The 71877-nt window shown below is 44.1% G+C and overlaps 2 protein-coding genes and 1 pseudogene across 2 annotated transcripts; 2 read left to right on the top strand and 1 right to left on the bottom strand.

Annotated features, from left to right (window-relative positions):
• Positions 1–16240: 16240 nt before the first annotated feature.
• On the top strand, positions 16241–17903 carry LOC127043841 (C-C chemokine receptor type 8-like). The gene has a single exon (XM_050938055.1). The coding sequence runs from the start codon at positions 16241–16243 to the stop codon at positions 17312–17314; it is 1074 nt and encodes a 357-aa protein (XP_050794012.1). The 3' UTR covers positions 17315–17903.
• Positions 17904–28754: 10851 nt separating this feature from the next.
• On the top strand, positions 28755–29735 carry LOC127044630 (C-C chemokine receptor type 8-like; annotated as a pseudogene).
• A 2398-nt stretch (positions 29736–32133) lies between these two features.
• Positions 32134–54948, bottom strand: LOC127043839 (caspase-14-like). Its single transcript, XM_050938050.1, has 7 exons — positions 54567–54948; positions 51495–51589; positions 47309–47464; positions 41538–41766; positions 39602–39730; positions 35408–35517; positions 32134–33345 (listed from the first exon to the last, which is right to left on the bottom strand). Exons 1-7 carry the CDS (start codon positions 54811–54813, stop codon positions 33238–33240), a joined length of 1074 nt encoding a protein of 357 aa, XP_050794007.1. The 5' UTR covers positions 54814–54948; the 3' UTR covers positions 32134–33237.
• Positions 54949–71877: the final 16929 nt, after the last annotated feature.

Here is a 71877-nt window from a genome sequence, read left to right as displayed (position 1 = left end):
GGCTAAAATTAGCCTTGCCCGGATCTCTCCTGGAGGTAAACGGATAGCAGCGACGACCGACACCCAGTGCACACCAGTGACTTCACCGGGGGCCTCGGCGGAGACGCAGTTCGACCGACCTCGGAGGGCACAAGGGTGCAAAGCGCTCGAGTAGTGGAGAAGCCGTTGAGGGTGACGGTGAGGAACCGGTCCCTTGGATAAGGTAGGAACAGTCCAGTTGTCTGGACTTTGTCTGTTAGGACCTGGGGACGCCCAGTGTCTTCCTGCGGCATGGGACAGAGTAAATTGGGGAGAGTATGGTGCACACCCCTCAAATGCAATCTAGTGAATTGGAAGGTGTTTGGTTCGGATCCAATGACTAAGCATAAACTGAAAAAGTTCTGTATAGTAGACTGGCCTCAATATCAACTAGAGGACCAGAAAAGGTGGCCACCAGAAGGATCACTTAATTATAACACAATCCTCCAATTACTCCTGTTTTGTCAGCGAACGGGTAGCTTCTGAAGCTGTTTGTATGGAGAGCTCTTGTAAAAAAAAATCCCCCACCATAGCTCCTGTTCTTCCCCCCGTCTAGCGGAGTGCAATGATTCAAAAGCAGGTTAGGGATAGTTAAGGGACAAAGGAGTGACCTATCTAGAAAGGGGAGACCCTATGTCCTAGTGCACTCTCTCCCTGTTGTAGCTAAAAAGCAAGATCAGATGCAAAAGGGTACTGGGGGCCAGTGTGAGTGACTGTTACCGGAAGACGCCCAGAGTACCCTGTGAAGCAAAAGCTTATGACCAGGACTACTCTAACGCAAGCCCGGTAACTAGTGGATCTTTAGGAGGTCCGACCCATGGTGGGCTGACTCGGCCTGGCATCGTCCGGTGAGGAAGCTACCTGGGTCTAGGAGTGTGTGTACCCATCTTCCCTCCCCCTTTCCTTTCCGTGTGGGCTACTGACAATCTGATCATCTCACTGGATGCAATCAGAGTAAGCGGCGCCATCTCCCAGAGACTAGCCGACACTCTTTGCTGAAGGGAGGTGTAGGAGGGTCGTGGCCATCCTCGTTAGCCACTCCTGTGTGAGTACCCTGTAGGGAAAAATCCTTTGTTTATGAGCCGCTAGCGCGGACAGGGCACCCTCCCTGTGTGTGTAAGTGGAAAATGGGTGGGGGGACAGTCTAAACATTCCACCTCACCCCCTAATGGTACCCCGGCATATTACATATATGTACATTATGGTTCATCAACCTGCAGGTATTTAGAGAATTGGAATATTTACACACTTGAAAATCCATCTAAACAAAGCCCACTAGAAGGTACTTCAATCTAGATAAGATCATACATCTAAGAGGAGCGTTTAATCACCAAAAAGCCCTGACGCAGCGTGAACAAATATTTCTATTGAGGAAAGGAACGGGTTAATTTGAAATTCAGCTTGGCCCAGGGATAAAAAGAAAGTTGCTCTGCGTTCAAGGTCAAGAATCAAAGCAGACTATGCTAAGTACAAAGAAAAACTGCTTTCGGCCCCAGCTGGCTGTGGAAAAAGGAAAATTGACAGCGGCGAACCAAAGGCAATATAAGTTACAGAACTGAGATTACATTTGCAAAGCTTAACTGTCCAGTAAGATCCAACAGTGTGCCTTTGTGACCCTGGAGCCGGTGTGGCTTGGTGACACCAAAGAAGTCACAGGCAGCTGACCTGGACTGGAATCTCTGAAAGAGACGCTTCAGGAGATTCCAGGGTGCAAAAGAACAGCCCTCCCAAGCGCGGAAGCATGTTGGAAATTCTGGACAAGCTGTATACAGGATAATCTCCCGTCCACCTCTCCCCCTTCTCTGAACATTATACACAGAGGTGGCCAGTCTGGACGTACGTGTGTGAGTATGAAAGGGGCTTCAGGCTTGGGGCATTAATGTTTTCCTGAGTGATGTGGGAGCGTTCCCAACACTCTCCGTTGTTGTTTTATTATTTTATTAATGGAGCTTTAAAAATTCAGTTATATGGTGTGTTTTCTTTATCTTCCCCCAATGATCCTGTAGTGTCAGCCTGATCACCTGACACGAGGGATAGATTGGTAACAGAAATTTGTCACAGTTTGCTGAGCAATTAAGAAGGGGGGAGCCCTGCAGAATTTACACCATCTATTTGTTTTACCCTTGTTATTTTATGTTTGCTTTGCTTGGTACTGTTGGTGTTATATGTTGAGAACTGCATAATTAAAAGTGAGTCCTAATAGGATAAGGAAACGGTAACTGGTTCTGGTTCTGTTCTGTTTAACCGGTTACTGTTATTTTTCTGCTCTGTTCATTTGGGTGTTAGGAGTGTGGGCGGAACTGAACCTCTCGTTCATAATTCCTTGGAGTGGAAGCCATGCGTGCGAAGAAGCTCTGAGGTTGAATTGAGATCCTTCTGTCCTGTCCCCTGTAGCGGTCAGTGTATAGAAGTGGGAAAGTCTGGCTTAGACTGTAAGTTCCTCTGCTCTGTGTAATTCTCTTTTCTGTTTAAGTGTCAGCAGACAGATGAGATGGATGGGTCTCTGGGTAAACCCTCTACAGAGGGTTGGATTATATGTTAAGTAAATGGCCTTTGCCCAATGGGCCATGTGTTTTTGTCCAGGTGACAAGCCTCATGAGGGAGGACTCGCGTAGTCTTGTGAGTAAGAATGTTTAAGGGAAGAGACCAGGAGGAGTGGGGACTAGTTGAGAAGCCCACCCTCCTAGCTAAACTGGTAGTGGAACAAGTTGGTGCCCATGGGAGGGACAGTTCAGCAAGAAAAGCAGGATCGGGCCCAGGTGGGCAGGCAACAGACAGAGAGATTGGAAAACGGGTTGAAAAACCTTTGAGGGTGTAGTGGAAGGAAGGAGTCAGTAAGTGTAAGCATGGGGATTTCAAATACCCAGGACTTACTTGGAATGGTGAGTTAAGTTGATAAAAGTGGCTGTTGGGAGACAAGCAAGTGATTTAAGGGAGAGTGAGAAGCTAACTCTGTAGTTGCTGGAGGAAACAGCAGTTGAACTTTGTAAAAATGCTAAAGAAGAAAGTTCTTGGTGTCTGTGAAATGTTTGTAAATAAATTCAGGCAAAGAAATTATTGGATTGCAATCATTTGATTTGGCTATGAACAATTTAGTTGAATTAGCTGAAGAATGTATACAGTGTTATGTAATTGAAAACCTGGGTTGCCTATGAAACAAATACAAGAAAATATGGGGTAATTCCTCTGTTTTGCCTGAAGTCAACAAGGGTATTTGTATATTTTAAGCGATGATTGTCTGCCCAGAAGGGGTAGACCTCTGTTTTTTTGTCTTTCAGATAACCAGAGAAAACTGATGCCACCTGAACAGCATTCAACGTACCATGCATTTACTGGCACAATAGGAATTATGTTTTGTGTTCTATGTTCTGTCTTGTGGCCGGAATTGTTGTGTTTAATATTTTTATAGAATAGTCTAGTTTAAAATCAAACAAAAAGGTTAAATAAAAATGCAGATACTTGTCTTGTTCAACTTGGAATACAAAGTGTTTGGATAAATCAGGAGAATGTGATATACTAAAGTCTAATGCATTTCCTTAAGTAAGAAAAAGAAACTTCATGGGCCAAATTGTTAATTGCAAAAATTGTTGTTAAAATTTGCATACTGACAGTCTTTGAAAGCAAAGACATGAAAAGTTAACCCACTCCCCACATTGTACATGGGATCTTTCTGGCTACCTCAGATTTCTAGCCAGGGGGCTGGGGATGGTGGAAAGCTATTGGACTAGAGGTTGAATTGAAGGAACTCCTCAAAGTGGGTGTGCTTGTTCTAGCTTGTTGCTCCAAAGTTCTGTAATAAGGTTATTTTAGTAAAAGGGTATGTGTGGCATATACTGAATAATAAGACTAATGTACTGTATAATGACAATGTTTATGTGTTCATTGTTGGGAAAAAGGTGTATAAGTGAAAAGTGGAAGTTTCCTTTGCAGGTTAAAAGAAGCCAAGAAGGGAAAAAGGACAAAGAACAAAATGAGTTAACTGGAAAAAAAATAATTAGCTAGCAAGCTCAGGCTATAGATAAGACACTGACTCCACTCAAGGACACTGCTCACAGTCAAGACTTGGCTGACAACCAGGAAAAGGAGGGCTTGAATTTGCCCATGCAGCTATGAGATCTGCAAAACACTGCCAGGCACTAATGAAATGTGTTAGGTTTCTTTTCTCACAGGTAAAGAAGTGCTACCCGAAGACCCTAGCAGCCCTGCCACTCCTTGGAACCAGCAAACTGGATTGATGTAAAGGTCCACCAATGAAAGACTGCTTTGGCTCCATGCTGGAAAGGCCCTTATTAAGTCCTGCTGACTACCAACACCGCTGTGAAGTGCCAGAGACTGACTGCCTTTAGCCATGATTCTCACTGCAAAAAGACCCCTCTACCGCAGGAGAATTCTCCTACTGATGATTATCCATTTCTCCTTCTAGCTCCACTGTGCCTTCTGGACAGCAGGGGAAAAGTACAAGGTGAAGTGCTAGTAACCTCTCCCTTGCCCACTGACAGATCTACTGTGCCTTTGAATTTTTCTAGAAGAATCAAAACCATTACAGGGTGATGTGCTGGTAACCTCTCCCCTGTAGGATGCTGAACCACGACTGTTTCGGGAAAGAAGAAGGAACACTCACTCCACTGAAATTGCCAAAGTCCAGGAATTCCTGACTAGAAAGGACATTAAGAACTGACCCTGGTGAAGAAACAAAGAATTATACACTGGCGGGAGGACATTTGTGGGACTCATGCTTGGGAATGTGGTATTGATTGGAGTTTGGGGTTTATTCTACAGGCTGCGCCCTGTGTCCTGGAGAGTGACTAATAATGTAACCCACCCCCCTCCTATGCTATTAATGTCGATGCCTCTTGAAAGTACCTGAGAATAGTTAAATAACAGGTGTATTATAGTACTACACCAAGGAAAGATGGTATTGAATATCACTGAGGCTGGGAAGGCATTGCAGTGGGATCTAGTATGTTTAGGAATTTGGGATTTCCTGAATGACCAGCTGATGGCCATTCGGAGTGATCTTGAGTACCAGACTTGGCCCACTGCCCTTACAGACGCATCAGAAATACCATCTGATCTATGATCATGGAGACATACGTGGACACTTCCTAGGTGGAAGTGTGGCTTCCCAGAGCGGGGTGTGTGCCCTTGTCATAAACAGATAGCTAAGGGTTAATGTCTCTTTGACCTGAAGCACCTGACCAGAGGACCAATCAGGAAACCGGATTTTTTCAACTTTGGGTGAAGGGAATTTTGTGTCTGAGGTCTTTGTCTGTCTGCCTGCTTTCTCTGAGCTTTGGAGAAGTAGTTTCTGCTTTCTAATCTTCTGTTTCTAAGTGTAAGGACAAAGAGATCAGATAGTAAGTTATATGGTTTCTTTTCTTTGGTATTTGCATGAATATAAGTGCTGGAGTGCTTTGATTTGTATTCTTTTTGAATAAGGCTGTTTATTCATATTTCTTTTAAGCAATTAACCCTGTATTTGTCACCTTAATACAGAGAGACCATTTGTATGTATTTTTCTTTCTTTTTTATATAAAGCTTTCTTTTTAAAACCTGTTAAAGTTTTCTTTACTGGGAAATTTCAGGGAAATTGAGTCTGTACTCACCAGGGAATTGGTGGGAGGAAGAAATCAGGGGGAGATCTGTGTGTGTTGGATTTGCTAGCCTGATTTTGCATTCCCTCTGGGTGAAGAGGAAAGTGCTTTTGTTTCCAGGACTGGGAACGGAGAGGGGGAGTCACTCTGTTTGGATTCACAGAGCTTGTGTCTGTGTATCTTTCCAGGAGCACCTGGAGGGGGGAAGGGAAAAAGGATTATTTCCCTTTGTTGTGAGATTCAAGGGATTTGGGTCTTGGGGTCCCCAGGGAAGGTTTTTCAGGGGGACCAGAGTGCCCCAAAACACTCTAATTTTTTGGCTGGTGGCAGCAAGTACCAGGTCCAAGCTGGTAACTAAGCTTGGAGGTTTTCATGCTAACCCCCATATTTTGGACGCTAAGGTCCAAATCTGGGACTAAAGGTATAATAGCCCTTATAGGAGATGAAGCTGTACTTATGTCCCAGAAAACGCACAGGATATTAACAAGCGCATCCTGTCAGCTGAACAGGCTTTTGAACATCGGAAGGCCCAGGAAAGGGAACCCACTATTTCTGGTTCCCTCTGAGGCTGGTTACCCAACCTGGGGGGACTAGGGGAAGGCATTGTTCGCCTCCTGCTCACTGGTGTGGTGTTGTGTATCGTTACTCTCCTCTTGCTTGCTTGTTGTAAAGCACTCCAGCTCCCTAGAGCTTAGTCACTTTTTGTCCTCAAAGTATGAGAAAACTCAGCCAAAAGTTTGTTGAGTCTTCTCAAAGGAGGGAATTGTTGGTGTCACTAAGCATAACCCTAAGTAACTCGGGAGGGTGGAAGGCCACAAGGGTATGGAGCGTTCCTGGTTTTAGGCCTCAGCAGATAAGAGTCCCTCCATGTTTGAACTTTAATCAACCTAAAAGGCCAGGTGTAACAGCCGTTATCAGTTGCAACAGTTCTAACTGGTCTAAAGCAGAAATAATGAGGCCTGTGCACCTTTAGCATAAGGACAAGATAACTTGCAGAAGGAAAACTTATTAACAAGCTGCTGCGGCCAAGATTACTTAATGCACCTGCGCTTACGTAACTGCTACAGGTGGAGGATGGAGGAGGAGGAGGAGGAGGGGAGAAAGAAGAAAGAGAAAAAAAAACTTATAAAAAGGGAAAAGCCGCTTGTGTAGGGGTGCTGGATCTGAGGCATGCTAAGTCTCCCAGCACCGCTTTGAGATCTCAAATAAACTTTGCTTGCTTCTCCACCCTGGTGTGTGTTCATTGGCACCAAGCACTCCGGGCACGAACCACTGTTGCTTGCCTCGTGCACCCTCTGTGCCTGCAACACCTACACCCCTACTCTTTTCCTGAACCCCTCTCACACTCCAAACCCCTCATCTGCAGCCACAGCACTCACCTCTGCACCCCTCCCATCCCCAAACTCCCTCCCAAAGCCTTCACCCCAATCCCCTGCCTCAGCCTAGAGCCTGCACCCCAGACCTCCTCCCTCACCCAAACTCCCTCCCAGAGCCTTTGGCAGGTGGGGGGCAGAGTTTGGGCGGCGGCGGGTTCTGGGCACCACCAAAATTTCTACAACATGCCACCCCTGGGCATGCCCCTCCAGCCATAGGGGCAGGGGCACCCACCCACCAGTCAACTGTTTATGGGGGCCATGGGTGCCTCGAGCCATCAGCTGTTCAGCCAGGGCGGGGGCAGTAGGGTAGCTAGGGGAGTGCTGTTTAGCTGGTTTTTGGCCACCAGCCAATCAGTGAGGGGAACTCTGCTCCTGGAGCAGGGGCTGGCTGGGCTGAGCTGAGTGATCCCACTTTCTTCTACCTGCTTCTTGTGGCAGGCATGCTTTCTCTGGCTCTGCAGCTCCTAACCTCTCACCCAACTAAAGGCAGCCAGTAGCAGCAGCTGGTAAGTATATTTCAAAGGGGGTCTTGTGGTAAGGGTGGCTGGATGGGGGGACTGAAACCCCATCCCAGGGGGCTGTGCTGAGAGACAGCACCTGGCTGCTGGCAGGGTGGCCGTCTGCATTGTAGGCGGGGGGCACCAGCTGCCACCCAGCTCTCTGCATCTGGCAGGAGGCTCTTGTGTTTTTATTTTAAGTACAACATAAATATGTATAACGAATTTAAAAGTATGTAATTAGTAATTTGATATGTCAGGTGGCACCTTTTTTTATGTGTTCGCTCCCCCTGATGTTAGAACCTGGCTATGCCCCTGTACCCAGGATCTCCTTTAATGTCAACAACATCAGGCACACAGGTGAGTGTTGCCTGCTCCTGAGTAACCCGGGGAGGAAAGGGAGAGTTACACATGCTTCCACTGGGAGAACAGACTTCCAGTCCCTTGCACTATCGGGACTATTTAGAGTATCATCAGCTTCAGTTACCTCTTTATTAGCTCCTCACACTGGGCAATGCAGATAATCTAGTTGGGGGGAAGGGAGGGGCTCAGTCTTGGAGCCCAGCACCAAATACTGGGCTCTGCCTCCCTTTGATGGAATGGGCTGGGACAGCAGAGCTCTTGTGGAGACTGTTGGGTGGGAAAAAGTGTGGAGTAAAGGGAGCCACAAAGGTTATGAGCCAGCACCTTGTGGGTGTCATTTACACCAGCGGAAAATGAGTTAAAACACTACTGTCCCATGACCTTTCTGAGGTTTCCCAGCGAGCAAAATTAACTGCCAGATCTTAAACAGACTGAGGTGTGATTCTGAGGTGAACACTCACATTCTTTAGTCAAATCGGCACAGTATTTATATTCTCACTGCTGAAGAGTAAAAGGTAACTTCTTTGGATAGCTGTTATCCCAGTTCTAGAGCTGTGGTACTCAATTAATAGATAAAGGAAGAAGAAGACTTTGCCATTTTTAACTGTGAAGATAAAGAGCTCATTGATGAAGCGGCACTGAAAGAAAAACCTCAATTGCGAAGGTAAGAATGGATGGTACGGGGGCACAAAAAATTACAGCCAGCTGTCTAATAATTAATGTATTCTCCTCAGTGTCAGTGGCACAATGTACCCAAAGCATCAGAAAAGGAGCAGGAGTTAGAATATTTTGCAAACTTAAAATTACAAACATAAAATGATGCCCCATTATGGCTAAGAGAAAACTCACAGATACTGTTTGATTGCACAGGTAGCTGGATGCCTCATGTGGCGTTTTCTACCCAGTTTTAGCAATGTGGGAGGCAATGTGGAATTGATGGACATGCGGCTGGAAATGCTGTGGCAAATGCTATGATAGTACTTAGATCAGCGTTGTGCTTAATTTATTCAGTGCAATGGCTACTTCATGTGATTTCGTGCATGCTGGTGAAGAGAGCGAGTAAGCGTGTGTCTACGCATATTAAACAAAAAGGTTCTTAACTTGGGTTAGCTAATTCACATTAGCTAATTTGGGTTCAAACAGCAGTGAATACTGGCAGCTGCAGCTCACATTAAAATGTATGAGGGAGCCTATGCTTGAACTTGAGCTGCTAACACAAATTGTTGTGTCTTCTCTGCTGTTTTAATCCAGGTGAGCTAACCCAAGCAAAGAACATAACACACCTTTTATTTGCCATACCCTAAAACTGAATGTATGAGTGGCTTGGCTAATCTTTAATAAGAATTGTCTTTAACTGAAGATAGTGCTGCTGGTATGCAAGAAAGGACATCCAATCTCTCACAATATTCTTTTGAAGTTTCCCACTGGTGCTGATGGGTGTTAGCATTTTAGCACTTTCTCCATTGGATGCCTGAGGACTCCTTGTGTAAACCCCTCTGCACTTAGATGTGACTTCTGTGCAGCCAATCTACAGTAAAGTGTTGGTGTAATATGGGACTTTTTGATCAAAATTTTCAAAAGCATCTGCTAATTTTATGTGCTTCCCTTTTGAGATGTCCTGTGACAGGGATGCAACCCCTCTGCTCCAGCCCTCTCCTACTGGCTCTAACACCTCTGGTTTGTAAACACCACCCTTTACAGTCCCATGTAGCAACTGTCTTTACAGTGACATAGCAGCATCAGAACCTCTTGCCATAGAGGAGAGAGATCTCTCCACTAAGGGATTTCCTTTTACCTTGGTCTTGCTAACATTTCCCCCCCGCACACACTTCCTTCTTGTGTGCCTTTCTACTCTTCTAGTTAACGGGTTAACTAGCTCCTTAACTCTCCCCAGTGCAGACTGATCTTGTGATTTAGCCTGAGCTTCCCTCAATCAGGCCCTTCTCCAAGGAAATTAGGTGGACTTACAGTAACCAGAGTGCTGATTCAGCTGCTGGTTCTCACACTGTCCCACACCTCCCCACTTGTCTGGCAGAAAAGTTCCTCCTTCCCTGGGTTCTTATTACTTTACTGGATGTGATGCTCTTCTGGTGTCGTTCTTTGCCCCCAGGGTGCTCTTCCAAGGTCCCCTGATGGAGTTTGCTCATTCTCCACCCACAAAAATCACAGTTGGTGTTCTGTCTCAGCCCATAGTTCTTCATGCCAGGGGCAACCCAGTGGGATACTCTCCCCACTCTTGCTCCCTTTGTTTTGTGGCAGGGTTGTTGGCACCCCTCACCTTCCTGGTAACCCAGGGTCTCCAATTCCCCCAGACCTCCAAACTGCTCCTACTGTCCCTCCTCCCATCATTCAGATGGCGTGGTTCTAGTGATCGCCCAACCCCCACCTGTGAACTCTGGTTATCCTTATCATGCAAGGCTAATTCTATTCTCTCTTCCTTCTCCCCTGCTTTCTCTAGGGGTCCTCCCACCCCTTTCTACCTGGCTTTTGTTTCTCTAATGTTTTTCCACACCCCATTCCCCCATGTCTAGCTTTGCATTCCCCTTCCCCAATGGTTTTATTTTTTTTCCAAAAGGGTCCCCGAATCCCCATCTAATTCCCTAATGGGAAGGGGCACCAGTCAGTGCCTAGTGAAACAGGGTGGGATATGGTCACCACCACCCCAACCTCTTTTCATCGAAACTTCCCCTCAACTTCCAGAAGTACCTCGGCCATGAGGCAGAGTTTCTTATCTCCATGGAAGCATTTGAGCCACAGCCTTTCCCCCAGGAGCATCCAGTGGGGCTTCACCGGTTCCCTCTTAACTAATGAGCAGGCTGAGGCAAGTCAACTAGACCCCCTTGACAGCTCCTCCCCAGTGTTACAGAAACCGTGGGTAGTTTCTTTCCCCTTCAATGTCCAAAACTCCTGGCCCAATTGCAGAACTCTGCAATCCCACATTCTATAGATTGGCAGCCCCTCTTTATGTGTCCTTGTCACTCGTACTGATAACACATGATACCCTGACAGCCAGCTGGAGTCACCCTAGGTTCTGCCCTCTTCTTCTCTGTCACCTTTCCAGCCCACCTGATCTAGGATGGCCACCTTAACCAAATCATAATCCTATGCCTGCTCGTCATTTAGAGCCAGGTCAGTCACCTGAGCATCCCCTGTCAAATAGGGTGTAGCTCTAGGGCCCAGGTTCCCTACTCCCAATCTGCGCTCATAGCTACTCTTTCAAAAGTGACCAAACATGCATTGGAGTCATCTGCAGGCCCACCTTACAGAGGCCTAGTGCCTTTGCTCACCTGCTGTTCCCTGCCACAGGATTCATCACACCTGGGAGTAGCTGCTGCTGTATATCACCTTGCAGTGACAATGCTGGTTCTTAGCATTCTGTCCCACACCCAAGTTCAAGGTCACTCAAGCCTGATCCTCAACGGTGATCCTCACTGGTGGGCCTGACAGCTGCTCAGCTAATCTGAGTCAGGCCCTAATAGTCTTCCTGACTTCAGCTCCCTGAAATTGTAACCCTAATGAGGGAAAAAGGCAGGAATTCTAGAGCACTCCCACATAAATGGAAAATTGACCCCTCCATAGGTGAGGTCCTTAACATTCGATCTACCCTGACATCAACTGTGTTTCCCCTTCCCCTCCCACTCTTATATAAGGGCATGAAAACGGCAGTTGGTTTGACTGCAGTGGCATGATGGAGCAGAGCCTCTATTACTCCTGAGCTGCCACTGATGTAACTTACACCAGTGGCAGAAGTTAGAGTTGGCCCCCTGCTGTTCTAATGTTTAGGGGGGTCAGTTGGCCAAGCATCAGGGAACTGCAACACATTCCCTGAAGCTGCCACTCTCCACTACAAGCATAACTGGGACATCCAGGCTTTTACCTTTATTTTTATTTGCCAACATGATACATTGCTCCTCTGTAGTCAGATTGGGACTAGATGCATGAGGCAACTTCAGGAGACTGGAAATTCGGACTCAGGTTTGTTTGTATTGACCCTCCTTGATGACTGGGTCATCTGAGGGATTACATTAAAATAAACAAGCTAGATAGGTCAAATTTGCCTTAAGTTAGGTATTTACATCAATATTTAGGTATATTTAAATAAAACGGATCAGGTTTTCAGTGCTGCTAAGCAGTGACAACTCTCACTGATTTCAAGAACAGTTAGCCATACTCATCTCTTTTGAAATATGGCTTATTTGTATTTAGGTACCTAAATAAAAACATAGGTTTGGGCACCCACATGTGAAAATTTTGGCCATGCATGTTTTAAAAAAATGCTTGACAAGACTTGGCAACTGCAGACTCAGTGTTTGTTTCTGCCTATACGAGAGAGCGGTTGAGTTCAAATTACCACCTTGACTCTAGAGAAACTCCTCCACACGGGCTATAGAAGAAAAGATAATTACAGCCAGAGTTCAGAGCTTGTAATTTGCAAAATATATTTGTAAAGTTAACTGTTAATCTCCAGTAAATTAGAACAGTGCATATTATAGCATGGCACTAGCAAGGCTGAAGTCCTGGGGAAAAATGGTTGTCACCTACTAGAAAAAAATTCAGATTTTTTTCCCCACTCATAATTTTAAATAGACTTTGTGTGAAATCTCAGGATGGAAGTCCTCAGTGAGCACGGTTGTCTCTGCCCTTTCTGAAAAAAAAATAATTTAGAAACAAGGAAATGATAAACAAATTGGCATGTTCAATACCTCTGTTTAATTGCTGCTTTAATTATGCACCATTAAATAGCCCTGGTTCCTAAACCCCCTGGATAGCATACACAGTGATTGGGAATCCTCAAGAGTACCATTCATTCAGGCCGAAAGCTGGGAACAGGATTTGGGCCTCAGTGCAATTTTCTAGATAACCAGACTCTCGAAATTCTTCTACTCATTAACATACTATTTGGTGTTCCGTTTCTCATGGAAACACACCACATCCCTGACACACCAGCCAGGAAAGTCACAAATCCATTGCCTCCCAAATGCTAGCCTGTCTCCCTCTCAGCATCGCTTGTAAAACTGAGTAGGAAACCCCGTGAAGCGTTCTCTTATGGGCTTCCCAGTATTTCCTCTTTTCATTTTCATGGAAATAGGAGTGCTTAATTTGTAATGAAAGAGGAGCTGGGGCTCAAGTAATTTTTTTTTACTTTTATAAATGATGCGACAATCCCAGAGGTGTGGGGGCTATGAACTGCCAAACTTAGAGGTGCCCTGGCTCAGCCCTGGCAAGCCCTGGCACAAATTAAGCACTGAGGAACAGCCTCTCTCATGGGATTTTGGCAATAATAACAAAGTGCAGATGCTCACAAAAAATAAATCTAATGAAACCCAAAAGCTAGCCAAATATTTTCAAACCTCAATAAAGCTTTGATTTGTTTAGGCATTGTAGAGGGCGTTCGACCGAAGTCCCAGGGGGAGCCAGCTGAGGTCACTCAATTAGGGTGAACTGCAAAGAATGGGGCAGACAATCCCCAAAGCTGGTGGATATTCTAATACTTAGATTTATCAAGTGAGCATTAAACAGCTTCTATAATACCTCACTTTACCCAGAAGCCAACAACACAGTTCCCTTAAAGCAAACCAGCCTCAGGCTTTCACCTTGTTACCCAAGTTAGATATGATGAAGATTAATGAAAATCTTACTTCTAGGGCTCTCAAGCGATTTAAAAAATCAATGGTGATTAATTGCGTTGTTAAATAATAATGGAATACCATTTATTTGAATATTTTGGATGTTTTCTACATTTTCAAATAAATTGATTTCAGTTAAAACACAGAATACAAAGTGGACAGTGCTCACTTCATATTTATTTTTATTACAAATATTTGAACTGTAAAAAACTAAAGAAATAGTATTTTTCAATTCACCTTATACAAGTACTGTAGTGCAATCTCTATCATGAAAGTTGAATTTACAAATGTAGAATTATGTACAAAAAATAACTGCATTGAAAAATAAAACAATGTAAAACTTTAGAGCCTACAAGTCCAATCAGTCCTCCTTTAGCCAATCACTCAGACAAACAAACTTGGTTGCAATTTGCAGGAGATAATGCTGCCCGCTTCTTGTTCACAATGGTACCTGAAAGTGAGAGCATGTGTTTGCATGGCACTGTTGTAGCTGGCCTTGCAAGATATTGCCAGATGTGCTAAAGATTCATATGTTCCTTCATCTTCAACCACCATTCCATAGGACATGCGTCCACGCTGAGGATGGGTTCTACTTGATAACGATCCTGCTTGATAACAGTCCAAAGCAGAGTGGACTGACACATGTTCATTTTCAACATCTGAGTCAGATGCCACCAGCAGAAGGTTGATTTTCTGTTTTGGTGGTCAGGTTCTGAAGTTTCCACATCTGAGTGTTGTCCTTTTAAGACGTCTGAAAGCATGCTCCATGCCTCATTCCTCTCAGATTTTAGAAGGCACTTCAGATTCTTAAACCCTGGGTTGAGTGATCTAGATATTTTTAGATATCTCACATTGGTATCTTTGTGTTTTATCAAATCTGCTGTGAAAGTGTTTTTAAAACAAACATATGCTGGGCCATCATCCAAGACCGCTATAACATGAACTATGTCAGAATGCGGGTAAAACAGAGCCGAAGACATACAGTTCTCCCCCAAGGAGTTCAGTCACAAATTTAATTAATGCGTTGTTTTTTAACGAACATCATTGGCATGGAAGCATATCCTCTGGAATGGTGGCCGAAGCATGAATGGGCATATGAATGTTTAGCATATCTTGCAATGCCAGCTACAAAAGTGCCATGAAAACACCTGTTCTCACTTTCAGGTGACATTGTAAATAAGAAGCAGACAACAGCATCTCCTGTAAATGTAAACAAACTTGTTTGTCTGAGCAATTGCCTGAACAAGAAGTAGGACTGAGTGGACTTGTAGGCTCTAAAGTTTTAATTGTTTTGTTTTTCAATGCAGTTATTTTTTGTACATAATCCTACATTTGTAAGTTCAACTTTCATGATAAAGATATTGCACTACAGTATGTGTATGAGGTGAATTGAAAAATACTATATATTTTGTTTATCATTTTTACAGTTCAAATATTTGTAATAAAAATAATACAAAGTGAGCGCTGTACACTTTGTATTCTGTGCTGTAATATAAATCAATATATCTGAAGATGTAGAAAAACATCCAAAAATATTTAATAAATTTCAGTTGGTATTCTATTGTTTAACAGCATGATTCATTGCGATTAATTTTTTAAATCACAATTTTTTTAGTTAATCATGCGAGTTAACTGCGATTAATTGACAGCCCTACTTATTTCCTCATGTAAAAAATTCTACCAATCCCAAAGACAAGAAACATTATCTCCCAGGTTAATAAATATTCCAGATCTTACCCAAATACACGCTTACAGCCAATTCTTATTAACTAAACTAAAATTTATTTAAAAAGAAAAGAGAGAGAGTATGGTTAAAAGATCAATATACGTACAGACATGAGTTCAATACTTGAGGTTCAGACTCATAGCAGAGATGGTAAGCTTTATAGTTGCAAAGAGTTCTTTTAGATTTTAATCCAATGCCCAATATTATATTCAGGGTGGACAGTCAGCACAGGGATCTCAATCTTGTGGCTTAAGCTTCCTCTGCATTGAAGCATCAAGGAGACCTGAGATAACAGGATGAGGACTCAAAGGCCTTTTTATGCAGTGTTCTAGCATCCACTTGACCATACAGTCCTGGGCAAACAATTGGTTTTTGATGTAACCTTCTGCTTCCTTAACACCGCCAGCAATTAGTTACATAAATTAACATAAGACAATTTATTCATTAGGCAGTATATCACAAACTTCAAAGAGCCATATAGGCAATGACAATATTTCACCCAAGATTTATCTAAATGTTCATATTCCCTTTTGATCTCAGAATCCATAGGTATAGTGACAGGAACTGTCTGTTTCCATGGCTAACATTTATGAGTACATATATATAATTGGCATCACCCCTAACTTTAACAATATAGTTTTGCATTTCAAAGTTCTAACCTATCTAGCATCAAATGGCCTTAATGACCATTTCTAACATGTCTCCACAGGCTGACTCTGGGTTAATTAGCCTGCAGGATGCTTAATTCTTTCTCGCCATGTGTAACATTCTTTATAAGATTTGTTGCAAGTATATAACAGTGGTAGAAATGATTTGCATGACTATATTTTAATTAGATAATGTCACAGGTCGAAGTGTTCCTTTAACTGAACAGGCTAGCCTATCCTCAGAACCAAATTCTACCCCTTTATAGCCTGTGCAACCCTGTTGACTTCAGTGGGGTTGTGTAGGGTATCAGGGCAGAATTGTGCCTAGATACTTACTAAAAAATAGAACTGTTGGATTGTATTAAATTCTGTGCTCCTAAACAGGTCACCTCATGATGAATAATTCAACTGAGTGGAATCGTCTCTCTACTCTTGATGATGATGATTATTATTATCCTGAGTTTGGCTCCGTCTGCAGCACAGAGAATATCAAGATCTTTGGATCAGTATTTTTTCTAGTCCTTTACTGTGTGGTGTTCGTATTCGGCTTGGTGGGAAACAGCTTGGTCATTTGCGTTCTGGTAGTTTGCAAGAAACTGACCAGCATGACTGATGTGTATTTGCTGAACCTCGCCATCTCTGACCTGCTTTTTGTTTTCTCCCTCCCCTTCCTGGCTCATTATGCTTCAGATCAATGGACTTTTGGAAATGCAATGTGTAAAACAATATGTGGAGTTTACTACATTGGCTTCTACAGCAGCATATTCTTCATAACCCTCATGAGCATAGACAGGTACTTAGCCATCGTCCATGCTGTGTACGCTCTGAAAGTTCGAACAACCATGCTCAGCATTGTTATAAGCCTCGCCATTTGGTCAGTGGCCATTTTAGCTTCAATACCAAATATCTTTTTTATCCAAGAACTTAATGAAGATGGCAGTGTGAAGTGTGCTCCTTATTACCAAGATAATAGGACTACTTGGAAACTTTTAACCAATTCTAAAGTCAATGTTTTGGGCCTCTTGATCCCGCTTGGCATTCTCATTTTCTGCTACTCCCACATCTATAAAAATCTGCAGAGATGCGTGAACCGAAACAAGTATAAAGCGATGAAGCTGGTTTTTGTTGTTGTAGTTGTGTTTTTCCTCTTCTGGGCACCCTTCAACATTGCGCTTTTTATGGACTCTTTGCGAAGCCTGCACATCATAGATGACTGTGAGACGAGCAAAAACCTAGACCTGGCCCTTCAAGTGACTGAAATCATCTCCTTCATCCACTGCTGCCTGAACCCAGTGATCTACGCTTTTGTGGGTGAAAAGTTTAAGAAATACCTTCATGAAATATTCAGAAAACATGCAAGATTCTTATTGATTTGCAAAGACCACAGTGTCTTTCAGAATCACTATAGCATCTCTTCTATGCGCACCCAGTCCTCGCATTCTTCTGTTATTGACCCTGTCATATAAAATAGAATGGGCCAAATACAACCATTCAAGGATGTATTTAGTGTGATATAAGTATCAGTGACTTTGAAAGAAAATGCTCCAGGCAGCTCAGTAAATACATTGCTTCACATTGTAGTTGGGAGGACTTAGCTTTCAATTAAAGCTCTCTCTTACCCTAGTAACGACTGGTATAAAAGCTCAGACAATGTTATAATTTCGGTGTCCTTAAATGTTTTAATTTGAGCTTCATATGTATAATATGCTACCTTACAAGGAGAACCAGGCTGTTATCAATATTATTATTTTTAATCCTACATGTCACTCAAGTGCTCAGGGGCCTGTGGACATGTATAAGACATGTAACTATCAACCTAATTTATTAGCTTGGTTTTATAGTATAATTCCAGTTATCCAAATTCCCTCTATCCAGAAATCCTAATTACCCAAATCTACAGTGTGTCCAGCCTTATGTTAGTTCATCACACAAACAACTTCTCAGTTAGCCTCTTTGCACCTGTAAGCTCTAATCAACAGCTTTGTATTTTGTATAGCTGATCTCAAGAAAGTTATTTTTTTACTCTTTTTAATAAAGTATGAAGTATTAAGCTAACATCAGCATTACTCCCTCTGTTCCCTGTATTTCTATAACAGTGATACTGCACCTCAAAATAGCACTTCCATTTATCCAAAAACCTGGTTAGTCAAAAGATTGAGATGTTCCCCAAACCAATGGGATTTAACAGTAATGTATGTTGTCATTGGTGGTTTTAAAAAAAAAAGTTTCCTGATGTATACTGCTTTTTTTCTGGTTGAGTTTAATAGCCCCCATTTTTAAACATGTACAATAGAAACTGAGAGTTACAAACAACAAAGTTATGAACTGACTGGTCAACCATACACCTCATTTGCAGTAGAAGTACCCATTAAGGCAGAAGAAGAGAAAAAAAAAAATAAAACAAAAAGCAAATACAGCGCAGTACTGTATTAAACTTAAACTTAAACTACTAAGAAAAAGGAAAGTTCATAAAAAAAATTGACAAGGCAAGGAAAATGTTTCTGTGCTTGTTTCATTTAAATTAAGATGGTTAATAGCAGAATTTTTCTTCTGCATAGTAAAGTTTCAAAGCTGCATTAAGTCAATGTACAGTTGTAATCTTTTGAAAGAACAACCATAATGTTTTGTTCAGAGTTAGGAACATTTCAGAGTTACGAACAACCTCCATTCCCGAGGTGTTTGTAACTTGGAGGTTCTACTGTATTTGATAGTATATACTTGCTATAAACATTAGGGTAATGGAAGTATGCTTAATCCTGAGTATGGAAATATGCTTAATTATTCTTGTGAATAGTTTAATTTACATCGAGACAACTTGTATGAGTAAAGGTTTCCAGGAATTTGCTCTAAATGAGAAGACAAGGAGGATTATATCTAAAGGTATGTCTACACAGCAAAGAAAACACATGGCTGGGAGTGGGACTCCCAGAGCTCAGGCTGTGGGGCTGTGTCATTGCTGAATAGATTTCTGGGCTTGCACTGGAGCCTGAGCTCAAAGACCATCCCATCCTGCAGGGTCCTAGAGTCTGGGCCCCAGCCTGAGCCTAAAAGTCTATACAGCAATGAAACAGCCCTTCAACCCAAGTTCTGTGAGCCTGAGTCAGCAGCGCAGAGCAGACGCAAATGTCTATTGCTGTGTGGCCATATCCTAAGGCTCTAAAGCCTTAAAGATGGTATATAGGGCTGGTAGTGGTAGAATCAGCATTTCAATGGCATACTGAACATTCAGCACAAACTGTTTATCAGTGATACTAAACCTTTAAAAAAAGAAGGGCGACTTTATTTCTTTTTCTGTTTTGGTTCATCTCTGTCATCTCCTCTACTGTCTTTCTATTCTCTTTCCTTTCCCAGTTTATTAAAAAAAACTGTGTACTTTTAATGCCTTTCTATTTTTTCCTCATTTTTTGCTCCCTCATCCCCATAGATCAGAAGGCACCTCAGGTTAGTGGAACATACACTGATGGCTCTTTGGTTTACTAAAACCAGCGATACCTTGTACAGAAAACAAAACATGGATCAAATTTGTCTCTGAAATAACCCTTAGGCACTCAGTGTTACACAAAGATTAATTTGGTTTAATAATTCAAAATTAGAAGCCATATTTTTCATTTTAAAATATGCTTGCATTTCTTTCTCCGTGACAGAAGAAAACAGAGTAGGGACCCAGACAGGAAACCATAGCTAGCTAGATAGATGAGACAGATCATTGGAACTGTCAGTCTTAGGGAGAGACTCAAACATTTTAATATTTCGGTGTTTTCTTCAGCACAGCAACAAGTTATCTGTTTTCTTCATAACTTTTATGTGAATTGCACAAAATGCAAACGGTGAATACCAATAAAATAAATACAGATAATAATGTTTAAAAAGTAAAGTTTAATATGATAATATACTACTATGTCCCCCCCTTTAAAAAAAATTGTGACCAAAATTGAGCACATTTCCTTATGATGAGAGTATGACATTATATAATATAATTTATATATTATTTCCATATTACCTAATCTCCACTTCTTAATACTAATCTATTATAATATAAAACTTACTGAGGACAGTGCAAAATTCAGGAGAACTAGAGCCCTGCAAATCCACGAATATCCACTTTATATCCGAGGATGCAGTTGTATTATCCACCACGTTTGCCAACCAGATGCTGATACGAGATTCCTGCATGTACTTCCAAGAGACACAAAGCCCCTCATCCCCAAAGAGAGAGACATGTCACATAGACCAACTCACAGAAAAGTCCACCTGTCTCCCTGTAGAAACAGATAAAATATTCCCTCCCCACCTCCTGCCCTGCCCCATATACAGAGAAAGGAGAAGTGATACAGATCAAGACAAGCAGCAAAATCCCCCATGCTCCTATTGGTGATCCCTGCTACAAGGCAGAGGGCAGAAGCAGCACATGGCAGTGGGGGGAGAGACAGCTGAACTGCCTGGCAATTGATAACCTGCTGGGCAGCTGCTGCACAGGGAACTTAGGGGAACTGATTGGAGGGCTGCCGGTCCACCCTGCTTCCAGGCTCCCACCAGCTCACTCCAACGGGCTGCTCTTCCTGCAAGCAATGGACAAAGCAGGCGGCTGCCAAATAACATTATAAGGGAGAATTGCACAACTTTAAATGAGCATGTTCCCTAATAGATCAGTGTCATAACAACAAAACAATGCAACAACGTTAACCAGGAGGACGTTAAGTGAAGAGTTACTGTACAATATATTTAACATAGAAATTATATTAAAAAGAAGATAAATATAACATAACAGGGTATAACACTATTCTCAGGATCACCAGTGACCCTACTTATAATACCCATGAATTTCCCCAGTCATGTGACCTAATATAGCAAATGTAAAATTAGTGTCCTATTGGTATGTGTACTTTTTAGGGTCCCTGGATGACCTGTGATCACGATATCGTCTGTGCAGCAGTAGACTCACAAGTGGGATAAGGTGGTAAGTCCTTCCACAAATTTAGTAGAGCAAAGGCACCAGGTAATAAAATCCCCAAACCTTTATCCCCTGGTTTGAGAACACAGTTCAAGGTGTGAAGGGTCTTCCAAACAATTTTCCTGACTAGCTAACTAAAAGATGGTGACTCACAACTCTGTAATGGATCTTCAGGTTCAGAGATGGCTCTGGGCTCCTCAGTCACTGCAGAGGACTGACGTTCGCTGCTGACAGGCATCCTCTTCATGCAGGAGTCAGGCTGCTTCTGGTGCCAGAATTTCCCCTCACCACCAACGGGTGCAGGGCTCAAGGTGCGGCTTACAAATCTATACTAAACTCCTAATCTCCCGCCCTAGTGCTCAGATCCACTCACAGCAGGTGGGCAGCCCTGGACTAGCAGCCAGAGCTGTGGTGCCATGTGGTGACTGATCTCACCTAGAGAGCTGGAAGCTTAACTCAGTCTGGCTGGGGGAAATTTTCCCAACAAAGCTCTACACAGTGAGTCACCTTGGAGCTGGAAAGGCTCAAGCTGAGGGATCTTGCTGTCAAGTCCCCAGAGGCCAGTTCTCCGGGGGAGCCCTGCATGCAGGCCTGGGACTCACCAGTGCCCCACACAGCAAGTCCTGCCCTTGCCTTGGCTGGCTCCAGACTGCTCCAAACTGGCTTCTCCCACCCCTGAGCTCCCAGGGAAGGGCTTTTCACTCCCTATTGGTCAGGCTGGCTCTTCTTCCTGGGCTTTCACTTGTCAATCATTTGAGTCTGCCCCTTCCTCTGAGCAAGCACACCAGCCATCTTTCCCCAAGCCAAGGGGGACCCATGTTGTTCTAAATAGTGTCTCTCCTTTCTCCCTCTTGGCTGCTGAGTAGACTCTGACTCTGCCTTTGGGTCCCACTTCCTTCAGGACAGTGTGCCTCTCCCTGAGCTACCAGCACACAGAGCCCCAGAAGTCTAGGTAAGCTCCTTGGGATTTCTACAGCATGGCAGCAGTCCCAGCCATGGTGAGTACAGCCCTGGACATTGGGGGGATTGGTGATATGAGGAGGGATAGCTCACGGGCATGAGTTTATGTGTATAAGGCGACTGAACTGAATACTGGTACTGTTTTCCACAGTCGGTGGTGTTTTTAGCTGATATCTCACTCCTGAGGGTAATAGAGGCTGAAAGTGAACAGCTCCTGCAGGTGTCAGGGTGCCACCAGGACCCTATGATATTTACCTGTGTGTGCTGCAGTGATAATTGCTGAGTAGTGTGAGAAAGTGCCCTACAGCAGTGGAAGAAATAAGACAGCCACCCTCCCCCACAAACCTTCAACAGAGAATTGCAGGCTACCTGCAGGAAAGTTTCATCAGGATATCGATTCATGGGACATCTCAGTGCATGTAAACAGTTTACAAAAAAATAGGGGCCACCTCTGCTTAACTCTACAGGGGAATGAAAAGCAAATAGGACTGCTACCTCTGTTGGTTATTTAACTACCTCTTCTAGCACAAGTTAAAAAGAGTACATGAACAGATGTGTCCTGCTACTTTGGGGGTTCCAGTCCTGTAATTTCAAAACAAACTGCATACTTGCCAGAGGTTCCTTCCCCTGCATCAAGCTCCTCCATGCTCAACTGAAGGGACTAGCTGGATTGTGCAGGACTCAAAAACATGTCGTGGCTCGCTGTGCTGCTGGATCCCCCAGTCACCTCTCCCCCCATAATCCAGCTCCTCTTCCTTGTCCACATGCTTGCTGTTCACAGTGGTGGCCTGTGATGACACTGGCTCCTCCAAAGTAACTACAGGCCTCTTGGGGGTAGTGTGGGGTCTCTGCTGAGGATGACATGTAGCTCTTTGTAAAAGCAGCACGTCTGCAGCTCCACACAAGAGTGATTGTTGGCCTCTCTTGCCTTCTGGTATGCTTTGCCGCAGCTCCTTGGCTTTCATGTGGCACTGCTGCAGGTCTGTATTGTAGTTCTTCTCCTCCATGCCCTGGGCAATCTGCTCATAGATGTGATGTTTCTGTGTCCGGATTGGAGCTGTGCCTGCACAGCCTCTTTTCCCCACAGACCCAGGAGATCCAACACCTCCTGTGTATACCACGCAGGAGTATATCTGCAGTCTGGAGCAGGCATGTCAGCTGGGCGGTTGTTAGGTGTGCTTGAGAGTTGCTAGGTGAGACGGAATTTCAAAAATTCAGGGGGCTTTAAAGGGGACTGGGGAGGGGCAGTTTCATGTGTTCCTGGCTGCTGGCAGCAGAGTTCAAAACAGTGGCCAGAGCGGTCAAGAAGGGGCATTGTGGAACACCTCCTGTCATGCAGTTATAGATCACAATATTTAAAGCAAACATTGACACCACAAACAAGTAATAAGCTAGCTAACTGTAGGATCCCAAGTCATAGTCATTTTATCCAACATAGCACTCACTTGGGTTAACAAAATCCACTGACATGATCAGTACAGTTTTCCGTTTCCATGTGGCCTCTCTTAAAACAACCAACCACCCAAAAAAGCGAAGACAATTCCAGACAAAAATAACAAAACTTTAAAGTGCCAAATTCTCCCTAGTGCAAATTGGCATTGCTCCATTGATTACATCAGCAAAAGGAGCAAAGAATCCCGTGGCACCTTTTTACAGATCCAGACTAACACGGCTACCCTTCTGATACTTGACATCAGCAAAGAATATGGTCCCAAATCCATTAAGTCAAAACAACTTTATTAGAATGCTGTGGTTATGAAAAAAAAATGAAAGTGAGGAAATTCATAATTAGGGTTCTTCAGCCAACTGTACTTTGATGCTAATTGTTATTTTAATATCTGTTGTAAATAGTTAATGTTTTCTGATCTATTTTTCATCTAGCTGGGATATATTAATGGAAAAAAGCTGCCTAATTTTGTTGTGGAGTTGGCTTATGTTGTTGGAGTTATTGGAAGTTTACGTAGTGTCACTGGAGTTCATGCCTCCACTGCATCTGATAATGTCTCTTAAATGTTCTTTTGTGGAGTTTCAAATACTAAAGGATTGTTATTCACACTGAGAAAATTGTCCGAGGAGTCTCTCAAATGTGCACAGTAATGGTATTCCTCACCATCACTCACAATAAACAGGAGACTCAGACAAAGTTACAGAAAAGAAAATATCTAGAGAAAAATTGTGTGGTTCCTACTAGCTGAAGCCTCTGCTATCTGATCCCCATAGCTGTATGCAATTCAGTTGTACTGGTTTTATAAAAAGAATTTCTATCAGTGCTTCTTGAGAAAAGGTCGTTCAAAAAGGACCATTTGTGGGCCTTTATGTTGTGCTGATAACTTCTGTTAGTCACTCAGATACCCTGGTCAGAGGGGATGTGAGTATTTAGATAGAAAATGTGAAATGATCAGGAGGGTTGAATGTTTGTTTTGGGCTTTCTCAAAAATCATGGGCTGCTGGAGATCTGAGCTTCAGCCGCCTCCAGTTACTGGAACCAGAGCTTTTGCTAACCCATAAGTTCCTTTTCATAGCAACAGGCATAATTACCCATCATGCCCACCGAGGGCCAGGGCAAATGGCAGTAATATTGATTTTTCTCTTTCACACACCCCAGTCAGAGTTTGGGCCTTGTTCAGAGGCATCCACCTTCACAGCCTTAAAGAAATCATGGGTAGTTTCTTTTCCCTTCTGTGTCCAAAGCTCCTGGCCCAGTTGCAGAACTCTGCAAACCCACATTCCATAGGTGGGCAGCCCCTTTTTATGTGTCCTTGTCACCCATATTGATAACACATGATACCCTGACATCCAGCTGGAGTCACTTTAGATTCCGTCCTCTTCTTCTCTTCCACCTTTCCAGCCGCAGTTCTCTGATTCTCCTCCCCAGAGTCAGTCCCTTGAACTGTGGCCCCTCTTTGCTAGCGATGTCTGCCTCAATGAATTCTTCTAGGAGCTTGACTGCAGCATCTAGGGTGACTGTCTGATGCCTCCTGACCCACCCCCGAGTGTTCTCAGGGATGGGCTGCAGGAGCTGTTCTAAAATCATTGCATCCATAATCTCACCCACTGTCGGAGCATCTGGCCTCAATCAGCAGGTAGCCTAGTCCATCAGTTTCTGGGCACATGCCCTGGGCTGTAAATCCCCCATCCTGCCTGCCTGCCAGTCCATCTAGTGGCCCAAAATTTTTTGCTGATCCATTTCAGGGGATAAGCCCACCCTATCTACGATGGTCACCTTAATCACATCATAATCCTGTGCCTGCTTGTCATTTACAGCCAGGTCAGTCTCCTGAGCATTCCTTGTCAAGTAGGGTGTAGCCATAGGGCCCAGGTTCCCATTTCCCAATCTGCGCTCATAGCTACTCTTTCAAAAGTGACCAAACACTCATTGGAGTCACCTGCAGGCTAATCTTACAAAGGCCTAGTGCCTCTGCCCAGCTGCTATTCCCTGCCACAGGATTCATCACACCTCGGAGCATCTGCTGCTGTATATCGGCTTGCAGTGACCAGGGCTGGTTCTCAGTATTCTGTCCCAAACCCAAATTCAAGGTCTCTCAAACCTGAACCTCAACAGTGATCCTCACCTCTGGGCCTGACAGGTGCTCAGCTAATCTGACAGTCAGGCCCTAATAGTCTTCCTGAGTTCAGCTCCCTGAAATTGTAACCCTAATGAGGCATAAGGGAAGGAATTCTAGAGCATGCCCCCATAAAAGGAAAAGTGACCCCTCTGTAGGTGAGGTCCTTAACATTTGAGCTACACTGATATAGTGCAGTGTTTCTCAACAGTTGGTCCGTGGACCAGCGCTAGTCCCTGCAATCTCCTTCAAACAGTTTATGAAGATGGCAAACTGGTCCCTGGAATCAAAAAGTTTGAGAAATACAATATAGTGCACCTCTCTTGACACTTTGACCTGGATTCTCTGGTCTAGTAGGGCCACTTTGTGTAGCCTGATACAAAATGGCCTTAAAATGACCAGAGAGAGAGCTGGAACAACATCCCCCCTTGTACAGAGGAACTCTTCAAATGGATGGAAAACTGTCAGAGGAGGGTCTGCTGCCTTCTTCATCAACTGTGTTTCCCCTTCCCTTCCCATTCTTGATGTAAGGGCAGGAAAGTGGCAGTTGGTTTGGCTGCAGGACTCATGATGGAGCAGAGCCTCCATTAATCCTGAGCTGTCGTTGATGTAACTTACAACAGGGGCAGAAGTTAGAGTTGGCCCCTTGCTGTTCTAACATTCATGCAGGCAGGTTGGCCAAGGATCAGGGAGCTGCAACACCTTCCCTGAGGCTGCCACTCTCCACTACAAATATAGGTGGGACGTGATGTAGAATCGAGGCCTTTACCTTTATTTTTATTTGCCAATATGATACATTGCTGCTCTGTAGTCAGATTGGGGCTAGGTACATGAAGTAACTTCAGGAGATCTTGGAAATTCAGACTCAGATGTGTTTATATTGAACCTCCTTGATGACTGGCAAATCCAGGGGATTACATTATAATAAACAAGCTAAATAGGTCAAACTTGCCTTTAGTTAGGCATCTACATCATTATTTAGCTATATTTAAATAAAAAATGGCCAGGTTTGCAGTGCTGCTGAGCAATCACAATTCTTATTGACTTCCAGACTAGTTAGCAATGCTCGTCTCATTTGAAAAAACGGCTACTTTTATTTAGTTACCTAAATACAAACAAGGGTTGGGCACCCAACTATGAAAATTTTAGCCAGGCATGCTTTAAAAAAATTCTTGACAAGAATTGGCAACTGCAGATTTAGTGTTTGTTTCTGCTAAATGAGTGAGAGAGTGAGCAAGGGCGTTTAAATTAACACCTTGACTCTGTAGGGACACCACACGTATTATAGATGCAAAAGATAATTGCACCCAGCGTGCAGTGATGATAAGCAGAGCTTGTAATTTACAAAATATATTTGTAAAGTTAACTGTTTGTCTCTAGAAATTAGAAAGGTGCATATTATAGCATGGCACTAGCAAGGCTGCAGTCCTGGGGAAAAGTGGTTGTCACCTACTAAGAAAAAAATTCAGATGCTTTTTTTTTCTTTTGCACTCATAATTCTAAATTGACTTTGCGTGAAATCTCAGGCTGGATGTGTGCAGTCCTCTGTGAGCAACGCTGTCTGCCCTTTCTGAAGAAAACATAAGTTTAGAAACAAGGAAATTATAAACAATAGGGTGCTCAGCATGTTCACTATCTGAGTTTTATTGGTGCTTTAATTATGCACCATGAAGTCAGTCTGGTTCCTGACCCATTGAACAGGATGCATAGTGAATGGGAATCCCCGTGAGTACCATTCATTCAGGCTGAGCACTGGGGACAGGATTTGGGCCTGAGTACAGTTATCTAGTTAATCAGACTCAAAATTCTTCTGCTCGCTAACATACTACTTCTTGTTCCTCTTCTTGTAGAAACACATCACTTCCCTGATACACCACCCAGGAAAGTCACAAATCCATTGCCTCCCAATGCTAGCTTGTCTCTGTCATAGTATAATTCCCAAATCTGGAGCTTAGCGTCCAGGATATGGGTACTAGCATAAAGTCCTCTAAGCTTAATTACCAGCTTAGATTCTGTAGCACTGCCACCAATCGGGAATTTTTAGGGCCTGATACCCTCTGGTCCCCCCCAAAACCTTCCCAGGGGACCCCAAGACCCAGATTCCTTGAATCTCACAACAAAGGGAAATAAACTATTCCCTCCCCCCTCTTTATCTCCTCCCAGATCTTTCCTGCCTGGGTACACTAGGAGATACCGTGAATCAATTCCTTGAAACACAACACAGAGAGATCAAGTTTCTCTCTCCCCCTCACCCAGAGGCAATACAGATTCAAGCTGCGTGAATCTAACACAAAGAGGAAATTTACCTTTCCCTCCTCCCCACCAATTCCCTGGTATATACAGACTCAATTCCCTAGAGCCTCAACTGGGGAAAAAAATCAAACAGGTCTTAAAAGCAAACTTTTAATAAAAAAGAAAGAAAAAAGTAGAAGGTTTATCTCTGCACTTTAGATGGTAAAAAGTTACAGGGTCTTTCAACTATTAAACAATAGAAAGAAACTTTCTCCAGCAGAAACACAATTTAAGCTACTTCCAGCAAGTACACATATGCAAATGGAAAAAAAACAAATTAAAAGACTATGACCGCCTTTTCTTACTTACAATTCTGAATAGATAAGAGACTGTAGCAGGGAGATTGGCAGAAACCTGGTTGTACCTCTAGCCCCATCCAGGACCCAGAGAGAACAAAGCCAAACCCCAAACCCACAAACAAAGGCTTCCCTCCACGAGATTTGAAAGTATCTTGTCTCCTGATTGGTCCTCTGGTCAGGTGTTTGCAGGTCACTGTTTGTTAACCCTTTATAGGTGAAGGAGACATTAACCCTTAGCTATCTGTTTATGACAGTCTCCCTCTCTGCATTGCTTGTAAAACTGAGCAGGAAACCCTGTGAGAAGTTCTCTCATGGGCTTCCCAGTATTTCCTCTTTTCATTTTCATGGAAATGGTTTGGGGAGAGCAGTGCTTAATTTGCAGTGAAAGAGGTGCTGGGGCTCAAACAATTGGATGCCAGAGTGCAAGCATGTTTTTTACTTTCATAATTGAAAGAGGAAGTCCAGAGATGCTGAGGCTACGAACTGCCAAGCCCAGGAGTGCCGAAGCTCAGCCCTGGCAAGCCTTGGCACAAATTAAGCACTGGGGAACAACCTTTCTTGTGGGATTTTGACAATAATAACTGAAAGCGGAGATGCTCTCAAAAAATAAATCTAATGAAACCCCAAAGTTAGCCAAATATCTTCAAACTTCAGAAAAAGCTTTGATTTGGTTCAGATGTTGTATGAGACTTGAGGGCAAAATGTTCTTTTACCTGAACAAGCTAGACTGTCCTCAGGGCCAAATTCTATCCCATTACAGCCTGTGCAATCCTGTTAATTTCTGTGATGTGTTAGGGCAGAATTGTGCCTAGATTACTAACTAAACAATAGGATTGTTGGGTTGTATTAAATTCTGTGCTCTTGAACAAGTCACCTCATGATGAATTATTCATCTGAGACAAGTCTTCTACTTTTTATGATTATTATTCCAAGTGGGGCTCCACCTGCAGCACACGGATCTTTCAAGCTCTTTGGATCAGTATTTTTTCCAGTCTTTTACTGTGTGTTTGTGTTTGGCTTGGTGGGAAGCAGCTTGGTTATCTGTGTTCTGGTAGTTTGCAAGAAATTGACCAGCCTGAGTGATGTCTATTTGCTGAACCTCACCATTGCTGGCCTTCTTTATATTTTCTCCCTGCCCTTCCTGGCTCATTATGCTTCAGGCCAATGGACTTTTGGAAACACAATATGTAAATTAGTATGCGGAATTTACTACATTGGCTTCATCAGCACCATATTCTTCATAACCCTCATGAGCATAGACAGGTACTTAGTCATTATCCATGCTGTGTATGCTTGGAAAGTTCAAACTACCCTGCTCAGCGTTGTTATAAGCCTCGACATTTGGTCAGTGACCATTTTAGCTTCAGTACCAAATATTTTATTTATCCAAGAATTTAATGAAGATGGCATTATGAAATGTGCTTCTTATTACCAGTATAATAGGACCATTGGAAACTTTTAACCAATTTTGAAGTCAATATATTGGGCTTCTTGATCCCATCTGGTACTCTCATTTTCTGCTACTCCCACATCTTGTAAAACCTGCAGAGATGCGTAAACTGAAGCAAGCATAAAGCTGGTTTTCGTTATTGTAGTTGTGTCTTTCCTCTTCTGGGCGCCCTTCAACATTGCACTTTTTCTGGCTTCTTTGCAAAGCCTGCACATCATAGATCATTGTGAGATGAGCAAAAACCTAGACCTGTCCCTCCAGGTGACTGAAACTACCTCCTTCATCCACTGCTGCCTGAACCCAGTGATCTACGCTTTTGTGGGTGAAAAGTTCAAGAAATACCTTCATGAAATATTCAGAAAACATGCATGATTCTTATTGACTTGCAAAGACCACAATGTCTTTCAGAGTCACTATAAGCACCTCTTTCATGAGCACCCAGTCCTCGTGTTCTTCTGTTATTGACCCTGTCCTGTAAAATAGAGTGGACCAAATACAACCATTCAGGGGTGCATCTGATGTGATATAATATCAGTGACTTTGAAAGAAAATACTCCAGGCAGCTCAGTAAATACATTACTTCACATTGTGTTTGGGAAGACTTAGCTTTCAATTAAAGTTCTCAGTTATCATAGTAGTGACTCTGGTATAGAAGCTTAGACAATGTTATAATTTCAGTGTCCTTAAATTTATTAATTTGAGGTTCATATATATAATACACTTTCTTAAAAGGAAGGCTGTTATCAACATTATTATTTTTAATCCTACAGCTCACTCAAGTCCTCGGGGACCTATGGACATGTAACTATCAATTGAATTTATTATCTAGGTTTTGTAATGCAGTAAATTCCAGTTATCCAAATTCCCTTTATCCAAAAATCCTAACTACCCTAATCTACAGCGTGTCCATCCTGTGGTCTTATGTTAGTTCATCACACACTTAACTTCTCAGTTTGCCTCTTTGAACTTGTAAGCACTAATTAACAGCTTTGTATTTGTATAGCAGTTCTCAATAAAGATTTTTTTTGTTTACTTTTTTAAATAAAGTACAAGTATTAAGCTAACATCAGCATTACTCTCTCTGTTCTCTGTATTTCTATATCAGTGAAACTGCACCTCAGAATAGCACTTTCATTAATCCATACTCCTGGTTAGTCAGAAGTTTCAGATGTTCCCCAAACCACAGATATTTAACACTAATATATGCACTCATTGATGGTTTAAAAAAAAAGGTTTCCTGAAGTATCCTGCTTTTTTTCCAGTTGACTTAAATAGCCTCTCTTCTTAAACGTGTATTTGATGTTGTATACTTGCTACAAACACTAGGGTAATGCAAGTATGCCTACTCCTAAGAATCATTTTTACTTATTAATAGTTTAATTTACATCATTGAGGCAACTTGTATAAGTAAAGGGTTTGAAGAAATTGCTCTAAATAAGCTGACAAGAAGGAGCATATCTAAGGGTATGTCTACACAGCAATAAAAAACATCCATGGCTGGCTCATGCTAGCTGACTAGGACTCGCAAGGCTCAGGCTATGGGGCTGTATACATTTCTAGGCTTGGGCTGCAGCCCATGCTGTGGAACCCTTCCCTCATCTCTTAGAGCCCAGGCTCCAGCCAGAGCCTGGAATTCTACACAGCAACAAAACAGCTCTACAGTCCCAGCTCTGCGAGTCTGAGTTGGATAGCATGGGCCAGCTGCAAGTGTCTATTGCTGTTGGATGTATCCTAAGGCTCTAAAGCCTTAAAGATGGTACATATTGCTGGTAGAATCAGCATTTCAGTGGCATACTGAACAGTCAATATACACTGTATATCAGTGATACTAAACCTTTAAAAAAGGTAGGGCCACTTTATTTATGCTTCTGTTTTGGTTCATCTCTGTCATCTCCTCTGGTGTCTTTCTATTCTCTTTTGTTTCCCAGTTGATTAAAAAAAAATAGACTGGATGTTTTAATGCCTTTCTTTTTTTTCCTAATTTTTTGCTCTTCAAGCCCCATAGATCACAATACACCAGGCTCCTCGGGTTGGTGGAACATATATTGGTGGCTGTTTGGTTTATGAAAATCAGCAATACCTTGCTGAGAAAACAAAACATGGATCAAATTTGTCTCCAAAATAACCCCCCTCTCCCCAGTGTTACATAAGGATTAATTTGGTTTAATAATTCAAAATTAGAAGCCATATTTTTTATTTTAAAATATGCTTGCATTTCTTTCCCTGTGACAGAGAAAAACAGAGAAGGGACGCAAACAGGAAACCATATACATGTAAAGTATCAGAGGGTAGCCGTGTTAGTCTGGATCTGTAAAAGCAGCAAAGAATCCTGTGGCACCTTATAGACTAACAGACGTTTGGAGCATGAGCTTTCGTGGGTGAATACCCACTTCCTCAGATGCATGCATCTGAGGAAGTGGGTATTCACCCACGAAAGCTCATGCTCCAAAACGTCTGTTAGTCTATAAGGTGCCACAGGATTCTTCATATACATGTAAGATCATTGGCACAGTCAGTCTCGGAGAGAGACTCAAAACATTTTAACATTTGTGTATTTTCTTCAGCATCAAGTTATCTATTTCCTTTACAATTTTTATGTGAATTGCAACAAATGCAAACAGAATAAAAATAAAATAAATACAGATAATAAAGTTTAAAAAGTAAAGTTCAGTATGATAATATACTACTGCTATGCCTCCCCTTTTTAAAAAAGATAAGTGACCAAATTTGAACACATTTCCTTGTGATGAGAATATGCCATTATATAATTTCAGCTTCTTAATACTAATATATTTTGGTATAAAACTTACTGACTGTGCAAAATTCAGGATAACCAAACACGTTGTGGGCCTGGGTGCCACGGGAAAGATTTAAACTGGGTAAAGATAAAGCCATGTATATTAACAAATAATCTGTGGAATAAGTGGGTACCTGGTCTGAGCCAATACAGTAAATCCTATGCAACACAGGAAGAATCTTTCCTCTGCCTTCCAATGTTATGAAACGCGCCCCCCTTTTAGCTCTTCATCCAAAATCCACTGAAACCAATGGAAAGACTCCCATAGACTTGAAGAGTAGGCTTATTTTGCCTTGGAAATAGAGTGGTTGGGCCCATTATTCTCTTCAGATACATGAGGTGCATCACCACACACTTGAGATTACTGGACATATTATTGGTAACATTCAAATAACTCTGTTACACTGCTGTTAGTAGGACAGACTCTCCAGGCTAATACTTAGGACTAAGTTGTTGTAAGAGATTTGTTGGATGTTAGGGTAGATTTTATGGTGGAGTTTTAAGAAGTAGTACAGGGAAAGAGAAAATGCCCTGTAGAGAACTAGAAAAGAAGCCAGTGATTTCTCAACATAAAACTTTTTGTACTGGTTGACTTTATTTATAAATGAAAACAAATAGAAGATCCTAAACTGGGTTTTCTCAAAGATCCTGTAAAAAAGTGCTCTCGAAAAATGGGACTATTTTTTGAAAAAAACATGCCATTGTTGAAAATAGCTGCTAAAATGCAGTAATAAAGCTGGTTAGTTAAAAGGAACATCCTATGAATTTCGCTATAATTTGGAAGGTGACTATTTAAACTTTTTTGTGTGTATTTATTTTATTTTTATTCATTGACTAGGGGGAGACAGATAGCTCAGTGGTTTGAGCATTGGTCCCCTAAACCTAGGGTTGTGAGTTCAACCCTTAAGGGGGCCACTTCAGGATCTGAGGCAAAAATCAGTACTTGGGCCTGCTAGTGAAGGCAGGGGGCTGAATTCAATGACCTTTCAAGGTCCCTTCCAGTTCTAGGAGATTGGTATCTTATATTATGTATTTTGTGCAATTCAAAAGGCAGTGAGTCTTCCGCTGATCAACCAGTTAAGGTGCAAGGTACACCGCTTTGGTCAGAGTTGATTCCACGACTATTGTCTCTTTCACAGGGCATCCATGGATACTAAAGGTTTCGTGCACCAGGTTGTTATTGATCTGAAAAATAAAACCTTAATCAAAAAATAAATAAAAACATAATCCAAACCTTCACTGGTGAATGATGCTACTCCACACAGAATCTGTTACAGGGCTGAGGAGGGGTGGAGGAGGAATGCAGGCTGAGCCCTAAGGCAGACCATGCATCTTTGGGTCCTGGAGCATTTGTGTCTTGTCTACATCTTCATCTACTAGTGAACAAGAAGCAAAAGTGCTACTTGAGGCAAAGCACCTGTTACTGCAGTCCCATCTGGGGGAGAGGGAACTGCATGGAAGGAGCAGCCAATGACAGTGTGGCTCCTTCCTATCTAGCGAGTTCGCAAGACTCAACACCACCATGGAGAGGCCGCTCCGAAGGTTTAATGGTTTCTTTCCCTTTGGATTGGTGAGGGGTTAGAAGCTGTTTCCTCTGCCTGAGACTCATCTAATCCCTTCCTCCTTAAGGGAGCATTAAACGGAAACTGTCTGAGGTGAACTGTGCAGTGTTCACTGAGCCCTTCTAGCTGTAGTTTTTTAACCATAGGAAGGAATGAACTGGCTTCTGCCCACTTGTCACCTAACTGAACACATGCCTCCACACTGAAAAGTGCTGGGCTCTGACCTAATGTCAACTACTTCTCTAGCGAGTGTGTGAAAATCAACTCACTCCAGCATTTAGCTGGGCATCCCCCACCACCATGTATTCCACTCCCATCCTGCATCCTATGATTTAAATCAACTTCTTTTCAGTCATGTACATTATTTTGTTGATTTTTATTTTGCTGACCTTTTCTTAGTACCTTATTGCTAGCCTTGCCAGAATTCAATTTTTATTTTTTTTATCATTTCGATGGCTAATATCAAATGTTTATTTTTAAAAGATTTTATCAATTTAAATGTTCATAGTGGAGTGAAATTATGGGGAGCAATCAGACAATTATTTAATGAAAACAGATGTTGAAATTCAAAAAGTTAAACTTTAAAAGTATATAAAAACACGAATTGTCAATATCATATGGTAAATATATTTAGATCAACAAATCAGACCTGTTTTTACTATTCATTCACTAGTCCATTTGTAACAAGCCAAATTCAAAAGTCTAAATCACTGGATTTCTGACTTCTCAAGGAGCATTTTTCTTACTTTGCCTACCTCTAAATTTTGATTATCATCAATGGAAATATTTTTTCATTGATGTGTGTGTGTACAGTGAAATTGATGTTATTTTTGTTTGAAAACCACTTGCATCAGTTCAGCAATAATATCACATGTGCATGTAGAGTATATGCTTTCTGTTAACTTTATTACTTTAAATGTATTTAATGGACCAAATCTTCAGCTCTTGTAAACTGGTGTAGCTCTGAGGCTCTGGCCAAACATAGACAGTAATTAAAGGTGACCACTAAAGGAAATTTAAAATACTGAGGTTGTTCCATTTTGTTGTTGTTATTGTTGCTTATTTATATAAAGAAAATCCGAACGTGTCTTATTTTTTAACATTTGGGGCTTTTGCCTTGCAAATATCAGGAATGCTAAGTTTAGTCTTCCCTGATTTTGCTGGAGGTATCAGGCACATATTGGGAGCTTTCTCAAACTGTGTGGTTGTGGTGACTCTAATCATACCATCCTTTCTTCCAAGTATGTCTAAGGTGTTGATGGTAAATAAGCTGTTACTCAAAGAGTTTTAAAACAATCAGATTAAAAATCCCTTCCCTTCTCCAGCTGCTTGGTTGTCAATCTCTTGTTTCTTGAGATATTACAATTCCACTATATTACCAGCTGCATATAGGTGAAACCTGTTCAGAATGACAGCATAAGGTCTATGTATCACTGGAGCACTATTTTAAAGATGTGAGTACTGCACAGACCTTATGCTGGTCCTCAGAACAAGAGTGAATTTTGCCCTTCAGTGTAAACAAAATCCAAATTTCTGAAGTGAAAAAGGAGAAAAACTTTAAAACACCCCAAATACCTACCTGATAGCCTATCTTCACACACTACAGAGAAGCGCGGATACCCAATTAGTTTTCCTTTGCAAGTCACCTTGAACATACTCTTTATGCAGTTTTGTTGCATACTTACTTTAGTAAACAAATCCCCTATATGCCACTTCATGCCTTGCTCTGAAAAGACCTCATCCATTGCTTCAATCATCCTAGAGCCTTTTTCCGTGTTACGCAAAGAAACATAACCTACAGATGGAAAAAAGCAGGAACAGCTCGTCAGTTTAGATTTTTCCTAATAAAAGTTGATTGTCAAAATGCAACTCATGAACTTTTAAAGACATATTAACACCAGGTGATCATTAACCCTAACATTGGCACCTAGAGGAAAAGGGAGAAATAATGGTTCTCCTCCTCCTTCCTGTGCAGCCATGTTAGGATCAGCTAGAATTGATTGTGGAGTTTCCTGTGGAGTGCAGTCTCTGCATTGCCACTGCTCATCACCATGAGCAAGTGAGCAGAAAAAGGGCAGGGAGTTGGCAGAACCATGGTGCTACCCAGCCTCCCAATGTGTTGATCAACAAAGCAGAGGTGGGTGGAGGTGAAGGAGGAAGTAGGCTGCACACCCTCGTGGCAAGCCAGACATCACCACCAGTTTAATGGGGCTCTTCTTGACCTAACAAACTGTAACACTTACTTTACAAACCACCCAACAACCGACTGCTACCCACAAATAGCAAAGTATTATAGCTCCTAAAGCCAATACCATATCTGCCAACATTTCCAGTAGTTAAAGTGGGACAGGTCCTGCCCTTGGGGATGGGAGACCCAGGAGAGGGCAGCTTGGGGGGAGGGAGAAGAAAGTGGAAGAGCTAGCTCACCCCATGCTCACCCCTCAGCAGTAGCTGCTCCTGTGCTTCCTGTCCTGCAGGGGCTGGCTGGGCTTGACTCTCTGCTCCAGCAATTGTGACTTGGCTCCCACTGCACAGGGTCGCAGTGCTTCTCAGATTTGGCCTGGCCCCCAAACGCAACCAGAATTGCAATGCCACTCAGTCAAATGTGGCCCAGCCACCCCCTGTCAGGGTGGCCAGGCCAAACCTGTGTGGCACTGCAACCCCTCTTCCCAGGTTGAAATGCCCCAAGTGGGGAGACAAGCCTGGCCAGTTGCGCAGAACAGAAGCTGCTTCAGGGACAGGGGATTTTGTGGGTGAAAGCAGGACAGTCCCACAAAACCCAGGACTGTTGGGAGGTCTGCAATACAAATACAAACTAAGAAGTTCTCACACCCAGGAATTCTGTCATGCCACGGGGACAGTGAAAGCTGTCGGACATCCCTTGATGCAGAGGCTGATTTACCATGAAACAAACAGTGTGGTGGCACGGGGCCCCCAATGACGGGGCGGCCGCCAAAATGCAGGACAAATCTCATCTGACAACCTGCCCCCGAGTCCCGGCTGGCAGCGCAGCAGGGCTGAGGCAGACAGGCTGCCTGCATTCCATGGCTAGTGGCCCCATGCCGCTCCCAGAAGTGGCCGGCTGCTGGCACATCTTTGCATGCCCCTGGTGGGGGGGAGGCAGCTCTGTGTGCTGGCGGAGGCAGCGCACGGAGATGCGCCTGCAGCAGGGCTAAGGTGGCTCCCTGCCTGCACTGCCTCCCTCCCTCTGTGCCACTCGCGGAAGCGGCTGGCATGTCCCTGTGGCCCCTGGGAGGGGGAAGGGGGTTGTCGCCACATGTTACCCTCGCCCCGACTCCACAGCTCCCATTGGCCGGGAACTGCAGGGGCGCGCAGAGACTCCCTGGCCCTCCCACCTAAGAGCCGCTGCCAGAGGGATGTGCTGGTTGCGTTGGGAGCCATGCTGCCCAAGGTAAGCGACACCCCCCTGACCTCTCCTGCACCCAACCCCCTGCTCCAGCCCAGAGCCCACACCCAAACTTCCTCCCAGAGCCCGCACCCCTCCCCCTGCACCACACCCCTGCCCCAGCCTGGAGCCTGCACCCAGCACCCAAACTCCATCTCAGAGCCTCACTCCTGCACCTCCTTCTGCACCCCAACTCCCTGCCCCAGCCCAGAGCCCGCAGCCAAACTCCGTCCTGGAGCCTGCCCCCCATACCCCTTTTGCCCCCAACCCCCTGCCCCAATCAAGGTACCTCACTTTTTTTTAATTTACTTTCTATTACTTATAATATAGGAGGAGGATGAAATAAAAAAAAATGAAAAATGGGGTGAGGGGGATAAGAGAGAATGTTCTTTTTCTTGGGTGGGTCCTGAGGAGGGGATGGGGGGGCACCGAAAATGAAGCTGTGCACAGGGCCCCACTAACTCTAAATCTTTCACTGCCTTGATGACTGTGGTTGATTTGCTCGGTTGTTAGGGATGATGTATATTTGAAAGTGGATGTAGATGAGTGTGAAGGGATGTATGTAGTTGTGTGGCATTTTTTCTGAAGCCTTAGTTTTTGTGGTTTCGAGTTAGTACAAAATTGCTAAGGTCAAATAACATCTGAGACTTATATGTAATTTTGACTGCATTAGTGGAAATGCTTCTTTGCGATGTAAGGGACTTTTGCACCTGTAACTACAAGAAATGTTCTCTACTGAACTCCATACATAGGCCACTTCTAACCTTTCCCACAAAAGAAAGCCCTGTTCAAATCTTTATTGTTTTTATACATGTTGAATAATATAGTCTTTCTGGAGGGAAGGGCGGGGAGAGCTAATTTGGAAAAGAAAGGAGAAAGACAAGAAAGGCTCCAGAGAAAGGAAGCCCCAGTTCAAGGCCTGTTTTCCCTCACACACTTCCAGTTCCCACTGTCGTATTTTTTTAAAAAAATATGCAACTCATTAAAATTAATGCAATTGTCTTTACTGAAATCAGGACAAAGAAATGCAAACACACGCTACTGATCCCTTCTCCCCCCGGCCCCGTCTGCCATCCGCTCAGTAGATCAGAATATACTAGTCACAGATTAAACTGAACAATGCTAGCTCAAAATCCAATGAAGAATTTGACACATTGTTTTTCATTTCATCATGATATAGCAAAGTGCCTTAGTCCACCCACATGATACCAAATTTTAGTGGATTTTCCCCCCATCTTGTTACTAATGTAAAGTAAAATTCTCCATTAGAAGCTGTGTTTGACAATTCTTTTGCCTGGTTTCAGTAAACTGGAGGTGTGATAGGTTTCCGTTTTCTGAGTGGTGAACACTGCTATTAATAGCCATATCAGTCTTGACTTCAGCAGCAGCTAATTTCGTTGGAGCATGCAGTTGTTCAGCATCTCTGAAAAAACAGCCACGTACTTCATTTCCTAACTATGGGCCAAATTTTAAAAGATATTTAGATGCCTAAAGAAGCAGATAGGAACCTGGTGAGATTTTTCAAATGCGCCTAGGCACCTAACTCGCAGTATAGCTCTACCAGTACTACATACACAGCCTTCCCCCTGTGTGGATACACATACTCTAGTAAAGAAAAGCTTTTTTTGCTTTAGTTTTTCCAAGTGACATAAACTAAACTGAAAAAGGCACTCATAGGAGAATAAGAGTGTCCACATGGGGTGTTACAACAGCAGTACTAGACTGGTTTAAATTCATGCCTTAGACCAGTATAACTTTGCCATATAGAAGAGCCTTTAAATGTAGAGAAAAGAAAAGAAAATCTTATAGCTTTTGAAATCAATGTCCATTTACTGACCCCCTTTCTGTCAGGACAACCTGAGACCACCTCTTCCTACTGTGTCTCAGAGATCTCTCTATCCGTCTAGGGCCTGCTCGTCAGGCTATTGTTCCGGGCCACCTCCCAGCTGTTAGAGTTCATTATCATATCAGGGTGAGGTTACACCAGCATTTCCACTAGGCCCAGTTTCACCATTTGGGGAATTGAAAAGTTTCTGTTCCCCATACAACGACTATTGGCATAAAATCACGTTCTCCTTCTGTATCCTGTTTGGATATTGGCCTCGATAGAGAAAAACTGTATTTTCCTCAGTATAAATCTCTTACCTTTTTCCCCTTACTATGAAATAAAAGTTATTAAGAGATCCCAAAGCCTATGTCAGAAATGCTTTTGTATTTAAAGAACAGGGCTTAGAGTTAAGAGATTCCAGCTCTGCCACGGGCTTTCCTGTGTGACCTTGGGCAAGTCATTTAATCTCTCTGTAGAATGGGGATAACAACTACTGTACTAAATTGGAACTGGACCAAAAAAAATATCAGTCAGAAATTGCATTTATAAAGGGCCAAATTCTACACTCACGCACACAAACCCCCACTGGAATCAACCACAATTCATGTATGTAACTGGGGCCTAACTTGGCCTCATCTCTCTTACCCTTTTGAGTGGAATACACGACATAGTAATCACTAGCTGTTGGCAGCCTCCTGATAGCTATCAAGTTACAAGTACAATCAGCTTCCTTGAATTCATGCTGTATTTCTTCAACTCCATGGTCTTCTTTTCCTGTTTTTATAACAAGGAAATATGTTTAAACATACTGTAAAATGACTGCCTGTCGCCATACATGACTTGCATGTATAGGCTGCTGTTTATACACTTGTTTCTCTTATACAAAAGCTACAAGGTATCACAATATTTTCCCAACCTGGCACTCCCACCTACTGCTACGGAAGGAATGCAGGGACTGAGATATGGTGGTAATGGGGTTAGCTAGTTAGCTGGATTATTAGATAGCAGAGTTGAGGAAACTTTTTGCGTAAAGTAGCTTTTGTTTAAATATATTGTTTTTATCAAAATCAGAAATTCTTACTTTTTTTTAAACACAAAATTAGAAAATGAATTACAAGCTTTTTCTTCCTTTTTTTTTAAATTCAGTTTTCTGGTTTATCATTTTTCCTTTTTTTCCATTGCCTCTCCCTCCATCTACTGCAAACTGGAAAGAAATTGGAAAAGAAGAAGAAAAAGGGGCAAAAGAGAAAAAACAAAAAAGTCAAAAATATTGAAAATAAACATTTTGAAACCAAAAACTGATGAAAATTTCATTAAAATTTTTGAAAACAAAAATTATGTATCTCAGTAACCTGAAGAATTAAAACAACACTTTAATTTCAAATATTGTAATGATGAATAAATAAAATAATTTTATCAATCAACTCTACTAGATGGTCTCAATGTCTGGGAGGAAGGTGCGGCCTAGCTGTGGGGGGAAGTGGCTTATGGGGGACATTAATATCTAAAGTTGTGCAAGTAGCAACAGCTCAAGTCTGCAAACAACCATTGATCTCGGTTGATGTCTGACTTGCATTAAAACCGAAAATCTGCTCTGAACTGGAGCAGATTCAGGTTTTGGTTACATCTTTCCCAGCCCCACAAAATATCATGAAACAGCCTGTTCTTGGGAGCTTTCTGTCTCCATTTTGGAGCTCTATGAAGTTCAGATGATTTGAATAAGATTCTTTTAGGTGCCTCTCTGAATCTGTTTAGGACCCCATAAGCCTGTCTGCCTGTTGGAACCCTGATTCCTCTTTGGCTCCCAGCCGTTTCTTTTAATCATTAGGAAACACAGTCTCCTGGTAAAAAATGGCAGCGTATTATTTCTGACTCTATGTATCAATTTTCATAAAACTGTACTTGTGAAATATTGCATCTTATACATAGCAAATCCCCACAAGCATTTCATCAGTGAAATCGGTCTTCTGGGACTATTCAATGGACTGAAAAAAGTCCATTGCTTAGCAAAGCTGGCCTTTCTAAGAAGATGGCTATTTGTACTCCATACCCTTGTGGATACCGTGGGGGCAAACTGTTAAGCCAAGAGGTTGCCCAATAAGAGCAGGCACTAGTTGAAGTCAGACTTTATGTACCTTTTCTTGTGAGGAAGGGGTTTGTCTTCAGTTTCCCAGTCAGAGCCCTGAGGACTATCCCATTTACCATTACATAAGTTTTGCTAATTTTGAGGCCCTTGTCACCTCCACCATTCTGCTGGGTTAGGAGGATAGGTTAGATTCATTTTGGCATTTTGTAATGGGGTGTCCTTAACAGGCCAGGTGTCACTGTGCAGTAACACAAGGCACTGCCACCCTCTCTGGGTGGAACACATGTTCTCTGTGTTATTTTCAATGCTGGCTGCTTTGAGATTGAGAGACCAGAACTGGGCCGGAATCCAGAGTACAGAGAACTGCTGAGGTCACTGGGCTAGATTTAATAATACATACTGTAGGCCCTTTATAGAGACCTGAAATGAAACCTTCATAGAAAAAGTCTGAAATTCAATACTACTCCTGCAAACACTATTTAATGTCCTGCTCACCTCCTCTGCATGCCTGAATGATAAAGATTTTAGGTTTTTCTTGGAGCTTTGGGCATTGTATATTGTTGAATAACGCAAATATATCATCAAGATCAACTTTGTCACCATCTTTCCCCTGAATGAGGCCGTGACTCCTCCCATGACTCATAAGAGTAATGAGGCAGCAGCTAATTTCATCCTCAGATTGATTGATTTGATCCCGGAACTCTTCCAATGCTGGCAATATTTCCTGTCACAAACAGCTGTGTTAGATACGCTGATCAAAATAATTAATTATCAAAAGAGATTATTTATTAACAAATGAAATAACAATAAAGCTAAAAGATCAATGTAATTAGCCATAAAAAGTATTTTTAAAGCCACTACTACACCTTGCAGTATCATTAACTGTACATTGTGGGTCCATGACTTGGGCTCCTAGATGCTACTATAATACAAATAAATAATAATAGCTAAAAAAAAGCTGTATTATGTGATTTAGATTTGTTCCCTTCTTGATCTAGAGCCCAAACCAGCAAGGTACTTAAGCATATGCCTAAAATTAGGCATGTGAAAAAGTCTGATTGAAATCAATGGTATTAATCACATGCATAATGTCTGTCACTTTCTTCTTAAACATTCTAACAGTTATTGTATTGGTGAGTGAGTGGGTGTTTCTGGGCACAGCAATAGATAGCTCCTAAGTGAGTGGTTCCTCCCAGCAGGGAAAGGCCCCTGACACAAGAAGTAATTCTGAATAGTTCGGGGTGAATGTGCTTCCTGCTGTGGGGAGAAAACAAAATTGTGTTTGGTCAGCAGCATCACTAGTAGGAGGGAGCTGCCTCTGTGCCCTCGTCCACTAATAAAGAGATGTTCTGTGTGCCTCTGTCATTACTCCAGGGACTCTGCCTGCCTGTGCTAACCTACCAATAAGTAGACAGTGAGGTCCCAGGTAGTACCTTGCTGAACTGGTGCCTTAGAGACTGCTTCAGATACCACTAACATAATTGTAAATGAGGATTAACCCCACTAAGGTCATTAGAATTATATTAATATAAAGCTGCTGTAAGTTGTAAGAAGCCAGAGGTATCAAATATGCCCTGAAGAACATTGTTAACAGCTACAGTTCTCACTCTACCCTTCTGTCTGCAGCAACTAAGGCTATGTCTACACTACACTTTTGTCGGTAAAACTTTTGTCGGTCAGGGATGTGAAGAAAAAAACACCCTTGCCCAACAAAAATTTTACAGACAAAATGCGCTGGACAGCACTTTGTTGGCGGGAGACACTCTTCTGTTGATAAAGCTACTGCCCCTCGTTGGGGGTGGTTTTCTTTTGTCAGGAGAATGTAGACATAGCCTAAGACTGCTACTAATTGCCCTTATACATATTCCAAACCTTTAGCTTCCTCTTGGAGCTAAAGATAATGAGAAACAATATATGCTCATCATCAGAGGCTGCAGTAGCTACAGGGAAACTAGGCAGCTGACTAGGGTGGCAGATTTCTGGGCAGCAGCCTGGGATGGCAGATTTGATCTGGCCACCCTTCCATCATGACAGACAGGGGACAGGCCAAATTTGAGTGGTGGTGTGACCCTGTGCACCAAGTCAAAATGCTACTCACTCAAATTTTGTCCGGCACCTCTCTGTAATGAAACCAGTGGCTCTGCCAAACCTGAGTAGTGCTGTGACCCAATGCTTCAGGGGAAAGAGGCTAGTCTGTAGAGCAGTGGTCCCCAATCTTTTTGTGACCAGTAGCACATTCATGTTTTCAGAAGAGTGTGGTGGGTGCCAACAATTTTTCAAGACTTTTTTTGTATTTGTACATTAAATAATACAAAAAAACATCATATTTAATATTACATAATATATGACTCCAGAGAGAAGGGAGAAGGTGGAGAGAAGCTGCGAGGACAGAGAACACCGGTGCCCGCAGCCCCCGAGTACTCTGTCCCCAGCAGGCGCGGGGGCCCAGATTCTCTCCCCTGCTGGGCACTAGATGGGTCCTGCGCCTGCCAGGGACCGAGAACACTGGCACCCACAGCCTGCAGCCCCGGAGTTCTCTGTCCCTGGCAGACATGGAGCCGCAGCTTCTCTCCCATGTGGGACATCGGGCAGGCCCCGCATCTGCCAGGAACAGAGAACACTGCGCCCGCAGCCTGAGTTCTCTGTCCCTGGCAGGCGCAGGGTTGCGGCTTCTCTCCCCTGCTGGGCACTAGGCGGGCACACACAAATGCTCTGGCAGGCACCTTGGTGCCTGTGGGCACCACGTTGGGGACTACTGCTGTAGAGGATTGAAAGAAAAATCATTGAAATTAATCCAACATAAAAAGCTTCCGATAAGAAAAGGACTGAAGAAATTTGTTATATGCTTATGCCATCTATTGGATACCAATGGAAACAAAAGAGAAATAGCTGAAATCTGAGCCCTCAGCTGGATGTCATCAGATAGAAAATCAGAGGATTACCCTTCTCCAACAGACCCTGAAACAGGATACATAAACTGGGTCACCTTATGGGACAGCAAAGTTTTGCTTATCCCCTTCAAACAGCCTATCCCTTTATCCAGGGTTACAGGAAGAAGAGCTTACTGACTAGCTGCAGAACCCAGATATACTATTGGACACTGACCAGCCTAGTGAACAGCTCTCACTTCCTCTTGGGTTACAAGACAAAGAAATGGAGATTTCACCTCAGCCTGTATTTCTCTTTCTGATCTTGAATATAAATAACTGAAAGTTATCTTGAGCCTACACTCTTTAGTGAGACCTCAAGTAACTATATGTTGCCTATTAACTAACTATTGCTATAAGCATGCTCATCTTTGTAAGCCAATGCAGACTGGCCTAAGAGATTTAAAACCATAATGTATACAATTGTTCTTTAAATTGTTTTCTCCATGCCACCCCATTCAAACAACAGGGATTCTTAAAAGTATCTTTAAGACAAGTGCATCCTTACTATTGGGAGAAATATGGGAAGAGTGGTAAATGTGTTGGAGGAACTGAAGAATTGATGACAGATGATCATAAGTAAGTGTAATTAGGAATGTTGATGATTTGTACTGGTATATGAGATAACTGCAGAATCTCAACCTTAGTCTATGACAGTTGCTTGCAAGACTTTATTTTTGTGTTCAGTACATGCCTAGAACATTGGCTATGTCTATACTTGATTGATGAACTGTTGATTGTACACATATGTGGTTCTGGGTGAATTATCAAAATCTTGATTGGTTAAGAGCATCCCGTGTCTTGATTTGAGAAATACTGTCCACAGTAAAAGCTGGCGTGAATAGAACCTTGCATTAAAATTAGTAAGTTACGCTCCCTGGACTCAATAAAAAGGAGTTATCGTAACTAAATTCCATTCCTATATTAGCTATAAAACTTATCAAATTGACAAATTTAGTTTGTTAGATTTCATCTTTAAAATCTAATTGGCACCTCAGCAAATTCATAAAAATTGATCCCCATTTATGCTTGCAAAGTGAAATCATAATCAGACCTGTAAGGATGTGTGACTTAAACTGCAGTAGTTGAACAATACACTTGATATTATTCATCTAAAATTGTAGTGGAGTGGTCACTCCGCCCTGGTTAAGAAGGATTAAAATCAGCCAAAGGAGGCTGGTGCTGGGTAAATAGCCACAGGTGTGGCCACACCCAATTAGGGGCCAGGTGACCCTGATAAATGGGCAGGCTGAGGACTGAGAGAAGACTCTTGCTCTAGCTGAGAACCAGAGAAGACTAGGCTGCTGAGGACAGCAAGCAGGGTACCTGAGGCAGAGCAGAGCTGGTGAAAGGCAGGCAGAGCTCTGGCTTGGTGAGTCCCCAGACTGAGGCCTTTCTAAAGGCCAGGGGAGGTACTAGGGCTGCAGGGAGGCAGCTGGGGCTTGAAAGGCAACAGGTTCAAACCTCTGGCCAATGATGAGTGGCTACTTCAGACTTCAGTTTGCTCCTGAGGGAAGGGACTAAATGAGGGTCACAGAGGCAAGATGGGCTTAGGGGGTTGGAGTTCCCTGGGGAGGGAAGACCCAGAGTGTAGGGGCACTGCTGTGGGGTAGCACCCCAAGGTAAGGGACACTTGACAGCTCACTGGACTCCATCCCTTGCCTGACTCTGACTCTTCCTTACTGATCCTCACTCTGGCAATTACTGAGCTCCCTACTCACTGATTACCACCTCTTGGTCATCCTTGTCTGGCGGATACCGGCCTAGCAGTCACTGCCTATGCCTCAGTCCTTTACAGAGATCATGAGGCCTAAAGATTAGCCCTTCCATGACAGGGCAATCAAAGGTAGGGAAAAAGCCTCATAGCCTAATAATGTACAGCAGATTGGCAATAAAGGGGTGAAAGGGGAAGGAAGAAAAAAAAACCTTCTAAATAATTAACTACTTTTTTTTGGCTCAGATAGTCTCAAGTCAAGCCTGGAATCAATCATTCAGAGAGGTTACTCAAGCCAGCCTATAGCCACCCAGCTGCAGATAAGGAAACTGAGTGTCCCAAGCATTTGGATTTGTAAGGTATTGGAGGAGGGGAGCTCATTTGCAGAAGTTCTATTGCCACCCAGGCAGCTGAAGTTTTAAACATTGCTGCATTAGGCTGTCCCTTTCCCTAGGAAGATCAGCCATCAAGGGATCCACATCCATAGCTTCAAGTACTTCAGTTAACCCAAGCCCTGTCTATAAAAGATAATCAATAATGCTGGGCTCTAGTGGAGAAATATTTTCTAAACGTTATACAGTACAGTAACTCCTCACTTTAAGTCATTCCAGTTAACATTGTTCAATTGCTGATCAATTAGGAAACCTGCTCATTTAAAGTTGTGCAATGCTTCAGTCTTACGTTGTTTGGCAGCCTGCTTTCTCCACAGCTGGCAGCCTCCCTGCGTCTCTGGCCCCTGCCGCCAGACCCTGCAGATCAGTGCCTTCCCCTTTCTCTCCTTCCCCACTCCCCAACTGTGGCAATCAGCTGGCTTGTGGTGTTTGGAGGGCAGAGGGGAGGAGCGAGGACTCAGGGCACAGGCTCCCCTTACCTCCCGAACACCTCAAGCCAGCTGATTGCCCCAGGCAGGAGGTAGGGAGGACAACAGAGGGAGAGCATGCACCCAAGTCCTCGCTCCTCCCTCCTAAACACAGCAAGCCAGCTGATTTCCCCAGGGATGGGGGAGGAGTGAGGACTCAGCAGGGGAAGTGGAGGAGGAGGAGGGGGTGGGGGAGGAAGAGGCAGGTCAAGGATGGGGGCTTTGGGAAGCGGGGGAGTGGGAGGGCTGAGGCTTGAGGCCCCCCGCCCCTGGTGTTTGTGGAGTCATGGAAGCTATCACTGCTGTGCAACGTGCTTCTCCTAGCCTATAGCACCTTCAGCCTCCTTGCCTGCCTCATCTCCAGTGCCAGTGGGCTGTGCCTGTGTAGGGTAAGGCAGGGGCACCTCCCAACTATAGTACTGTATGTTTGTAAACACACAGCACGTGCACACTACTCCTCCCTCAGTGTAGTATTAAATTGCTTGTTTAAAATGTATATAATGCCTTTTGTCTGGGAAAAAAAAATTCCCTTGAACCTAATCTCCCCATTTACATTAATTCTTATAGGGAAATTGGATTTGCTTAACATTGTTTCACTTAAAGTCGCATTTTTCAGGAACATAACTACAATCTTAAGTGAGGAGTTACTGTACTGATTTTTGCTTCAGTACAACTTCAAATAGCACCAAGTGAGCCCTTACTGGGGGTGTGGAAGGCATTCCATTTGAAGCTATCTTCTTGGTACGGTATAATTTTTAAGACTTACCTCCCCATTAGGATCTATGCACTGTCCAGAAGGCGTTTCAAACTGGTACTTGTCAAACCACTTATTCATTACTTCAATATCCTTTTCTGCACCGCGCCTGCCTGTTGTCACACACATCATAAAAGCCACACGGGTTTTGCTCATGTCATACATATCCTGTTAATTCAAAATGTTTGATGAATGGTCTGTAGCTTTACTGAACAACAGCATTCTAACACTGTATGGTTTTTCTACATGAAACACACGATTGAGGGCCCAATCCTGCAAATACTCTAAGAGAAATCCCCCTGACTGTGAGAGCATCTGTAGGATTGGGCTTCTATAGCCTTGTCTGCAACATAAAACTGATGTGTTGATGATAGGGCTGTCAAGCAATTAAAAAAATTAATTGCACTGTTAAACAATAATACCATTTATTTAAATATTTTTGGATGTTTTCTACATTTTCAAATATACTGATTTCAATTACAACAGAACTCAAAGTGTACAGAGCTCACTTAATATTTTTGATTACAAGTATTTGCACTGTAAAACAAATACTATTTTTCAGTTAACCTCATACAAGTACTGTAGTGCAATCTCTTTATCATGAAAGTTGAACTTACAAATGTAGAACTATGTACAAAAAACTGTTTTTTAAATTCAAATCTAAAATTTTAGAGACCGAGTCCACTCAGTTCTACTTCTTGTTCAGCCAATTGCTCAGACAAACAAGTTTCTTTTCATTTGCAGAGATAATGCTGCTGCCTTCTTGTTTAAATGTCACCTGAAACTGAGAAGAACTTTCTCATGGCACTGTTGTAGCCGGTGTTGCAAGATATTTACATGCGCTAAAGATTCACATGTCCCTTCATGCTTCAACCACCATTCCAGGGGACATGCGTCCATGCTGATGACTGGTTCTGCTCCATAACAATCCAAAGCAGTGTGGACTGATGCATGTTCATTTTCATTATCTGACTCAGACACCAAAAGCAGAAGGTTGACTTTCTCTTTTTGTTGGTTTGGGTTATGTAGTTTCCACATCAGAGTGTTGCTCTTTTAAGACTTCTGAAAGAATGCTCCACACCTGATGTCCCTCAGATTTTGGAAGGCACTTCAGATTCTTAAACCTTGGGTCAAGTGCTACAGCTACCTTTAGAAATCTCACATCGGTACCTTCTTTGTGTTTTGTGACATCTGCAGTGAAAGTGTTGTTAAAATGAACACACATGCTGGGCCAACATCCAAGACTACAATAACAGGAAATATAGGGCAGAATGAGGGTAAAACTGAGCAGGGGACATACAATTCTCCCCCAAGTGTTCAGTCAGAAATTTAATTAATGCTTTATTTTTTTAATGAGTTTTCAGCATGGAAGCATATACTCGGGAATGGTGGCCAAAGCACGAAGGGGCATACAAATGTTTAGCATATCTGGCACGTAAATATCTTGCAATGCCGGCTACAAGAGTGCCATGCAAATGCCTGTTCTCACTTTCTGGTGACACTGTAAATAAGAAGAGGGCAGCATTATCTCCTGTAAATGTAAACAAACTTGTTTGTCTTAGCGATTGGCTGAACAAGAATTAGGACTGAGTGGAGTTGTAGGCTCTGAAGTTTTACATTTTATTTTTTAATGCAAGTTTATTGTACATAATTCTACGCTTGTAAGTTCAACTTTCATGATAATGAGATTGCACTACAGTACTTGTATGAGGTGAATTGAAAAATTTATCATTTTTACAGTGCAAATATTTTAAACTAAAATATATCATTTGATTTCAATTACAACACAACTCACTGTATATGAAAATGTAGAAAAAATCCAAAATATTTAAATTTCAATTGTTATTCTGTTAATTAACAGTGCCATTAAAACTGCAATTAATTTTTCTGAGTGAACTGGGCTTGACAGCCCTAGGTGCTAATAGCAGGCATCTGCACATGGTGCAGATGAACTAGGGCTGAAAATGGTTTAATCATAATTGCAGGTGGGACCAAACTATTTCAGAGCATGGTCTAGACCAGGGGTCGGCAACCTTTCAGAAGTGGCGTGCTGAGTCTTCATTTATTCACTCTGATTTAAGGTTTCGAGTGCCAGTCATACATTTTTAGAAGGTCTTTCTCTAAATCTATAATATATAACTAAACTATTGTTGTATGTAAAGTAAATAAGGTTTTTAAAATGTTTAAGAAGCTTAATTTAAAATTTAAATTAAAATGCAGAGCCCCCTGACCAGTGGCCAGGACCGAGGCAGTGTAAGTGCCACTAAAAATCAGCTCCATGTGCTGCTTTTGGCACCCATGTCATAGTTGCCTACCCCTGGTCTAGACATTCCCCTAGCAGATTCTGCTCCTTCTTAATCCTGATTTATGCTGGTGTAACTTTAAGTTAATGGAGTTATAAAATGTAAAACTCACAAGTGAGGAGAATTTGGCCCAAATTTTTCAGTTAGAAAAAGATCTAAAATGATCAATAGCAGGTTAAAGAAATTTGTTAAGGATTTGGGTTCAAGTTATTTCTGTATTTCAAGTAATAAACAAAATAAGATGGTTAACATTAAACTCTTCAGGGATAGTTGCAATATAAAAATTGGTCACAAGAAAGCACAGATATTACAGGCCTGATTCATAAAAGGAAGAAAAGATGGATGTTTTTCATTCCTCAAGTTTTTAACAAATAATTCTTAGACTTTTGGTTGATACATGAAAAGGAGATACATGGCAGATGGTTCTATTCATGCAAAAATTCTGTTCTAAGCTACACCTGTGCAACCCCATTGAAGTTAGGCTCAATCTGACACAATTTGACATAATGGCTGTAGTGAGGTGGAGTAAAATTCATACCCCACCTCAGCAGGGCCAGGGTTTCAATCCAACTGCATATACTATAGAATAATTCCATATCTACAAGTGCTAGTTTTCTATAACTACACCTCTACCTCAATATAACATAACACGGTAAAGCAGCACTATGTGGGGGGCAGGGCTGCGCACTCTAGTGGATCAAAGCAAGTTCGATATAACACGGTTTTACCTATAATGTGGTAAGATTTTTTTTGGCTCCTGAGGACAGTGTTTATATTGGGGTAGAGGTGTATATAGAAACTTGATGATCAGTAAAATTACTAGTAATTTCCTGAAGTTACTTTGTGCTGTTGCTCTACCTATGAAAAAGGTGGTGGTGGAGGCGGAAGGGGTAGGTAATAGGCACCTATATAAGAAAAATTCCCCAAATATCAGGAGTGTCCCAATTTTATAGGGACACTCCTGACATCTGGTCACCCTAGCTATACCTGATCTCTAGGGCCCAGTTCCACAAAGATATCTAGGCTTCTAACTTCCATTGAAGTCAATGGAGGTTAGAAGCCTAAATACCTTTATGGATCAGAGCCTGTAAGCTCCAGGATTGTATCATCTCTTATTAATAAATTCCAAAATAAAAATAAAGTTGACAGGCATATTAAAAGCATTCATATCTTAGGTGTAAGTATAGCTTCCTTTAATTTTGCATGTGATGCTGATTTGCTTTCAAGCTTTTCCTGTTTTTCAAAATCCTCTCAGGATATTATCCTGCTCCAGGAGCAATTCTCCATGACAATGCCTGATCCTGGGTTGAGGGAGAGGAGAGTGGCCAGTTGATCCATAATTATGCAGAGTCACTAGCCATAATCACTCTTGTAGACAGAGTATAGGGAAAGCAATTACTATTATCATCCAGGGGCTATAGTTACAGCCATGAAACAGCTAATGGCCTAATTCTGCACATATCTCTTCACATATGGATTACTGCCATGAATAATCCCATTTAATTTTGATGGGGTTACATGGTATAAGCCCTACAACTGGCTGTGTATAGGATGGGCCATGACCTGCATACCCAGGGGAGCATTCCATCCCTCAATCCCAAGGGAGATCCCCTTTTGGAAATTCCGCTTAACCTGGCTGTACTCAGGCTCCAGCCCACAGTAGAGCAGGGTTAAGCAAACTATTCAATGTCATCTTTATTATCCTGAGAGAACTGCATAATTCAGCAAAATTCAATTATTTACAAATATCAGGCTGATTCCGCTCTCTGTCACACAAGGGCAGCTTCCACTGAAGTCCAGGGAAGTTACACCCTCAAAACTGGGAGGAGAACTTGGCTCAGGGGCTTCATGGGTATTGAACTGTTCTGAGAAAACTGAAAAATAAGTACAATTACCAATTTGTCACAGTCACTTTGCTCAGTTCTTCCTTTAAAACTTGTATCACTTGTCTGATTCCTGGTTTGTTGTTCACCAGTTCTCAATACAGCAGCTGTGTGGATATTTAAAAACAAGTAAATTATAAGTGCAGCTCAAATGAGAGGTGACACTGTTTTTGTATGACTTTTTAATATCTTCCTTAATTTTTTAAGTCACAATTGACATATTGGACAATACAAACTGCTATAGAGACAACCAGATTCAGAATCCCCCCCACTCCTCGATGCTAAACGCAAACACATCACTGCAGGCCTAGGAATATGCTTCTCCTGCTCTGTAGTTTGCCCAGGTGAGTTAAGCCTGTGTCTGAAGTAGGCTTTTTTTTTTTTTGGTCAAGTTTCTCACTGTTGCTCCAACACCAACACTTGTGGCAACAGTGACTAGGATTTAAGGCAGCTATCAGTATATTAAGCATAGTGTTATCTGAATAGGCTTAGATAAAGTTTACTTGACATCATGCTTAAAATACTGCCAGTGCCTTATCTACACTAGTTCTTCTACTGTTGCTACTACCATTTAAACTGAAACATTGGCAGCACCAATACAAAATCTCTTCCCAAAAAGGCCTAGGGGAGAGAAGCCCAAAATAGAGCCTCACCCTGGCCCATACACTGTGAACTTGCTGTGCTGAACTTTACCTCAACTGGAAATGAACTTCTAAATCTTTATCCGGTGACTCATGATTCTTCATTTAAGTTAATTATGTTCAGGGACTGATTTGGAAAGGAAGACTGTTCCCTTCCCCTAAAATAAGTTAACAAAAAATAGAAAGAGGACTGAAGAGGAGTGTTCCTCTTTTTTTAAATGTGTAACATTCAAACCCTGTCTGTATTGTGCTGTCTGGAAATTGAGTTTGTCATCTTTTTAATTCTATTTCACCTTTTTAGCATCACCTATATTCTATTTTATACAATAACTACAGGAGTGACCTGTCCATTATATCAAAACTTGGAAAAACTCTTAAACAAAATAGTAGTAGTAGTTAATTGGTATCAAATTGTTTTGGCCACAATCTCTTCAGAACCCTTAATATATTAACAGACTTACTGTTTAACACTTGAAACTTTGTCTACACAAATTATGAGCTGAGCTTATGTAAAATTCTCACTGAAAGAAATAGTGATTTTTGTTTGGGTCAGACCTATATTAAAAATTAAGGATAGCTGGCTTATGTCCTGTTTTTTATTGGCTATCAGCTCTCAACTTGCCAAGATATAGGATATTAACTTTGATTATATAAACAAAACTGGACAAACATTTTGATTCCAGCTCCTGGGTTGTTTTATTTTCTGTCACTGCCGTTGTATGCAGTGGTGTTTTAGCTGTGTTGGTCCCAGGATATCAGAGAGACAAGGTAGGTGACATAATATCCTGAAGAAGAGTTCTGTGTAAGCTTGACTTTCTTACCAACAGAAATTGGTCCAATAAGAAATTTTACCTCCCCCATCCTGTCTCTCTAAATTACTGTCTTAGACTGTAAAGATGCACTTCATGTGACTATTTCTGGGGCCCTCTTTTTAAGCTTTCAGTTTAGTTTCTCAAACGCAAGAGGAAAGCTATAATACTGGGATTGGCAATGTAAATCTCCAGCCTGGGCACAGTCCTTCTTATTTCTTATTAACAAATGTCTGTTCCTGAGCCTTGCTTAGTTTTTGCAAGTGTGATGGGAAATCCTGCTCCCATTGAAGTCAGTGAGTTTTGCCATCATTTTCACTAGCAGCTAATTCCACCTGTGGATTACATAATTCACTTGGTTAGATGTCCTAGTTTTCAGTGTGAATGGTGGATAGTGCCTGGCTTTGAAACTGATCCAGAGATTTAAAAATTTTATTCAAGTGAATGTTGGAAATGAAATATACACAAGTTGAGGGAAGGTACTGTACATCTGGGGTCAGGCTTGGGTTATGGGGGGGTTACAGATATTGTTTGCAAAGATGAAAAGATACATACATATCACATAACTGGCATAGACCCAGATTGGGGTGCAAGGGTTTTTAAAGTGTCAGTGGATAAATGGGCTTGGGTATACCACCCATGGAATGACGAAGGAGTCCAAGTCAGTATCGCTGGAGCAGATAAGTACATGGGTGGGGTGCATCCCTTGGTTTGTTAGGGAAGGAAGTGGGTTATTTCCCTGGTCGGCTGTCTCGGTTACTCGGTGTGGTATTGGTGGTGTTCGGTGATGTGTTCCTAATGCACTGGGGCTGTGCCTACAGGAAACAGAGTCCAGGAGGGCCAGCTTGCCAGTACAATATAATTCTGAAGCGGCAATGAGAATGGGACCATGTACGAGGGGAGCCACTCTCTGTACCTACTCCCATACCCCTGGATTTCCTATTTTAACAAATCTTGTAGGTTTCCACTCCCCTCTCCTGCTTTGAAACACAGGGCCCTGCTTTCCTCTGCCTAGGCTAGTGCTTCAGCACAACCAGAGAGCTGCCAACTCCAACCACGAGGGCGGGGGTAGCTGGCTGGTTCCCCTGGCTGTTTAAACACAGACGCGCTCTGGGGCTGAAGGGGTGAAAGCGGTTCGCTGTTTAGTAACACCCCCACGCCCCCGTTGTCTGAAGCAGGGGCGGCTCTAGACATTTTCCCGCCCCCAGCACAGCGTCATGCCGCGGGGGGCGCTCTGCCGGTCGCCAGTCCCGCGGCTCCGGTGGGCATCCCGTAGGGGGTCCCGCGGCTCCACCGGCAGAGCGCCCCCCGCGCTTGGCGTGCTGGGGCCTGCAGCCGCCCCTGCTCTGAAGGGCGGGGGGCGGGGCTTTGCTCACTGAGCTGACGGACAACGGGCGGGACTCCTGCAGCCCCCCGCACCGGCCCGGGGTGGGGCTGCCTGTCTGGGTAGTGGGTCGGGTTCCCGGCTCCGTTCTAGCTACGAGAGGCCCTTCGCCGCGGCGCGGATCGGGGCAGTTGAGCCGGGGCGGGGGCTGTAGCGGGTCCCAGCCCTGATCAGCGCCTCGCACCCGGTGGCGCTGCTCAGGTTACAGCCCGACCCCCCTTCACACTCCGCCCTCGCCAGCTGCCTTTACCTGGCGCTGCCGCTGCTCCCGCCTTCTCCTGCCCGGCCAGCGCCTCGCGCACGTCGCGGAGCGCCTCTCTCAGCACCTCGGCGGCCCGGCCCGCGTAGCGCTGCGCTAGCTGCGCCGGGCCCCCATCTGCGCCTCGGAGCTCGGCCCGGGCGCCGCGCGCCGGCTGCGGGCCCCGCAGGTAGAACGCGCAGCGCTCCAGCTCCTCCTCGCTCAGCCGCGCCAAGGCGGCATGGACGAGCTGCTCCATCCCTGGCTGGGTCCGGGATCCGCCCGCTCTGCCTCGCCTCTCTGGCAAGCAGCGTCCGCACGGCGGAGCCTGACAGGCCGGGGTGTCGAAGCAGGTATTTGTGGGCACGGGAAAGCCAGCGAGAGCCGCGCCCCAGCCGCACCCCAGCGAAACCCTGACTCCAGCTCTCTCCGGGCGCCATGCAGCGTCTCCCTTCCGGCCTGGCCGCTTCCTCGCTGCTTTCCAACGTGCCCTTTTCAGTGCGAGTCGGTCCGGCCTTCTCTGGGTGCTTAGAAGTCCCATCGAAATCAGTGGGCGCTGTGGGCACCGCCTGAGATGCTCATGCAGCCAGGCCTGCAGTGTAAGTTTTGTGAAGGCCAAAAGCGTAACTAGGCTCAAAAAAGAATGAGAGCTGGTCCTGGAGGAGAGAGGTCCCTCCATGGCGATTAGCCAAGCTGGGCAGGGATGCAACTGCATACCCTGAGTGTCCTTAACTCTCTGACCAGGGGCCGCTGATTCTTCCTAAAAGTGGTGGGGGGTGGGGTCTGAGGGTCCCCCTGCCCCTGGCCCTTCGCTTCCCCTGAGGCTCTACCCCTGGCGGAGCTGGACTGAGGAGCCTGGGCCCTTCCACCCCCCCAGGGTGGGGATGGCCTGAGAGCAACCCCTGGCTTTTGTCCATGGGTCCCACGCCCAGGGCAGATGGAAGGTCTGTGGCTTCCCCCTGCAGCTCTTACTCGGATCAGATTACAGCTTTTGGCTGAGGATGGGGCCTTGGGGACCAAAGAGCCACAGCCGGGCCATGGAAAGCTGCACAGGCAGGTGTGGGGACCCAGGGATCCTCCATCTGCCCTGGGCAGGGGGTTGGGAACACAAGTCAGGGGCTGCTCTCAGGCCCCCCACTCACCCTAGGTGGACAGAGGGTCCATGGCTTCTCACAGCTCTCGAGGCCACTCTTACCCAGGCTGGGCTTCAGCTTCTGGCCTGGCCAGGGTATAGACCTCGTGGGTGAAGAGGAGGGACCTGGGCAAAAAGGGACAGGCCAGGCCCCTCCACTTTCAAGAATGGGAGGGCTTTGGCCTCCCAAGTTTCAGCGTCCCTGCCTATGACTGCCAGAAGCTGGGATTGGATGACAGGGGATGGATCTCTGGATAACTGCCCTGTTCTAGTCATTTCCTCTGACGCATCTGGCACAAGACAGGGTACTGAGCTAGATAGACTATTGGTCTGACTTTTTATGGCCATTTTTATGTTTTTAGGTAACTTTCAGTATACCAATCTGGTAGGAAAGCCAGCTATGGTGCATACATTGGAGGGTGGAGCAGGGGCCTTGATCAGTACCTGATAGATGGGTTAGAGATAGCTGTGATGCGTTCGGACACAGAGACCTCCCCTTGGGACTGTCGCCTGACATGCTGGAATTACCTCTGAGCCTGTTTTTCCTGCCAGCTTGGGTCTTCCAGAACCCTGCCTTGTTGAACCAGACACACTAGCCTGCCGCAACACAGACCCAGGTCTGGTCCATGCTCCCAAAGCTGCAGATATTAACAAAACTGCTCAGCAGGTCACTTATCTCCAGCACCCAGTTCCCAATTGGATTCAACCCCCTCTCCCTCCCCCAAAAAATCCATTTTATTCTGTATAAAGCTTATGCAGAGTAAACTCATAAATTGTCCATCCTCTGTACCACTGATAGAGAGGTATGCACAACTGTTTGCTCCCCCAGGTATTAATCACTTACTGTGGGTTAATTAATAAACCAAAGTGATTTTATTAAGCATAAAAAGTAGGGTTTAAGTGGTTTCAAATAATAACAGACAGAACAAAGTAAGTCACCAAGCAGAATAAAGCAAAAACATGCAAGTCTAAGCCTAATACATTAAGTAACTGGTACAGGTAATATCTCACCCTCAGAGCTGTTCCAATAAGATTTTTCACAGACTAGACTCCTTCCTAGTCTAGGCCCAATCCTTTCCCTAGTACAGTCCTTGTTAGTTCCAGCTCAAGTGGTAACTAGAGGTTTTCTCATGACTGGCAGCCCCTTTGTTCTGTTCCACCCCTTTTATAGCTTTGGCACAAGGTGGGAATTTTTTGTCTCTCTGTGTCCCCACCCCTCCTTCTAAATGGAAAAGTACCAGATTTAAGATGGATTTCATTGCCAGGTGATATGGTCACATGTCCTGTGAGATTCCCAGCCTCCATTCTTCCAGGGCTGGCCCACAAGCGCCCAGGAAGGTTTGCAAGTAGACAGAGCCATTTACAGGCAATTGTCCTAGTTAATGGGAGCCATCCCGATTCCAAACCGCCATTAATGGCCCACACTTTGCATAATTACAATAGGACCCCAGCGTTATACTTCATATTCCTAGTTTCAGATACAATAATGATACGTTCATACAAATAGGATGACCACACTCAGTAGATTATAAGCTTTGTAATGATACCTTACAAGAGACCTTTTGCATAAAGTATGTTCCAGTTACATTATATTCACAGTCATTAGCCTATTTCCATAAAACATATGGAGTGCAACGTCACAGAAGCATCCAGGGCACAGTTGCTGAGCAATAGTGGAAGGGGAAAGGCACCCATAGTCTTCTGGAGTAGGGAAGCACAGTGGGGGCTCTGCTGGCAGGTCCCAACAACCTGTCAGTGGGTCCCTGATGCTGGTTGGCTGGGGTGGGACTGGATAGGGGATCAGTTGGTCCCTGGAGCAGGGGCTCTTATCGGTCCATGGGGCTGACTGGAGAGAAGAGGCAGGGCTCGGTCAGTTTATCCCTTGGGGCTAATTAGAGACAGAGAAGGGGGAAGAGTCAGTGCCATCATGAGACAGGAGGAGGAGGTGGAGGTGGAGGTGCTCAGCTGGTCTGTAGGGGATAGAAGAGGGCAGTCAGTTCAAAACAGGTCCAGATCAAAAGAATCTTGCATCACTTTATTTGCGAAGATCAGAGAAGACAGACAGATTAGCTAACTTTTTTGCTGTTTGTAGCTGAATTTGTCTTAAGGGCATTTACATTATAGGTTCCAGTAAGGCCCCACCCTCTTGTCCTGAATTAGCCTGCTGTCAGCACCTCCCACATCATGTTTATGGCCAGATTCCTGTGCCAGCTGCAAATGTAGCTACAGATTTAACGCCCTGCAGAAATTTATGTATTGCCATTACACCAGCAACGTGTCAACATGGGCCTCCCACTCCTGAATGCACGTCCCAGTGAGTGACATTGTATCTGGAGTTGTCAGCTTCTGCTGAGTAACACTCGTTGACTACAGTGAGCAGAGCTCCAACGTTGGGGCAAGCCCTCCAGAGACAGTGAAAGGTCTTCAAACTTGGAAGTTTTGCAGGAACTGTGCCTCATCCCAGGTGTCTAGCACAGCCCAGTTCCAGGAGTCACTGAATGTGATACTGGCCCAAAAGTGGCACCCAACCTGGTAAAAATCCATAGCAAGCAAGTACCTGAACTGGTTTTTAATAAGGCAGTGGCAGAGACCCAAGCTTCCTTTACAGCATTAACAGGTGCAGCAATATCTCTAGTCTGCAGTTCTGGACATTCCTGATAACCCGGTTGGTCTGTTGCTGGTCCTACTGTCATTCCTGCCTATCTGTCCTACAGTGAAGTTTGCTGCAGCTTCTCTGGAGTATCTGGTGTCAGTTATTGAAGAGACAGGACACTGGACTAGATGGACTGTTACCTGCACACATGAGGGCACCCCACCTTTTCCCAATCCATAGGGCTCCAGGCATAACCCGGTTAATTTAGGTGCCACCACCTTTTCCCAATTTGTAGAGCTCCAAGCGAAAAGCACCTGCCCTTACCCAATTTGTAGGGCTCCAGAGGCAACTAACCTGATCAATTTAAGTACCCACACCCTTTCCCAATACATAGGGCTCCAGGTGTATACTGCTTCTGCAGCTGTGCAGGACCTTTTACCAGTGAAAGAGCCTTACACAGTAATATACTACATAGCCTCTATTTATTAACAATCACCAAAAACAAACGGCAGACGCTACACATACAGTGCTCACCACTCCCAATAAGACAGATGAACTTTTCTTGATGGCCAGTCAAGATAAGGTCCATCTGTGGGACTCTAGTTTCTGTTTGGTGTTATTGGCAGTGTGTTGAGGTCTGGCAGCTCTGATCTTGGGGCTGTGTCCTGGAGTTAGTTCCCAAAGAACTTCCTTTTGGAACCCCATTTATATAGTGAAATTTGAGTCCTGTTTAGCTATACCTTAACCAATCATTATACTAAAATTATACTAACCAATTCTAACATAGTGTAACAAAATTCTCTAACCAATCTATCCCACCACCTTAATTAATTATGTAACAGACAGAAACAATTAAAGAACCAGACAGAGACCATACAGATAAACAATAGAGAAGTGAGGACCATAATGACAAAACAATAAATGAGGACTTCACAACCACTACTATTGATAAGTGAATTCTTGACAGACAGGATGCTATCAAACTAAGTTTTCTTCAACCATCTTAAGGTCTGTTTCTTTATCTGGTGATAGCGGGTGCCATTAGGACAGGGTCTTCTTCTTCACAGCCTGATATTACATTGTTTTAATGTAATTTAGATGGAATGTGAGGATGTGACTTCCTGCTTCTTAGCTAATGGCTGCTGCTTGGCTGTTCCTTTAATCTGACTGCAGACGAAGTGCCTGAGGTACGTCTACACTACACGATTATTCCGATTTTACATAAACCGGTTTTGTAAAACAGATTGTATAAAGTCGAGTGCACGCGGCCACACAAAGCACAATAATTCGGTGGTGTGCGTCCATGTACCAAGGCTAGCGTCGATTTCTGGAGCGTTGCACTGTGGATAGCTATCCCATAGCTATCCCATAGTTCCTGCAGTCTCTCCTGCCATTGGAATTCTGGGTTGAGATCACAATGCATGATGGTACAAAAACAGTGCCGCGGGTGATACTGGGTAAATGTCGTCACTCATTCCTTCCTCCGTGAAAGCCACGGCAGACAATCATTTCGCTCCCTTTTTCCCTGGATTGCCCTGGCAGACGCCATAGCATGGCAACCATGGAACCCGTTTTGCCTTTTGTCACTGTCACCGTATGTGTACTGGATGCTGCTGACAGAGGCGGTACTGATGTGCTACACAGTAGCATTCATTTGCCTTTGCAAGGTAGCAGAGATGGTTACCATCCCTATTGTATCGTCTGCCATGCCATTGTAAATTGGCGATGAGATGACGGTTATCAGTCATTCTGTACCTTCTGCTGCTGTCATGGGTGCTCCTGGCTGGCCTTCGCTGACGTCGGCCGGGGGTGCAAAGACAAAAATGGGAATGACTCCCCTGGTCATTCCCTCCTTTATGTTTTATCTAAAAATAGAGTCAGTCCTGCCTAGAATATGAGGCAAGTGTACTAGAGAACCAGAGAGCACAGCCGCTCCATGTCAGATCCCGCAGAAATGATGAGCTGCATGCCATTCTAGGGGGTGCCCCTGCAACAACCCCATCCGTTGCTTCTCTCCTTCCCCCAACCCTCCTGGGCTACCGTTGCAGTGTCCCCCCATTTGTGTGATGAAGTAATAAAGAATGCAGGAATAAGAAATACTGACTTTTTAGTGAGATAAAATGAGGGGGAGGCAGCCTCTAGCTGCTATGATAGTCCAGGCAGGACATTAAACGGTGGCAGGGAGAAGAGCCCAGCCTCCCGCTGCTATGATAGTCCAGGCAGTACAGAATCTTTTCTTTAGACATGAAAGTGGGGGGCTGATGGAACTCAGCTCCCAATTGCTATGATGAAGACGGTTACCAATCGTTCTGTACATCTGCTGGGAATGACCGGGAATTATTCCTATTTTTACCCAGGTGCCCCCGGCCGACCTCACCGAGCCCAGCCAGGAGCACTCACAGGATGATGAGGACTGCTATTAGTCATTTTGCACTGTACCGTCTGCCACCGGGGAGGGTAGGAGAGGGGAGAGGATACTGCTGTTCAGTGCCGCAGCACCGCATCTACCAGCAGCATGCAGTAGACATGTGGTGACATTGAAAAAAGTCAAGAAACAATTTTTTTCCCTTTTCTTTCATGAGGAGAGGGGGGTAAATTGACGAGCTATACCCTGAACCAGCCTGGACAATGTGTTTGACCCTACAGGCATTTGGAGCTCAGCCAAGAATGCAAATACTTTTTGGGGACTGTGGGATAGCTGGAGTCCTCCGTACTCCCTTCCTCCCTCCATGAGCGTCCATTTGATTCTTTGGCTTTCCGTTACGCTTGTCACACAGCACTGTGCTGTGGCCTCTGTCTATCATAGCCTGGAGATTTTTTCAAATGCTTTGTCATTTCGTCTTCTGTAACGGAGCTCTGATAGAACAGATTTGCCTCCCCATACAGCGATCAGATCCAGTATCTCCCGTACGGTCCATGCCGGAGCTCTTTTTGGATTTGGGACTGCATTGCCACCCGTGCTGATCAGAGCTCCATGCTGGGCAAATAGGAAATGAAATTCAACAGTTCGTGGTGCTTTTCCTGTCTACCTGGCCAGTGCATCCGGGTTCAGATTGCTTTCCAGAGCGGTCACAATGGTGCACTGTGGGATACCGCTCGGAGGCCAAGACCATTGAATTGCGGCCCCACTAACCCTAATCCGACATGTCAATGCCGATTTCAGCGCTAGTCCTCTCGTCGGGGAGGAGTACGGAAATCGGTTTAAAGAGCCCTTTATATCAATATAAAGGGCCTCGTTGTGTGGATGGGTGCAGGGTTAAATTGGTTTAACACTGCTAAATTCGGTTTAAATGCGTAGTGTAGACCAGGCCTGAGGTTCTAGGCCTTACAATATGGCTGCAGATAAAGGCCTTATCTTTACAGGACTACTGCTCTTATTTATCGTGACATTTCCAATGTTCCTAAACTCATGTCGGACCTGACCTTGTGAGATACTGAATGTCCTCTCCTCTCATTGACATCAGTGGGCACTTAGCACCTCTCAGGAAAGGGCCCACAGACTGTAATGGCTAAATCGTGTTCCCATTGTAGCCAATTGGAGATTTGTCATTGACTTCAGTAGGACCTAGGGTTGGCCTTTTATTATTATTTAAGCAGTTTTAGACAAATCAGATATATTATCTATGTAACTTGGTATCTGTCATGGGATAAGAAATATTTCAGTGATTTATGCGATATAGCATATAAAGAAATTAACTAAATCATACTTGTGGCAATGGATGATGTGACTGAAAGCACCCCTCTGTATTCACACCCTACACTAGGGTGACCAGCCAGCAAATGCGAAAAATCAGGATGGGAGTGGGGGGTAATAGGAGCCCATATAAGAAAAAGACCCAAAAATCGGGACTGTCCCTATAAAATCGGGACATCTGGTCACCTTACCCTACACACTATTGTAGTAATCTTTGTATAAAATATGTCTTGTGAGGTATCATTTGAAAACTAATAACTGGTCAGTAATATCATGGTGAATTGTATGTAGCAACATTATATGTAAAATTTATGATGTTGTTAGCACATATTCAAAACTACAGAGCCCTGCCTAGGCAAAAGTTGTTAAATAGGTCTCTCTCTCTCACCCACCTAAGAAGACAAAGGCACCACCATCTTTGGGAGAGATCCTGACCAAGGAAAGGGACAGTCACCATCTTGCTGGAAGACTGTGGGTGAGACAGACCATCTTAAACAAAGCCTTGAACCAAAACTTGCTAGTTTAAGTTTTAGACTTTCAGATGTGTTTTCACTTTTATTTGCTTGTCACCATTCTTCAATTAACTTAAAATCCTAGCTTCTTTTGTTAATAAACTTTTATTATCTTTTAATTTAAACTAAAACAGTGTTGTGTTTGAACTGTTTGGTGACTCCAATTAAAGTATAAAACAGTTGAATATTGCCTGTTCAGGAGCAAGAAACCTTGATATCTGAACTGTCCTGGAGAGAGGTGGACAGTGCAAAACACATGTTTTTGGAAAAATTCAGGACTGGGATTGTGTTGGAGTCACCCTGCAAGTAGTAACCAAGGCTGGCGGAATCCAGAGTGTGATTGGTGTATTGCTGACAGGCTGCTGGGGTCACAGCTGCTGGACCGGGGCTTCTGCTATACACAGACACTCAAGCTGTGACCTGTATGCTTGTGAGTGGCCTAGATTGGGAGCTACCACAGGTGCTGACTTTTCAAAGATGTGCCAGGGGGTGCTCGACCCAGGGGCTCTGCCCCACCCCCATTCCATCCCTTCCCCCAGGGCCCCACGCCGCCTCCTCCCACTCAGTTCTGCCCCCTCTCTCTAGTGCGCTGCATCCTCACTCCTCTCCCTGCATGCCATGAAACAGCTGATTGCAGGAGGCGCAGGGAGGGAGGGAGAGGTACTGATCCATGGGGCTTGCTGACGGGTGGGAGGTGGTGATCCGCGGGGCTTGCCAGTGGGTGGGAGGCCCATGGTTGTAGGAGGGGAGCGTATAGGGAGGCTGTTGGGGAGTGCTCAAGCCCACCATTTTTTCCCCAGGGATGCTCCAGCCCTGGAGCACCCACAGAGTCAGTGCCTATGGGAGCTACAACAGCAAAGCATTGTGAGGCACCCAAAGTTGCAGGAGAGGTAGTGACACAACCCCTCACTGGTCTGGATTACACCTGGAATGTGACAGATGTATACTAGGTTACTTTGGAATTTGTCAGTGCCATATAACCAATATTTAAAACTTCTGTTTTATGTCCTTTTTGGAAACTGATTAAGAGAGCAGAGTTGGCTGTAAATAATACATTTCAGAAAATCCAGATACTCCATGGTAAACGAGAGCTATTCACCACACTCCAGAGATTTTGAAGAAAAGATTCACAAGCTATATAAATGGTATAGGAAGGTTCAGACAGTTCTAAAGATATAGATTTGATCTGTTTCACTTCACTATTGTTGAGTGTTGTTGTAGCCATGTTAGTCCCAAGATATGAGAGACAAAAGGTGGGTAAGGTAATATCTTTTATTTAACCAGCTTCTGTTAGTGGAAGGGACAAACTTTTGAGCTTCTCAGAGCTCTTCCTCTGGTCTGGAGAAGAAAACAGATTCTTCTGACACTACTTTGTTAAGGTTATTTTTATTTCAGTGTTGCCAACTTTCATACATGTTTTTGTTAAAGCGCCAGCTGCTGGAATTGACAGCTGAGATTCTCCTTCAGTCTCTTATTTCAAAATAAATAAATTTTAAGCCCTCAAAGTTGTGGATGTCAAATTTAGAATCAGGACTCACAATTTGTCAGACCACTCTGTTTTATTAGCACAGTGCTCTGCCAATAACACCCAGATAATGTGAGTGGCCATGCAAGACCCAAACAGTCTTATTTATACAGATAAAAGAGTGGGAATTAGACAAAAGGACAAAGAAAGCAAAACAGTAAAATTCACCTGGGGAAGAGCATGCATATCCTACTTCCTTACTAACTCTTACCGATCTAAGGCTAATACTTCACTAATTGCCCTTAAATGGTGCAATTGTTCTATGTTAATATCTGTATTCCTGACACCTGGATTGCAGCATTCCAACAATTTTGCTTAAAGGTACAGACAACATTTCTTTAATCCTTTCTATTTTCACAATATAATTCATTCTACTTTCACAATCCCTCCTTTTGGTCATGCTTCGCCATGACCAACATTGGACTGGGTTCCACATATTAACCGTTCCTTATCTCTTCATCAGCGATATTCAAAATCATCATATTAGCACTCTGTTTTGGGGAGGTCACCTAGGTGACACAACTCTGGATACAACTGGAGATTAACTGAAAGCATACAAAAATCACTAAGATTCCAAACAGGATAGTTAGGGCTCCCTGAAACAACCAGTTTCCTATGCCAGAGAAATTGAACAGGTTACTTAGCCACTTCCATAAAGAACTCGTCTCTTCATGGGGAAGATATGCGATTTGTTCTAAGTGGCTAGCGCGATCTGTTACCTCATTGGTATTGTCAGGTATAAACACACAACATTCTTTTCCAGTGAGACACAGGTTCCACCTTTGGCTGCCAGCACTATGTCCAATGCCTGATGGTTTTGGAGGGCTACCTGTCGGATCGCCCCTGTTTCTTTGGCCAGGGTTTTTAAACTTTCTCCGGTTTCATTTGCCATTATTTCAACTACTGCTTGTAACCTCAGGAGTCTTTTTGCATGGTGTATTACTCCCCCAAGTGGGATAAAAGAACCACCAATGGCGTCTCCCCAGGTTAAGGGGCTTACGTTATTTATATACCATTGGGCATCTGGTAAGTCCCTTCTTTTTCGCCTGAAATTACGGAGGCGTTCTCGTGGGAGGGACTCTAGTACTCAGAATTGTGGGAAGAGTCGGGCGGGATAACAGATACCTGACCAGTTAGCTGGTAATGCAGTATAAGCTTTTGTTCCACAAACCCAATGATGGCCTATTAAGGCCGGGAAGGGTCGATTGCATCCATTTGTTACATAGGTGTCATAAACAGATTGTTAAGGGTTAATGTCTCTTGTACCTGTAAAGGGTTACAAGCAGGGAACGGGACACCTGATCAGAAGACAAGATACTTTTCAATTGGGGGGGGAGAGAAGCTTTTGTGTGTGTTCTTTGTCCGTTGTGTGTTCTTCTCTCGGAGGGTCTGAGAGAGACAAGACATTACTACAGGCTCTCTAAGTTTCTTTTCATATAGTAAGTAAAAACAGGCGGTTTAGGCTTTTTGATTGTTTTTACTCTATTTGCAATTGTGGATCTGGCTGGTTAACTTTTATATGTGTAGTTGCTGGGAATATTTTGATTTGTATTGGTAGTGGGGGGAAAGTCTCTTTCTGGTGTCTGCAAGCTATAGGACCCTGTAATATTTACATCTTGAAGTTACAGAGATAATTCTTTACTTTTTCCTTTCTTTTATTAAAAGATTTATTTTTTTAGAGAACCTGATTGATTTTTTTCCCTTGTTTCCCTTGTGTTATTCCAGGGGATTGGGATAACTCACCAGGACGGGTGGGGGAGGGGGAAACGGGAGGAGGAGAGATAGAATCTCTCTAAGTTTTCCTTGAATCTGTTTGCCTCTTTGTGGAAGGGAAGGGAGATGCTTCTCTGTATGGTGATTTAAGAGGTTGGATCAGTATCTCTCAGGATAGCCCAGGGAGGGAAATTCTGGGAGGGGGAAAGGTGGGGGGGGGAATGGTTTATTTCTCCTTGTTTTAAGAATCCAAGGGATCTGGGTTCTTGGGGTCCCCAGGGAAGGTTGGGGAGGTCAGAGTGCCCCAAAACACTATATTTTTGGGTGGTGGCAGTGCTATCAGATCTAAGTTGGTAATTAAGCTTAGAGGATTCAGGTGCTAGTATCTCATTTTCTGAACTCTAAGGTTCAGATCTGAGAAGGAATGCTGTGATAACAGGTATCTACAAATGAGGCGTAATATCCTCCAAAGGGAACAGGGTAATCCTCCTTACGAGGACTGGTAGTGTTTGTATGGCATTGGAAGATTGTATTATTTTTACTAAGATTACTGTAGGGGGAACATGAGATTGATTTTTGCGTTTGATTCCAGGTTGAGAAAAAATTCATATCCCCATACCCGGCCCGCCACTCTTTAGTTTTGTTTGAATAATCCCATACACCATTAGCCACAATATGCTGAAGGCAACGGCTTTTTCCCAGATCCAGCCCAGTCCCATTACACACCCAACACCAATGACCTTTTCCCTCCACCACACTTATCCATTTAGATACATTTATTCCCACTACTTCCCAAGTGTCATTGCTGTTCCATGTTTTGCTAAATGGATGAGGTCCTCCAGTGAGGTCTGGGGAATTGAGTGAGATAGCCAGGACAGGAACACCAGCTTGAGAGTGGGCTGGGATGTGGTTGCAGACCCAGCATTTAGAAATATTAAGGGTCTGAGCTATCCACACTTGCTGCTGGATAAAAGAATTGTCATTGTGGGCTCCTCAGACCTTAAGACACCAGCAGCCGAGGAACAGGCGCCACCAGAGGCGCATGATTGAGGCAAGGCCCTTCTGTTTCTGACAACCTCAACTGAGGGAACAGCAGTCACGGTTTTATGTCCACCAGGCAGCAGGCGCTAGGCTCACTACTGCTTCTTTTGGTGGGCCTTGCTTTAGGTTGTCGTCTGCTTCTGGCAACACTTACGAGAGCGTAGATTGTAAGGTATTGCAGGCTGTTCCTCTACGTCTTCTTCTGGAGTCAAAACTGACTCTGCGCAGTTCTGAGGTGTTGATTGGTTCGCCGGGGAGGGTGTCTTCTTACACTGTGAAGCATGTATCCACGCTGCGATGCCAGATAGTTTAACAGTTGTCTGGATAGTAAGCAGTACCTGATGAGGATCCTTCCACTGAGATTCCAAGGTGTGTTTTCGATGGTGGTGCCGTATGTAGACCCAGTCTCCTGGCTCAAGGTTGTGGCAGGCATCAGAGGTGGGTTCCGTCTGCCAGGTGGCTCGAACCTGCGAAAGGAAGTGACTTACAGCTTGCATTAATCCCTTGCAATATTGAAGGAGCGTACTGTGAGTCAAGTTCAAGTCTGGGACTGGAGTAATGGTAGCCACAGCTCGCATAGGGCGTCCCACAACAATTTCAAAAGGACTCAGTTTATGCCTTTGAGATGGAGTGGATCGCATTTCCATAAGGGCTAGTGGTAAAGCTGCTGGCCAGCTTAACCCTGTGGAGTCACAAATCTTAGCAAGCTTATTCTTAAGTACACCATTTCGACTTTACACAGCACCTGCATTTTGTGGGTGATAGGGACCGTGCAGCAGGTGTGTGACATGTAATATACGATCCAGGTGTTAGACAATTTGTCCGGTAAAATGTGTACCCCGGTCACTGGACAGAGTGGCAGGAATTCCCTTGGCAGGCATAATATGATTTAACTAACATTTAGTAATGGACAGTGAGTCAGCCTTGCGACAAGGAAAGGCTTCAATCCAACCAGAAAATAAACATACCATAACCAAAATAAATTTATATCGTTGACACTTAGGCATTTGTACAAAATCAAGTTGCCAATGCAAGAAGGGTGCTTGGGGCAAACCCCGGAATCCCTGAGCCACTTTTACAGGTTTACCAATATTGTGGCTTTGGCAAGTGGTACAGGCGGCACAGTGGTGGGCTGCAAAAGAGCTGAAATGGGGGGCCCACCATCCCGCCTTAGTTAGAGCAGAGACCATCCCCTCCTTTCCGACATGCGAAACACCGTGTAGCAGGGCAGCCAGCGATGGGTAGAATGAAAAGGGGGCCACAAAGGCACCAGTGGGCAAACGCCAAAGGGAATCAGGATGTAGAGAGCAACCCTGGGCAACCCAGGAGTCTTTTTCCGTTTCTGGGGCAGAGTCCTGGAGCAGGGTGAGGTCAGTGAGGGACAGCGGTGGTATAGAAGGAGAGAGGGAACCTAGAAATGCATCTGGAGAAGGTTCTATGGCAGCAGCATGTTTAGCAGAGGCATCAGCAAATGCGTTACCCTTAGCAACATCAGTATCCGCCGTCGAGTGGCCAGGGCACTTAAGAATAGCTAGGGCAGAGGGAAGTAAAACTGCATACAGGAGAACAGTGATATAGAGGCCGTTTTTAATAGGGGTATCGGCAGAGTTAAGGAAACCCCGAGCTTGCCAGAGGGTGCCAAAGTCATGTACAACCCCAAAAGCATAGCAGGAGTCAATGTAAATGGTGGCAGAGCTTCCCTCTGCCAAAAAGCAGGCACAGGTGAGGGCAACTAATTCAGCAACTTGTGCTGAGTTTACATAAGGTAAAGACGCAGCTTCTAGGGTTTCAGAGAGTGACACTACAGCATATCCTGCAAGGAGACGACCTAAGTTGTCTCAAAAACAGGAACCATCAGTAAACAAAACAAGGTCAGAGTTAGGGAGAGGGACATCAGAAAGGTCAGAGCGCGGGACGGTGATAGCAGAGACAGTTGCAAGGCAGTCCTGAGGATCACCATCATTAGACAAGGGAAGGAGAGTGGCAGGATTTAACTGAGAACAACGCATTATGGTGATATATGAAGCCGACAGCAGTAGAAGTTCATATCTGGTAAGGCGAGCGGAGGAGAGGTGACTTGTATTGTGTTGTAACAGCAGTTTCCACAGAGTGAGGGACCATGAGAGTAAGGGGGGAGCAAAGGACAAGGGATTCAGACATTTCGACTAGGTGTGCTGCGGCAGCCACAGCACGCAGGCAGGGGGGTAGGCCTTGGGCGACAGGGTCTAAAGTGGCAGAGAAATAAGCCACTGGCCAGTTCTTTCCTCCGTGCACGTGAGTGAGAACTCCAAGTGCACATCCAGATTGTTCATGGCAGAAAAGGGTAAAAGGCTTAGAATAGTCTGGCAGCCCTAAAGCGGGGGCAGAAGCCAAACCTTGTTTGAGGGAAACAAAGGCAGAGTCTGCTTCAGGTGGCCATGGCATGGGATTAGGCACAGAGAGTCGAGTGAGTTCCTGGAAAGGCTTTGCAAGGGAGGCATATTGGGGAATCCATTGCCTGCAAAATCCAGCCATGCCCCAAAATTTTCGGACCTGGCGTGAGGAGCAGGGTCGGGGGGAAAGCTAAGGATAGCCTGGACACGGGTGGGAGAAAGCGTATGGGAACCCTGGGAGAGGAGAAAACCAAGGTATGTGACAGAGGCTTGACAGAGCTGTAGTTTAGAGTGAGAAGCCTTGTGACCTTTGTTTGCGAGGGCAGTAAGGAGCACTAAAGAATCAGTTTTTGAGGCAGATAATGAGGGGAAACAGAGGAGTAGGTCATCTACATATTGGACTAGAGTGGACCCTGATGGGAAAACAAGGTCAGTTAGGTCTCGGGCTAATGCCTGGGAAAAGTAAGATGGACTTTCCGTATACCCCTGAGGGAGCGTGGTCCATGTATATTGCTGTCCCCTGTAGGAAAAGGCAAAGAGGTACTGGGAGTCAGGGTGAACCGGAACAGAAAAGAAAGCCGAACACAAATCAACAACAGTAAAATGAGTTGCAGCTGGTGGGATAGAAGCCAGGATCGTTGCTGGGTTTGGGACAACAGGAAAGCGAGTATGACAATACGATTAATGGCTCGAAGGTCCTGAACAAATCACCATGATTTGCCATCAGCTTTTCAAACTGGGAGGATAGGGTTGTTACAGTGACTGGAACAGGGAACAATAATGCCTTGCTCCCACAGGGCAGTTATGACCGGAGCAATTCCAGCCTCTGCCTCAGGGTTTAAAGGGTACTAAGATAGGCGAGGCAGGGGTTTGGAAGAGTCAACAGTAATGCAGACGGGGTCAGTATTTAAGCGGCTCACCTCAGAGGGATGGGTTGGCCACAGAGAGGATGGGACCTGTGAAATTAGGTGTTCAAGGGACGGGACCAGTGGGCAACAAAGGACTCGAGTGGAAAGGGATGTTTCAGACAGCAGGGAGGCTACAGAATCACTTAGGGAGGACTGGGGAATTTGTAAATAGACCCCATCCGGGGAACAGTATATAGTGCAGCCAAGCTTACATAACAGATCCCGACCCAAAAGGTTTACCGGAGTGGAATCAGAGAAAAGGAAGGCATGATCCGCAGAAAGGGGACCAACCTGGACCGGTAGAGGCTTTGAAAGGGGTAAGGGGTTGGGACTCCCGTAATGCCCACAGCGGACACGGTTTTTCCGGAGTGGGGAACCGCAGGCAGGTCGGTAGTATGAACTGCAGAGAGCGAAGCTCCCGTATCAATAAGGAAAGGGAGAGAAAGATCATTGATAGTTAACACACACACACTCACCCGTGGGAGTGAGAGGTAGTAAAGGAGCTAAAATTTCCTGTGGTTCCCCGGTGTCCCATCATTGCTGTGGGGCAAAATAAGGCTGGGGACTGATTGGCTGTGCTGGCAGGGGGTCTAACTTGTTATTCACAGAGTTACCCGGCCGGCTCGGACATTCGTTCTTCCAATGTCCTGGCTGTTTACAGTAATTACAAACATCCCCATAACCTGAAAATCCAGTTCCCTGGCCCCTTGCACGACCACATCCCTGGGTCCCTGGTATTTTCCCCATCCCCGGTACTGTTTGCCCTACCCTGAATAACGCTGTATTTGCAAGGCCATTAACTGTTGAGCTGATTGTTCTTCCTTTCCTTTTAAAGTACGTTGGCAGTGCTCTGCCACTGTTTGCAATTTGTCCATGGTTTCGGTCTCCCACCCAACACTTATTCGTTTTAGCATATTGCCAAAAGCAGGCAGGAGGCCATTAACAAACGCACTAGCCAGGGCGCCCTGTCCATTTCTGTCTGGTTGCTGTATACCAGAATGTTGCAGAAAAATGTCAGTTAGCCGGGTGCGATAGTCGCGGGTTTTCTCCCTGTCGTTGCTTACAGCCATTCATGGTCGTCCAGTTGGTTTTAGGAGTCCATACCCGAGGGATGGCTTCAAATAGATTTTTAGCTCATTCCTTACACTTTTTTCGGTATTCAGCATTAGGACCAGTGTCTGGTAAAGTAGAGTGGCGGTCAGCAGCAAGCCAATCTGCTGCTGTGAGCCATTTTTCATGCTCACTAGGGGCTGCTACAAGTAGCTTGCACAGCTGCAGGAGGTCTGCCTCAGAGATATCACATACTAACAAAAATTCCTCTGCAGATTTGGTAGGATTTTCTCGGGGCTTTGGAAAGCCTTTTACAATTGAAAGGAGCTCTGTGTGAGTGCAGGGTTTATAGCTCCAAGTGGGACCCCCGTCTTGGCCCCCAGTATGCAAGATTCGGAGGGGAGCCTGGATATTTTTAAGGCCCAAGCGCAAGGTTTTACGAGACAGAGCAAGTCCAGAGGAATGGGCCTCGGCAGTACCAGATGATCTGGACGGGTCTGAACTGGAGATCTCTGGGAATTGTTCCTGAGCTGGGAAATCTGGTGACAGTTGTTCCTGAGCTGGGGGCGTGGGTGGCCGTCTATTGATTTGACGCAAGGCTGCCAGGCCAATTAATGCGTCTTCTTCATCCTCGTCTCCGGAATCTAGCAAGGGGTTTTCTTCGTCTTTTCCCACCTGGAGACAGGAGTATGAAGGGGGGTCTGCTTGGAGAACAGGGTAAAGGGGAGCGCTCGGTCTAGTGGTGGGAGAGGAGGTTCCAATAAAGCTTTTAACTTATCATTT

Source organism: Gopherus flavomarginatus, chromosome 2 (assembly GCF_025201925.1).
Source record: "Gopherus flavomarginatus isolate rGopFla2 chromosome 2, rGopFla2.mat.asm, whole genome shotgun sequence".
Classification (NCBI taxonomy): Eukaryota; Metazoa; Chordata; order Testudines; family Testudinidae; genus Gopherus; species Gopherus flavomarginatus.
This window is presented reverse-complemented; position numbering and strand designations above follow the sequence as displayed.

What these genes read in the sequence shown, in the direction of transcription:
- LOC127043841 (XM_050938055.1), top strand. Translation starts at nt 16,241, where the DNA reads ATGATGAATAATTCAACTGAGTGGAATCGTCTCTCTACTCTTGATGAT.
- LOC127043839 (XM_050938050.1), bottom strand. Translation starts at nt 54,813, where the DNA reads ATGGAGCAGCTCGTCCATGCCGCCTTGGCGCGGCTGAGCGAGGAGGAG. An exon ending in GCATAGATCCTAATGGGGAG is followed by an intron (nt 41,767 to 47,308) that starts GTAAGTCTTAAA and finishes TGTTTGTGACAG; the next exon opens with GAAATATTGCCAGCATTGGA. An exon ending in CATTCAGGCATGCAGAGGAG is followed by an intron (nt 39,731 to 41,537) that starts GTGAGCAGGACA and finishes TTATAAAAACAG; the next exon opens with GAAAAGAAGACCATGGAGTT.